Source organism: Helobdella robusta (genome assembly GCF_000326865.2).
Source record: "Helobdella robusta unplaced genomic scaffold HELROscaffold_6, whole genome shotgun sequence".
NCBI classification, from domain to species: Eukaryota; Metazoa; Annelida; class Clitellata; order Rhynchobdellida; family Glossiphoniidae; genus Helobdella; species Helobdella robusta.
Genome location: NW_008705330.1, coordinates 3,818,161 through 3,890,157, shown reverse-complemented (window position 1 = coordinate 3,890,157; position 71,997 = coordinate 3,818,161). Strand labels below are relative to the sequence as shown.

General features: G+C 33.7%; 8 protein-coding genes across 8 annotated transcripts in view; 5 read left to right on the top strand and 3 right to left on the bottom strand.

The window, feature by feature from the left end:
* The window catches only part of HELRODRAFT_151351 (hypothetical protein), a gene marked incomplete at both ends in the record, with an annotated part of 4,888 nt that extends 2,709 nt beyond the window's left edge, over positions 1-2,179 (top strand). Inside the window, 2 exons of the mRNA XM_009029309.1 lie at positions 1,512-1,623; positions 2,074-2,179. Coding sequence (XP_009027557.1) covers positions 1,512-1,623; positions 2,074-2,179 — 218 coding nt within the window. The remainder of the gene's footprint in view (positions 1-1,511; positions 1,624-2,073) is intronic.
* Positions 2,180-12,017: 9,838 nt separating this feature from the next.
* Positions 12,018-12,407, bottom strand: HELRODRAFT_164353 (hypothetical protein; the record flags this gene model as incomplete). The annotated part of the gene is made up of 1 exon (XM_009029308.1): positions 12,018-12,407. One exon carries the CDS (start codon positions 12,405-12,407, stop codon positions 12,018-12,020), a length of 390 nt encoding a protein of 129 aa, XP_009027556.1.
* A 413-nt stretch (positions 12,408-12,820) lies between these two features.
* Positions 12,821-15,589, top strand: HELRODRAFT_164352 (hypothetical protein; the record flags this gene model as incomplete). Its single annotated transcript, XM_009029307.1, has 6 exons — positions 12,821-12,910; positions 13,039-13,197; positions 13,480-13,644; positions 14,271-14,353; positions 15,210-15,346; positions 15,498-15,589. 6 exons carry the CDS (start codon positions 12,821-12,823, stop codon positions 15,587-15,589), a joined length of 726 nt encoding a protein of 241 aa, XP_009027555.1.
* Positions 15,526-18,394, top strand: HELRODRAFT_189411 (hypothetical protein). The gene is made up of 4 exons (XM_009029306.1): positions 15,526-15,551; positions 16,622-16,702; positions 16,900-17,602; positions 17,727-18,394. The coding sequence occupies exons 2-3, from the start codon at positions 16,669-16,671 to the stop codon at positions 17,436-17,438; spliced, it is 573 nt and encodes a 190-aa protein (XP_009027554.1). The 5' UTR covers positions 15,526-15,551; positions 16,622-16,668; the 3' UTR covers positions 17,439-17,602; positions 17,727-18,394.
* Positions 18,395-25,428: 7,034 nt separating this feature from the next.
* HELRODRAFT_164350 (hypothetical protein) lies at positions 25,429-26,481 on the bottom strand (the record flags this gene model as incomplete). The annotated part of the gene is made up of 1 exon (XM_009029305.1): positions 25,429-26,481. The coding sequence occupies one exon, from the start codon at positions 26,479-26,481 to the stop codon at positions 25,429-25,431; it is 1,053 nt and encodes a 350-aa protein (XP_009027553.1).
* Positions 26,482-26,749: 268 nt separating this feature from the next.
* Positions 26,750-32,773, top strand: HELRODRAFT_164349 (hypothetical protein; the record flags this gene model as incomplete). Its single annotated transcript, XM_009029304.1, has 7 exons — positions 26,750-26,760; positions 27,178-27,181; positions 27,776-27,985; positions 28,054-28,419; positions 28,478-28,936; positions 30,957-31,250; positions 32,630-32,773. The coding sequence occupies 7 exons, from the start codon at positions 26,750-26,752 to the stop codon at positions 32,771-32,773; spliced, it is 1,488 nt and encodes a 495-aa protein (XP_009027552.1).
* A 4,709-nt stretch (positions 32,774-37,482) lies between these two features.
* On the bottom strand, positions 37,483-41,561 carry HELRODRAFT_189410 (hypothetical protein; the record flags this gene model as incomplete). The annotated part of the gene is made up of 4 exons (XM_009029303.1): positions 41,122-41,561; positions 40,863-40,996; positions 40,123-40,767; positions 37,483-37,535 (listed from the first exon to the last, which is right to left on the bottom strand). Exons 1-4 carry the CDS (start codon positions 41,487-41,489, stop codon positions 37,483-37,485), a joined length of 1,200 nt encoding a protein of 399 aa, XP_009027551.1. The 5' UTR covers positions 41,490-41,561.
* A 2,154-nt stretch (positions 41,562-43,715) lies between these two features.
* HELRODRAFT_185116 (hypothetical protein) lies at positions 43,716-53,126 on the top strand. The gene is made up of 11 exons (XM_009029302.1): positions 43,716-43,788; positions 48,364-48,436; positions 48,821-48,896; positions 49,011-49,104; positions 49,442-49,679; positions 49,946-50,003; positions 50,560-50,688; positions 51,233-51,378; positions 51,940-52,010; positions 52,256-52,367; positions 52,786-53,126. Exons 1-11 carry the CDS (start codon positions 43,747-43,749, stop codon positions 52,830-52,832), a joined length of 1,086 nt encoding a protein of 361 aa, XP_009027550.1. The 5' UTR covers positions 43,716-43,746; the 3' UTR covers positions 52,833-53,126.
* The last annotated feature ends 18,871 nt before the right edge of the window (positions 53,127-71,997 follow it).

Here is a 71,997-nt window from a genome sequence, read left to right as displayed (position 1 = left end):
TAGTTTCCACAGACAGCTGCTGATAGGCAATGATAGCCATGTTCTTGCCGATTCGGTGACCAAGGTGTCTAAGTTTTCACCAATCCAAGTCAGCGATGTATCGTACATTCGAAACTCAAACGCAAATTGTGACGGCAAAGTCTGAGGATTTGTAATTTGAGTTGAGCTGTTGTGTTCAGTTCACTGACAGTTGTTAATATTTTTTTGAGTTTATTGAACATTAGATTGTTGGCCTTTGTATTATTTCCTTCGAAATCGTATAACTTACCTAAATATACGAAGTGGCCTCCAATATCTACATGAGGAATATGTTTGTTGTCGATGGACAGCATCGGATGAAACTGTTCATAAGCATCTTTTCTTTTTCTCATGCCGAATAAGGAACATTTGTCTATCCTCATTGTCATTCCAGTAGCTTTGCACCATGCATTGTTTAAGTCGATTAACTTTTGAGCGCTTCCAGTGCTGTTAGCAATGATCGCCGTGTCGTCTGCGAATTGTAGCCACGCTCTTGTCTTTAATTTAGCCGTGGGACCCCAAATGTAGCCGCATTGTTGATATTCGGTTTTTTCAACTAATTTCATTAGGGGGTTAAAGCAGAGGTTGAAGAGCAGTGGAGACATGGGATCACCTTGAAGCACTCCTCGTTTGACTGGAATGTGCGGTGTTAGCTGGTCGCATCCGGATACTGTTATTGAGTAGTTCGTGTATATGCATTTAATTAAGTTGATAATAATGATAATAATAATAATAATGATAAATGTTAGTATTACCAGCATGCACCTTTCCTATTAAATGTAAATGCATCTTCTTGATTTCCCATGGGACAGTGATGATTGCTTTGTAGGATGGTGCAACAAGTCATAATAAAAAATTTATTCTGTATCTCCATCCTGCTATCATTCTGCTTTTTATTGTTTTTTGATTCTGTCTGGTTCGTTATTGATTTTTAATTTATTCAGTGAATGAATGGCTGGATGAATGAATGGATGGATGGATGGACTGACGGACTGACGGGTGGATAAGTTATCATGTTTATATATTTGGGAAGTTTACAAGATTGTTTTTTTATAATTGTTCAAACACATCTAACAATGAAAATATTGATTCAGTTTACAACTGCTTGAAACATCTGTTGGTTTGACATATATGTATCTTTGGTCATTTATATACACCATCATTTTTTTGTTTGTTTGATTGGTTCATTTAGCTTATCAACTAAATTTTGTTTTTTTTTTTTATTTAGAACAGGCAAAAGTAAAAATTAAATTTTTAAGTTAAACGTGTTCCGAGAAAAAGGAAGCCGTTCTATAATCACTACTCAAATGTTTCGTTTGTAATGTTTGAGAGGGAGGATTTTTGTTACAAAAACTGCAACACATTGAAAACCCCACAACACCAACAACCACCACACAACAGCACAATATCAACGTTAACAATACACAACAGCCTAACAAAATACACAACAACACATCAAAATACACAAGCGACAACAACGCAACAAAACACAGTGTACAACTGGACGGTTGATGAAGTTGTTGATTGGTTGGACGTGCATGTGGACCTCCATCAATACTCCCAGCTGTTCAAGTTGCACGACGTCAATGGAAAACTTCTGCCCAGGTCATTCCAGCCACCCTCACATTACGTCATCATTCCGTTCTATATTTCATTAGCCATTTTCCTCGTCTGTTTCTTCTTTATTTTTAAATTTAGGCATCCTTTTTTTCCTTTTTTTATATGGTAAGAAAATTTGTAATCTGAAGCCATTATCAACAACCAACATGACTCAAAATTAACGCTTAAATAACAGTTAAACTTTGATGTTACCTGCTTGATGTAAACAACAACATTCAATAACCCACCATGTTGATGATAACAAGAAAAACAACAACAAGAAACATTAAAATTTTATCATAATTTGCCTTGTTCAGTTAAAAAAAATAAAAGTACATTAATAGCAGCATGTAAAAACATGAAACATCAATAATAACAACACAACAACAACAACAATACAACAACAAAATCACAACAAAACCAACAAAACACCATTTTTTTCACGACCATCAACAGACTGGCCAGCACTATCCACAACCCCCTATACACAATGCTCGGCATACGAAACATCATCCACAAACAGAAGATTGCTCTCAAAGCTGCCGACATTGTTCTCTTCGGCGTTCCTAAAGGTAGGCAAACGAATGAACCAGCTGCAAAATGTTTTCACATTATTTTATGTTTTGTTTATTGTGACGATTTTGTGTGTATTTAAAGGAAGTAGGAAGGTTGCAATAAATTGAAAGTTGTTTTTAGACATCCTTTTAATTATCCCAAAACCCCGAACATCTTCTTCATGTTATAAAGAAATGAAAAGATAGATCATCATTAACAAGCGAAACCTACCGCACGTTCTAACGGTTGAGTGGTTGAGAATCGATATTTGAAATGTCACATTTCTTCAAACATGCTGCTGAAGGCATGTTTGAATTAATTTCTTCTTTGAACCACAGAGATTGTGGTAGTAAATTATAATGATACACACGCAGCTACACTACATTTCATTAAGACACAGCGAAAACATTCAGCAAACGAAATGCATCGTCTAATGTGTAAAACATATGACACACAACATGCAACACATAACTTTCAACGTGCAACATCCAAAATACAACATATGCTTAAACCTCAGCAGTGCATGACAGCATGTTGAGAGATGTCATGTTCATCTTATCACTTTCTCTGGCCATCCTTGGTTTCTACGTTGGATACAAGAAGCATCAGGAGACGAAGAGGATGATGAAGAAGTTGAACTTTGACCTTGTCATGCTGCAACATGCTGAAGATTCACTCAGGAAGTTTCAGATCCAGTTGGTTGCTGTTTTTGTCGTAATCGTCGTTGTTGTCATTTAAATGTTGTTTGTTGTTGAGATTTTATTGTATGTTAAAATGTTGAGATGTTATTTGTTGTTAAATTATTTTTTGAACTTGTGATGTTGTTATCTGTGATGTAATATTACCAAAGAAAAATGGATCTGATATGACTTGTTGTAATTATAAAATTTACTATTTAATTTAACTGATATAAACTGCTCTGATATCCTGAGATATGATATCAGGACATTATATCTTATGAGAATGATGTGATGTAATATCTTATGATTATGATGTGAGACAGTGTTCTAATATCATGGTGTGATATAGTATCGTATGATCATGATTTGATATAATATCTTATGGTCATGATGCAATGTTGTATTTTATTATCGTTATGTAATATAGTATCTTATGATCATGATGTAATGTATTATCTTATTATCAGGATGGGATATAGTGTTTTATGGTCATAACGTGATATAGTATCATATGGTAAAGATATTTTATGATCATGATTATATATATATATATATATATATATATATATATATATATATATATATATATATATATATATATATACACCTATATATATATACTAAGTTCATTTTGACAAAGTCAATATTTCCCTATATAAACGTCAAAAAGCACTGATGATGATTCATTCGGAATCGAAATATGGCCTTATTTGCAGCATGAATTCTGAAAATAAGTTTATTTTGAATTTTAATAAACTAAACGTTCACCAAAAAACTTTAGTGAGAAAAATTGAAAAAACGAACTACAAACATATTAACGCCAAACATTCGGTAGAATTTATAGAATATTGTGTGTATATATATATATATATATATATATATATATATATATATATATATATATATATATATATACATGCAAAATATTCACTTTAAAAATTACAATGTGGCCATCCAATGCAATCAAATTTTATTCAAATCATTTCATGTATTAATGATTTAAAGCAATAAACTTTTTTGTATGTGCACATAATGAATTATAAAAATAAAATGTAGTCAAAAATAAAAAAGTAAATCAGTCAAACTGATGTGGTCTTTAAACATGGGTGTTAAAAACCTAGGTTTTTATACAAAATTTTTTAGGTTTTTTAAAATTTTGTATATCTTTTTGGTTTTTTAAGATTTGATTTTTTAACAAAGAAAATGTAATAACATTTTATTTCATATTTAACAAAGTCACAAAAAACCTACAATATTACTTTTTTTTAGAAACTATTAGAATTGGAATTAAAAAAAAATCATTTAAGCTTCAAAATTTAATTTTTTTATAAACCTAATGATCTTAATTAGACTTTTTAGATATTAAAATAAAGTGAAATAATGAGAAAATAAAAAAACATTAATAAAACCTAAAAACCATAGTTTAATAAAACCCTGCTTTTAAAATCACAATTGAATATCCACTCTAAATTCACTTTTACATCATTTAAATAATCACTATAAAAGTAACTCATAAAATCAGCAACAAAATCATTAATATTATTGATATCACTCCAATCAAATAATTAATTATTAAATAATTTGTTACGTATAAAATGATATAAATGCATTAACTTTACTTACTATTCAAATTGAATTACACATAAACAATCATATAAACGTAGAATATCGCAATTAAAATTCCCGCTAAAATAACTATTAAATACAATAGAAAAGGTAAACTAGATATAGATAAACCTAGACAATAATGTGAATAAAAGTATTATGTAGATTTCAGAAATGGCGCCCTTATGACTCGCGCCCTTTTTGTTTTGCGCCCTTATTGTATGTGTCTTTTTAGATCAAGCCTTTTTTTCTACACTGCTCTTTTGTCTGTGCCTTTCTTGCTGCACCGTTTGGTCGTGATACCGTAATTTACTACGACTTTTTCTTACGGGGATATAAACGGCTGGATGGTGTAGTGATGACTTCAATTGAATAATTTTTTAGGAAATAGTTTCTTTTTGTCACGTCATTAGTCACGTCCTACCTCGGGAAACCGGGTCTCTGGACGCAAAACGAAGATTGATTGATTGATTGATTTTTTTTATTCCAAATTAATTCACAATTATTTGTTTATTCACTACTACAGTTTTGTGTTAATTTCAATATTATGCTGAATTTAATAGTAATAATAATAAATAATGAAAATAACAGTAATAACTATAATAATAATAATAAACAATGATAAAAATAAGTAGTAGTAACAGTAATAATAGTAATAATTATGGTAATAATAATAATAATGGGAACGTTTTTTTATTTGCAACATAATACACTCATAAAAAAGAAGAATTAATTGTCAATGATAACTAAAATTTAATAGAATAAAATAGAAATTATTATAAAATATTATAAACTTTTACAAAATATTTTGCGAAGCTCGTCATCATATACAGAATGTGTACAACTAGAACAAATTAGTTTTAAATGATTTTTTCAACAGATTAGTTTTAAATGATTTTTTCAGTTAATGATTCTATCACAATAAATGGCATATGATGACATTATTGCTGAGTAGATAATGTTGTTGTTCCCAGAGTATTTTTTTTCAGAAATTTAAACAATATTATGATTATTCTGGTCAAGTTAAGTTCCAGAAATAGATACAATTAAAAAAAATTATGGTGTCACTAGTCATTGAGAAAACAGCTGTCCTACATATAGGACATTGGGAACATATACACACACAAACAAACATCAACATTCTTAAAGGTTCATATTCTCTGAAATCTAATGAAACTTCATAACAGATAATAAAATCAAAAAATAAAAGCAATTAATTTGTCTATTTCTTGTGGTAGTCAATGAAACACTTCACGCGCAAACCAATGTTGCACTTATTGCAACGAGTTGTGCATTTCTGATGGCAGTGTCGACATCTTGTTTGTTTATCTTGAGGTTCCACTAAATGATCCAATCGGTCATATCTTGAGTCGATATGTTCCGTTTGTGATGGCCGACCTGTACTCTTTGAAATTCTGGAGTTGGTCTCTAAAAGAGCGGTAGCAATGCGACGTCGAAACTGTAGATGATCCAGTGTACCTATGCCTGATTTGTGGAGCTGCCAAGAATTCTGTTCAATGAGATCTACACAGTGGCATATTAGAGGAAAATACCATTTCTTTCCTCTTATAGATATACGATACAAGCTTATGTTCTGATCAGAGCGATCGACACCCCCCATATTTTCGTTGTAGACGCGGATGAGATGCGGTTGCGGAACAGCAATATTCTTTTTCAGTTTTTGCGAATATCTGCTAACAGTGTGTGTCGGTTTTACAGTTAATGCATTTGAAGCAATGGACACAACACTGTTGTCATTCCATTTGCACACAACGATGTTAGCATCTTTAGCTAGTTGAAAGTCGTATGATCCTCGATCATTTTTCTTCATAGTTTTTGTGTCCTGGGTAGGACACTTTGACGTTCTGTTTTTTCGAATAGTTCCTGTTGCTTTCAAATTCCTTTGTGAAAGTTCTGACAGCAACGGTATCGACGTAAAAAAGTTGTCGAAAAAGATATGGTATGGGTAGTCACCCATCCTTGACAGTACATCAGTATATTGAAGTATAACACCTGCTCCAAGGCCTAGATCTTTGTATTTGGGGTCAATCCTTGTACCCACACCTTGATATGGCTCGATCCAATTCACATAACCAAGTCGTGTAGAACCAACCCATAACTTGAATCCATACCTAATTGGTTTCCCTCTTATAAATTGCTTGCAACCATGCCGACCAAAGTAAGCCACCATGGCCTCATCAACACAGTGATTTTCTTCATGAGGGGCATATGTTTGGAATTTATTGTTCAGGGCTTCAAAAAGAGGACGAACTTTTGCAAACTTGTCGTCTTTGCTTATGCTGTCAACAACGTGAAGACATGACATGATATCGTCAAAACGATTCCTAGTCATGGCTGCGGAGACTATGGCATTGTGCGTGTCTTCACACTGCTGCCAGTACATTCGACGGCGTGGTACATCAACATAACCACTCAAAAGAAGAATTCCTATGAAGCATTTCAGCTCTTCCACGGTCATGTCAAGGTTCTTGTTCCTGTGAGCTGCATAATGATTGGTGTTGTTAACGAAAAGACTGCACAAATCCTTATCAAAAAATTTGAGAAAAAGGTCAATTGGTGATTCATCAATTTTAACTATATCTTTAGTTACCCATGCCCTTGAGGTAATTGCTGATTCAGCTAGGTCACTTTTATTCCAGGTGTACACCTTCATTTTTTTTTGGGTGGCTTCCAACTGGATGTAGTTGGCTGACTCTCATCATCGTTGACATCATAATTATTATCATCATCAGATAATTCTTTTCTCTCAGCATCAGCACGTAACAGACTCGCCGGGAGATTATTGATTGTTAGAATGTCTTCGTTTCCCGAATCTTCGTCCGTAATGTCTCCACATGCATTTTCAGGAGGTTGTAAAAAAATATCAACACCAGATGATGGCACAGAATCTGGACTATCTTCCAGCATCGTCATAACTTCGTGGAGCGTGTATTTTCTGCAAAATTATAATTATGTTATTCTTATTATGTTATGTGTAATTATTAATACTGATTCCATGCCTCCTTTTCATGGTGCACATTTGCATAAAAATTATTTATAGATAACAATGGGTGGATATAGTAAAACTATATGGATATTATAATGTTTTGTGCCCTACGTCCTACATGTAGGACAGGACTTTTTACATGATCACTACGGCGAGGAGATGTTACTGAAACATTCAATATTTCATCAGTTAAGACAATGGACTTTGAAGATAATATTTCAAATAGAATTAAAAAACTTTTTAAAAATATGATTTAGTAGCACCAACCGTTGTCGGGACATATCTAAAAATTTACAAATCTTATCGTTTAAACAAAATGAAATTGATTGAAAATAGTAAAATAAACTTGTTATCAGTTTGTTTATATTTTAAAAGCAGACTACATAGACTTCTAAAACATGACAAAAAATACAATATTTATATAACGCTTACTTTTTATATCAAAAAATTTTTTTTACATGTCCTAAATGTAGGACGCCGGGAACGTTTAAATCAATGTAAGTTAATTAATACAAATTAAAACTGTTCAAAAAACTTAGTGGCGAAATTTTGAAAGTGTTTATTGTTATTTTAAAATGATTAAAATCGTCAAATAAATTGCTATGCAAATTAGAATATTTAGACAGTTTATGTTTATATTGTTTTGAGTTAGGGAAGTTTGATTCATGGCAGACCGTTAGTTCTAATATTTCGATCGTGTTTCCACGGAGTAATGTGATTTTAGGACGTAGTGATTTGAAAAATCACGACATTGGGCCGATCTCATCACAGTCCATGTCAGCGAATATTGAAATTTCTGGCCCCGCACATGACTTTAATTTGTCTACAATTATTTTCAAAATTTTATTGTGGCGTGTGGTTTATCTTCTCAGTGCCGACACTGAGTTGCGGTTGGACAGAACATGTTTGTTGGTTTGTCGATCATTGTAAAGCGAGCAAAGGATAGTTGATAATTTTTCCTATCTAAATAGATTTGCGTTTGTAAGAAGCTGTTGAATGAGGCTTTCCTGACGAATTTGAATAGGACCTCTGCAAGGCTTACGGTAAACTTCGACCATTGAGCAATTCGGGTCGCGGGAATGTCATCTTTAATCGATTTCAAAACTGTTCCTTAGTAGCGGAGCAACAGCCAATGTTCTAGTTCTGCTTTTTCTTGCCGGGTCGTTAGCGTTTTGAAAGTCAGCTTAATGTCTTGAGTATCTTGAGGGAAGTTGAGCGACTCCATAAACATTTTAGTTTTTTTTATTGCTGTTTGACTCTAGGTAGTTTTGGCAAAAGTTTTGAGTGATCTAACATTTAATTCACCTGAGTTATATGAGAGCGACAGGCTTTCTGATAGACAACTGCTAATTTGCTAATTGGCAACGACAGCCATGTTCGGTGACCAAGGGATCTAAGTTCATTTCAATCCAGGTCAGCGAAACGTCGTAGGCGCGAAACTCAAACGCAAACTGTGATGGAAAGTTATTTCTAAGGATCTTCAATTTAGGTCGTACCGTTGTTTTTAGTTCAGTGACAGTTCAGTTTGTTGCTCATTTGACTTTTGACCTCTTCGTTGTTTCCTTTGAAGTCGTATAACTTACCGAGATATAGGAAGTAGCCTCCAATATAAAACTTGAGGAATGTGTTTGTCGTCATTAAACAGCATCGGAAAAAACTCTTCGTAAACACTGAAATTTGATGGATCGTGAGCGTCGCCTTTTTTTTTATAGATGAGAATTGTAAAGCCATTCTCCTAAAGGTTGGGGTTTTGCGGAGTACCCAACATTTAACTAAAAGTTGGTGAAGAGTTATTGAAATTTAATCAAGTTTGATCATGATGAAGTTCTTAAAAAGTTAAAACTTAATTTAAAAAATACCGCCATGTTCCTCGCAATTTTGAAAATCAGCAGAATCAACTCTAATTTGATAATAATAAAATTGAAATTATGCGTAAAAACATTGAGCTGAACGTAAACAGCCAGCTTTTATATTTCCGAATAGTATAATAATAATAATAGTAGTAGTAGTAGTAATAATAATAATAAATAATTACAATAATAAATAATGATAATAACGATAATATCATCAATTTATAGGTTATGACGATATATAATTCGGATTTTGTTTTCAGCATTATTATTTTATTATGATTGCAATTATCATCATCATTATCGTTATAATAATAATAATAATAATAATAATAATAATAATAATAATAATGAGAACATCCTTTTATTTTCATTTTAAAATATACATTGTAATTATGAAGTTAAAGTAATAAAACTTATAATGTTAGTTATATAGATAATCTACAATGCTCGCCATACATTTTAAATGGGTACAAAGAAAAATAGAATCAGCATTAAATTATGTTCAAATCGTGTTCCTATCGCAGTAAATTGCGTAAGATGACGATACTACGGAATTAATTAAACTTCTATGAAAAGGATCAGACCAAATAAAACTAATTAATGATAGTTTAAAATATTTAAAAAAACCTAGCGGGGAAATTTCAAATGAATTTATTATAATATTTGAGTTTTTCAGTTCGTCTATCAAATTGTTATTAAGATTTTGAAAGTATTTTGATGTTTTATATTCTTTAGATCTAGAAAAGTTAGATTCATGACAAACTGTTAATTCCAGTATTTCGATAGTATCACCTCGTCGAATGGCAATATCTGGACGAAGTGATTTGAAGAGAGATGATACTGGAAGGTATTTGCTGCAGTTGGAATATGCGTAGATTAATACATCCGCACCAGCAAATGATTGAATTTTTTCTAAAATCATCGATAGTATATTGTGACGGGTTTTTTTTTATATATCTTTTTATATATGCTTGTTAGTTTGACGAGCCTGACATAGTGGACACAGCGCATTTGGCATCTTTCCCCAGCGGTAGAGGTTGGCGTTTTTTTGGAAGTTGTTGAATGAGAGCCTTTCTGACAAATTTGAATAAAACCTCTGGTAGACCTTTTGTAAACTTCGACCATTGATATATGTGGATTTCTGGAATATGATCTTTAATCGCTTTAACTAACATCCCTTGACATTGAAGTGATGATAGATGAACATAGTCGGACTTTTGTTGACCCGCCAATAGTGCTTTGAGTGTTGGTTTTATTTCAGCTGATTCAGGAAGGATGTTTTCTATTTCGATGTAACTGTTGAAAGATTCTTCATGTAGACACCTTATTTCTTCATTGGCATGAGTTTTGAGGTAACTTCGAAGTTTGACTCTTAACGCTTCTGCGTAACTCTTCAATGACCTGATATGATATTCAATCTTCCTGATTTGAAAGGGAGTGATAGACACTCCGACACGCAGCTGCTAATTGGCAGGGCCAACCAGTTTCTAACCTATTCAGCAATCAATGGATCCAGATTGTTGCCTATCCAAGTCAACGGAATTTCGTAAGTGCGAAGTTCGAACGCCAACTGGGATGGGATGTATTGCCTTAATGTTTGCAATTTCTATTGTGGCGTTATGTCCAACCCGTTTATAACCGACAACATGTGTCGGAGTTTATCGACAAGCAACTTTTTCGCCTTTGAGTCGTGTCCTTCAAAATCGTAAATTTTTCCCAAGTTTTCGAAACGACCATTAAGTTCAACGTTCTGGTATTGCTTTATCGTCAATGGTCAACCTTGGGAGAAACTGTTCGTATATGCCATTTTTCTTTCTCATGCCAAAGGCGCAGCATTTGTCAATCCTCATACTCATTTCGGTTGCTTTGCACCAGGCTTGGTTCAGATTAATTAATTTCTGGACACTGTCAGTGCTGTTGGCAATGATGGCCGTGTCATCGGCAAACTGAAGCCAAGCTCTGGTTTTTAGATTGGTTGTGGGTCCCCATATATATCCACATTGCTGAAATTCTTTTTTTTCAATTAGTTTCATCAACGGATTAAAACACAGATTAAACAGCAGCGGGGAATGGGAGGAGTTAAGCTTTCGCAACCAGAGACAGAGATTGAATAATCGACATAAATATTATTTAGTAAATTTTTAATTTGAAGAGGAATGTGATGATAATCTAGCGTTGAGGAGATGAGGTTTTGGCTGACTTCTCCAAATGCGTTACGAAGATCTAAGAGCGTGACGATGATGGTACGTGGTGTCTCTTAGCATTGTTGATCATGTGCGTTAACATCTGGGTGTGCTCAGCCAATCCATCAACTCTAGGATAAAACTCTTTTTGAATGTTTTTATTTATTAATTTATTTGTTTCAAAAAAGCTATACATTCTATTGTTGATGAACGATGAAAATATTATGTATAGTGTTGGTTGCAGTGCTATTGGGCGGAAGTTCGATGGGTTGTTGGTATCACCTTTTTTGTGGATTTGTATCGTAAATCCTTTTTTATAGCATGAAGGAATTGAAGAAGATGACCAACATTGGATTAATAGACGATGGAGAATAGTTCTGAGAATTTGGCATTTTTTGAATGGTATTATTGAGATCTGGTCTAGTGGGCATGGGGATGATCTTGATTTATATTTTCGAATGATTTTTGAGATTTCGTTGTAGCTGGGAGGATCTGTGTTGCAAGGTATTGGCGGCGTTCAGAGTTTTGGGATCCAGTTTGGCAGCTGTTGCTTGTTGTTGTGAGTGTCGCTTTGGATGGAGTGAAAGTAGTTTTTGCAGACGGTGACGCTGTATGAAGTTGTTGTTGAATTAAAAACTTTTTTGCAAAACCACCAAAATCGACGTTTGAGTTGGCTTGTTGTGTTGTGTCGTTTAGTTGAGTCGGAAGATTTTGATGACGATAACTTCGATCTCAACGTTTTGCTAACCGACTTTATTTGGTTGCCGAAATGATGGTTATTGCGGCCCAAGAATTTAAGTTGTTTTAATTCTTTTTTCAACAACTTAATTGACGTTTTTGTACCTCCGTCCGATTTAATTTTATTGTTGATGGTGCCGAAGTTGGAGGCAAAGTAGTTGTAGATCATGGTTTGGAAACCGATTGTAAATTCATTCAAATTGGTGAGATTTGGTAGCGTTGATTGGTGAAGTTGAAAATACGTGTTGGCCTCAAGCCATTGAGCAGGGCTTCGTGGAAGTCTGATTTCAAGGAGAGGCGTTTCAGTGTTTTCAACATTTTCTAGCGTCTGGTGGCTTGTTGTCGTAGGTTGTTGTTGAACGTCCGACGATGGCGAAGGTGGTGGCGACGTCGGAGTTGATGATTCGACGGCGTTTTCCTCATCGTTAGTTATATCATCAGCATATCACCATCATATTTTCAGTAATATGTCGTCATCATCATCACATCATCATCGCTTTGTTTTTATTTTAATAATCGTCATCATCATCATTATTATTGTTGTTGTTGCTATTGTTATTATTATTGTTGTTGTTGTTGTTGATGATCAGATTGGACGAGTCTCTGAGGCAGCGTCTTATTGAGGAAGATGAGAGGGATGAGTTGGTGAGGAAGCTAATGAACAAGAAAGAGGTAATAATGATGATGGTGGTGGTGATGGTGGTGGTAATAGTGGTGATGATGGTGGTGGTGATGGTGGCGATTTTGATGATCACGATGCGATTATGACTTTGATGTTATGATTTTGTTTCTTTTTCAAGCTAACTAAGAACACTGGAAACTTTTGCAAATGTTCAAACGAGGAAGATCTCACAGAAGGATGTTGTGATGGTGGCAAGGATTGTGATGGGGATGTCGGTGAGTCTGCGAGGGAGGATGCTTTGATGAATCTCGCCTCTCTGCGGGAAGAACTCTTTCAGGTTCTACATGCACGTTTTTCATGGCGTGATTCAATTCTTCATTAAACTTGTGAACGGTATTTAACATTGTATATCTGTTAGACTTTCACTGCTGGAACATTTTTGTAATAATCGTTATTGTAGACAATTTGAATGTCACGATGCTTCATGACCTGCTTAAATGTCTCAGAGTTTGTTTATCATTTTATTTTACACCTCATAACACTTTTTTTTGTTTATTTTTTAATCACTACCACCTCTACCACTGTCATCAAATGATCATACAAATCCTGAAACACACAGAGGAAGATGGAGCTGTTGGAAGCGGAGCGATTGTTGGAGGAAAAGAAGAAGACGTGCATGCCGCATCTGCAGCAATGGCTTCAACTGACATATGAGATGGAGTCGAAGGCATTTGAACAGAAGAAGGCCATCGTTGAGAAGAACTTGAGGGAGGCCAAACAAGTGGTTGGTCCCTTTACATTAGTAGCTCGATGCATTCCTTGATATGAGGGTCCCGTGAAACTCGTGCTTTAACTGATTTGTTTATATTCAAGTCCTTTCAGCCACACAAGCCATAATGTTTTTTACAAACGTCTAAAAATCATTCATTTAATGTGTACTAGCGAAGCCGGGGCTTTTGCAGATTAATTGAGTGGCACCTTACAAATACTGACACGTCCATTTCATTTGATTTAATATGAATGTAAGCACTTGAGTATACTTTGACTATACGGCCAACTCTCCTGTCTTGCTATATGCCTTGCTTGCCAGAATCGAATACGCCCGTATAGTGAAAAACAGCAACTGGTCTCCGGTGCAATCCTAGGTTGTAAGGTTCACGACCTCATTACTCTTTCATGTCGTTGTATTTGTATATGATGTGCTGTGCAGTTTATAAGGATTGCTTCTATCTAGGTTATTTTGTTGGTGCTTCGAAGGTTATGTTCATTTATTGTTATTTTTAAGAATAGGGATCATTTTTCATATTTTAATTTAATTTAATATAATTAAATTTATAACATAAACTTTTTGATTTTGACATTTATTTGTATAAAAATTTGCCTGTTTATTTAAAAATTTCAACCCATCAGTGTGAGAAAATAAAGAAGCAGAGATTCAAACTGTTTGGATCGTTGAAGCAGAATCAAACGGAAGATAGGACTGACCTCGTCAAGTATGTTCATCACACAGAGAGTCCTTCAACGCTCTTTCTAATATGATATTTGTTAAATGAATGTTTCAATGAAATATACGTGCAACATCTGTGCATTTAATTTGTCTATTGCCATTGGATGTATGGTGCTCAGCGTTAATATTGGAATATCGCCTTTTACATCTGATACCATCACTTAGCATCTTCATTCAGATTTATTTTTTGCTATTTTCAAGTTCACCTTTTCAATCTTCTTTTCAATTTTTTTCAAATCAAGCATCTGTCTCGTGTTTTAAAATTTTTTTCCATTTTTGTTTCTCTGCAGCCGTTGCATTTTAACAAAGGTAAAAGTTCTTTCAAAACTAAAGGTAAAACTTTTTTCCAGAGCCTTGCACAATATATTTAATTCTCTTTCATTATCTTCAATTATTTGCTCAAGAGCAAAAATTTTCTAAAATCCTAAAATATCTCATATACTTTAAGATTTTAAATAGAAAGTATATCGCTTGTTGCCAATCTGAATGACTTCGAAGCTCTTCTTGCTGATGTTCAACTTTTCGTTGTGGCTTGTTAACAGACGAATAAAGTGTGCATATTTTGTTGAAAAGTTTTGTTTTTTATAATCTTACTCTGCCTGACTCTGGTAACCTTCGTCAGTTAATTTAACAGTTCAGCAACAGTCATACATGTTGTAATCAGATAAACGCCAACATATGCAATATATGTTTCATGATATTAACACAGCATTAGTACTATATGAACGAACACTTACCATCACACCATTGATTGGTCTTGGTAACAACATCCATTACACACATAAAAATACACACACATACACATACGCACACATATTTATTTATACTACATATGATATCAGAGATAAACTAGACGAACTGAAGAGAGAGATGGAGGAGAGGTGTTTGAGGTGGAAAGAAATAGAAAGACTGACCAGCTTCAACATTATAACGAACCCTGGCGTCTCCTACCTAAACTCGCTACTCAGGGGCTCCAGAAGTCAGTCCACCACCACAACATAGTTTTTTTTCATTTGGTTTAGCAACTCAGATGTTACGTAAAAAGTTTTCAATGTATCAATATGTGTACAGTATGCTGATATGGTTAATGTTCAATATGTAATTATGTAATATTTGCGTTGACATTTCAGTGTCCCTATACACGCCGGCCAATAATCAACTGACCAGATCGTCCACTGCTTCAAGTATGTTTAATTTATTCAACCACCATCATGTTTTTTGATGATAAGATGAATGTTGAGCAAAATGACAATATTAATAAAACTGAATTGTTGTGGCTTGGTTTAAGGGTATCACTTTATAAAATTGGTTTATAGGGTCTGATATAAAATTGAAGTTTGGTGGTTGTCATTAATGATGAATTAATCTTTTTGATTGTTTTGTGTTTATTTTATTCAATTTTCTGTTTTTTATCTTAGGAATTGAAAGTTGATTGAAAAGTTTTTTTTGACTCGAGATGTTGTTAGGCTTTCGTTTTGACACGTTTAGACTATTTTAATTTGTTCGGTCTATTGAGTTAGTTCAAAATTCGGCTGCAAAGTTAATATTTGGACTGAAAAAGTTTAACCATATTTCTGAACGATTAAAATCTTTCCACTGGCTTCCTGTTAAACAACGAATTTTATTTAAAACTGTGGTATTAGCTAATGTGTTAATTGTCTTTGTCCTGATTATCTAGGTCTGCTTGCATGTGTCTATTGGTTTGCCAACATGTAAGTTGTTTCTTAGGTCTTCCACTGATGGATTGTTATTAACGCCGAGTAGATTAGAACGTCCTATGGAGATAAAAGTTTTTTTTGTTTTCGCACCTTTCGTGTGGAACTCCTTGCCGTATGAACTTTGTGCTTCAAAGCCTTTAACTGCTTTTCGACGTTGTCTTCCACCAACTTCATCGTGCGAATCTTCCACCATTTGGGCGATACATCGTGGTGGAATGCGTTGGTGTGGCGGTGGTGGAGTTTTCTACAGCATTGAGGAGGAATAAAGAGAAATGAAGATTGAAATGATGCTAAAATGACTAAAATGAAGGAAGCTGTGAGAGGATAGTGAGTGAAGGACTAAGAAAAAACAGCTTTGATCTTCACATAAGTGGGGCTAAGAAAATTGAGAAAATGAAATAAAATTAAATTTTAAATGCAGCGGAAAAATAGCCAGCTGAGGGTTTGCTTCTTGGTTTATTTAATCATACATGTCTCCTTTGTTGTAAATTTGTTGCAACCGTTGTATTATATTACCGTTGATCATCATTTTGCAGGCTACTTGAACACCTACCCAATAATATCCAACTTGTTCAAAGTTGGCATGCAACTGACGGCTGTCGGACTCAATTCAAATGGTCTGTCACATCATGTTTCTTAGCTTTCTAGTTATTTGCATATTGTTTTGACATTTTCTTTTTATTGATAGTATTTTTTTAATAAGTTTTTTCATCATTAGTCTAGTGGTAACTAATGCTTATTATAAGAAGATTGCCGAATAATTCGAGTGATTGGCAACGCGGTGAAACACGTTATTGTTCATTAATTCTTGCAGTGATTCATCAACCAGTTGGTGAGACCGAGGTCGGGGACCGTCTGTCAGTCCGCATGTGTCGGGACGATAGTCGTTCATCACTTCCAGGATCATTCATCGATGCACCTGCAAAGTCTTTGCAGTTCCCTAATAAGAAACCGATCATCAATCCACTACAAAATCTTTCAGAATTTAACAGATGCAAACTGGCTCACTCGAAAACGCACGGCAACTTCGTCCAACACCACAAATTGGATTCGATGTTCTACATTTCCGATTCATCTCCGTCGTTGAGTCCTGATGAGGTTCCTTGCAGAAGCCTCTTCAAAGATTTCTTGGCTGCTGGAAACTTCAGAGGGGAAACGATGAAGATGAAGAACTTAATTATCAGCGAGAAGTCGCTGGAGGAAACTGCTGAGGAAGGGAAACATGAGAAAAATGTTAACTGTGAGGTAGACAGCGAGTTGAACAATAGGTTGAACATTTCAAATACTCCTAAGAAGAAAAATAAGTTAGCTAGAATGATCGACAAAACGCTAACCAACAAAAAGAATAAATGAATTTTTTCCCAGCTCCCGTTTCATTAATTAAATGAAAACTTATTTACGAAGTTACGAGGTAGGGCATCAGGCTGATCCTGTGAAATGGAATGTATGGATCTAATTAATGTGGATGCTATAACTTGCGATAAGATAAAAGTTTCTAGTTTACATTAATGTTCATGCTCTCTTAGCACACATTTGCTTGTGTGTATGTGCGTATATATGTATGTGTGCGTTTTTATGTTCGTTTAACGTCCTAGCATTGTATATATAAACCAATAGATTTCTATTACATTCAGTTGTTTGCCAAAATGTTACATGGGCTGACCATCTAAGGTCTTCATTCACATTATTGTATGCATTTAACTTTAGTATCAATCGATCTGAATATTTAAAAACAATTAGTCAGTAGCGTTAAGAAATTATTTTGTTAAGAGCATTTAAATTAATTTTGTATAACATTTAAAACAAAACCTTGTACTTGAAGGCCATATCATATCCGCACACGTTCATGTTCATATAATTGGTATATTAACACGTGAACGTTCATATTTGCTGCATTCGTGAAGATTGTAATACATTCCATATAGTCTTATCATTGCCTATTTTCGTTAAAAGTTTAGGTTTTTGAAGCTATTTACAACAATTTAGAGTTATTAAAACTTATTCTAGTACAAAATGCTATTTTTTGTTATTTTAATTTTCATTTATTTTAGGTTTTTTTTAATTATATTAAGATTAGATTTATTTTTTTAGATGTTCGTGCGTCGGATGCAGAATTCTACAAATAATGCAACTGTGCATATGTTTATTAGCGTGAGTGTGACGTGTACAAGCAATGTATATTCTTTTACATATTTTATCTTAATGTTGATGCTATTTGTTATGTCATACGATGTATCTTAAGATTCACTATGTTTGTTGTTTACCAACAGATCCACTTGGATATCTGTTTATATATAATCTGCGACGTATGTGTATTTGTCTTTAAATCAAATATAGTTGCATTTATCTATGAAACTGTTGTTGATGACTCAAGTATTACATTCTCATCAATTCATACTGATAGTTATTAAACATTCGTCAATTAATTCCTTAATTCGTACATTCATGTATTTTTTTCTATCGCTGCGTTCGTGACCTAGCGAGCAGCGAGACCAGTCCACCAACTGCCATCTTCATAATATTGGATATAATAAAATGCAAGATTGCGTTGGAAACATTGGAAACGTCCTACCTCGGGAAACTGGGTCTCTGGACGCTAAACGAAGATTGATTGATTGGAAACATTGATCCCACCTGATTCGCCAAACGTTCATTAAATAACGGAAGATACATTATTATGACGGTTCTTCATTTATTTTTATTTATTATTTATGGGTATGTAAATTTAATTTGACCATCGTTATCGATGGTAATGATATTGATGATGTTACCCATATAATATATATCTAGGTTTGGGGTTTATTTAGATAATACGACAAGCGGTTTTGTTGTTGCCATCTTTTCGCACATCTCATTCGAATGTGCCAATTGTTTCTGCATGTGATATTTAGCTGGTTTATTCCTGTGAAAGTTTGATTAAATTGAATGAGTAAGGTGATGGTGGTGCTGTGTATGTGTGCGTGCGTGTTTGTGGCTCAGTTTGTTGACAGGTTTGCACCGAATTAAAGGTGAGTAAGATAGTCCTGATTGATAGGCGGTCAAGACATGCATGCATTTTGCTTTCAAATATAAAATAACTTAATAAATGCTGGCGTAACAAATTTTTATCAAGCATTTCAAAGTTGCCCTTTTTTTGAATTTTTTGATGAACTACCTAACATTTTTAGTTTCCAAGTTTGTGCAAATGAAAATTTTGGTAAAGTTCATTTAGTAAAATTATTAAGACATTTAAAAAGTTATTATTTTGCATATATATTTGTAGGTTTATTTTGCAATTGCTGGTTTTTAATTGACTTGTTAATGATATTTTTGTTAAAGTGGACTATCTAGGCTTTTGTAATAAAAATTAATTTCAATTAAAGCACTAATTTTTAGTTATACTTTCACTATCAGTTGACTACCAGTTAACATTAAACTTTCTTACATCTTATAAAAAATCTAGTGTTACACACATCCTTAAAAACTCATCTGTAGATCTTTTCTCTTTATCTAACTATAAACCTGTCAGTAATATTTAGTCATTTCTAAAATAATGGATGTTTATAATCAATTATCTTTTTATTCAAACTCTAATTGCTACCTATCTGGTTTCTGACCTGCTTAATGCACTGAAACCTTTTTGCTAAATACGCAAAATGCTTATCTCTCTAGTGATACAGATAAGTTTACTCTTCTCCTTATTCTTTTTTTCCTGCCTTTGATATTGTTAGTCATAACATTCTTTTGTGTCCATGATTCCTATTTTTTTACTCAACCAACAATTTCAGAAGATAAAGCATTCAATTCAAAGTACCAGCCTGATGGATCTAAATAGCGTCAGCATACAACGATTATTCAGGACACACAGTCAGAAACATGCATCAAATACAAAAGACAGCCAAGTTTAGAACTCTGTGAGACACTGGTCACAAAAGGCAAATCAGTGGACATTTCATTCTTGGACGACAGAAATGACAACAACCAATTAAGAGCTACACCAGTAACACAGAAATATTTTTCAAAACGAATAAATAAAATAGAATGTTCAAACCTTATAAATAACCGAACATAAATCACGCTGAGCAAGAAGAGCAATCTTCCCATTATCTAATTGCAATAATGTCATTCTCAACCCTCAACAATACAGGTTCAGTTGAGTGAAGAGGTCTTACACAAAGTGGCACGCTGGAAATAGCTCGCTTAGCTAAAACTGTTCAATGAACAGTTTTAGCCAAGTGTTCATGCAAAAAATACAAGACGTTAAAAAATTTGAAAAAAAATTGATTTGAATAGATAAAAACCAAAAATGACAAGTCATTTCTATCTAGTTTAGATTCAATAAATCTAGAAAAAAGTACACCGCATTTCAACGCTACAGGAAAAATAGAAGTCTGATTGTAAGCCTGTTGATTTACTGACGCGTAAGGTTGGATTCGACGGATTTTAAATACTGAGGCCTATTGCGTCGTTAAGAGATAAAAGTTTTTTGAATCAGCCATTTTGTGTTGCATTCTTGTAGTCATGTCTGCTTCTTTTTCAAGTCGCTAACTTCTTTCTGTTGTCGTCTTAAACTTTAACGTTTTGAGCGGGCGTATTTTGATGTATTATTAAATATTATTATTATTGTCATTATTAATGGCTATCATTATATTATCATTATTCCTATTTTATTTCTATTTTCTGTTTATTTTTATTAATGTATGCCTACTGTTCGAGATTTATTTTTGTTGATGGTTTTTTCTTTTGGCTTTTATTTGGTTTGTCTTGTCATTAGAAAATGTGTATATAGTTTACTGCTTTGGATCAATTTTAATTTATTATGCAATTGTCTTCCGAGAATCGTTTAAGAGAAAGTTGAATGAATAATTAGATAAATATTTTTATGTAGTAGTATAACCAGCAGAAATTGACGGGCTGTAAGTCTGGGAATTCACGAACCACGCCAATCCGTCGAATGTTCGTTTGGCGATGTTAGATTTACATTTAAACATTCATTTGTTGTTCTTAGTGGTCAGATTGTTAATTATTAATCACAGATTTGTTACGTTTACGCCAATGCTAATCTATTTAGGCATAAATATACAACGCATGCATGGTTGATGGAGGATAATGTGAGGTTTACGATGCCTGGTACAATTTAATCCATTTCATACTATTTTGATATTTTAAAAATAATACTTAACAAATCTGCTAATAGTAAATTTATTTATAAAAAAATGTATGAATAACGATCATAATAAAACCATAACTTCTATTTTTTTTCTTCAAGATGAATGGTGTTATAATAAAAAATTGTAATGAGAGAGATTTGTTCCAAATTAGTTTCATAAAGAACTTGTTTAAAATACTGACGTTGACAAATGTATAACCAAATGGAAACAAACATAAAAACTGAAGCTTTTAAAATGATTAAAAAACATAATAGGCACTTGGTGTTACTTCTATTTTTGATGATAATGGTGACGACGACGATGTCGATGCTGATTACAACTAATGAACGAATGAAATGTGACTAAGAAAATGAAGATGATGTTAGTTATTCATTCGTGTATACATATATTATTTATCTAAATTAATAACGTAATCCAGCTTTTCCTTAAAAACGAGTTGTGGTTAATAAGATTAGTTTACGGTATATGATTGTAACAATTCACTTTTAAGATGAATTCACTGAACAAACTTTGGTTTGTATGAAGTTTGCAAAAAATTGCGATCATGACAACTGTAGTTGAAATAACTAATCAAAACTGATTATAAGTAATCGACATGGATACATGGCACAAACACGATGCATACCTATCTCATCACAAGTATCCATACCCACACAAAAACATGAAAAAGGTATGTATGCACAAGCAAAAACATTCACACACATACATATTAAACAAGAAAGGCAACATAATTGCATAATTCGAAATGAAGCGCCGTTTCCAAAAAGCTCAACAGCGCATTTAAATGAGTTTAGCTAACAGAAGGGTCTTGAGATCTGCTCTGAACTTCGTAAGTAGTGGAAAAAGTGGAGAAATAGTTAAAAACAGAGGAAGAGAGTTCCAGAGAAAATGACCAGAAAAGGCAAGTGTTCAACAAGTGGGAACGAAAAGACGATCAAAAACCTGGTGGGTTTAGTTAAAATATCCTAGAAATACTGCGGAAATAAGTTACACTGAGATTCGTGAAAAACTTGTTTAAAATATAATTTTAAAATGATCCTATATTCTATAAGTAGCAAGTGTAAGAGAACAAAAGTAGAGATACATGAGTAGAGATAGGGGCACGAGCAGCAAAATTGAAGGATGAAGTTTGACAGGCACGTGCATAAAAAAATCCTGCTAGCGTATTTGCAAACAAACTCGTGCAAGCACCATCTTAAACAGATATTTTAATATATTAAAATATTTCCAACTCCGACACTGGTTGCGTTTATATATTAAAATATTTCCAACATACACGACTTTGTTCGCAAGCGAGCGCAACAAAAAGCAAACGATGTATGATACAAACATTAGAATGAAATGCAAGCATATGATATAAAAACAAAACACAAGCAAAGCAATGTACAAACGATGAACAAACGATAAACCAACACAACAACAAATTCAGCGAGTGACAAGATGATGGCTCCAAATAAGTTAGTATGCCTGCTTGGAAGAGGCATGCGCAGCACAAAGAAAGGAAAAAGGTAGAAAAGCAATTTATTGAGCAACTGCCAGTGGAAATTGAAAGAGAAATCACGCGATGGTTATGTGATGGTATTTTGCTGATATGATGAGAAGGTGATCTGATCTGATGACGTGACATTAGTGCAAAGACGATGTTTTTTGACGGTTGATCACACGCAACCAGTGTCGGAGTCGAATGGAGTAGGAGATTTTTGCCAGAGTCCGAATTTTCTGAGCGGCCGGAGTTATTCGACACTGAATCCAGAAAATGTTGTCAATTTCAAAAAATTTTCATTTTTTATTTTGGAATTTTTTTGAAGGTCGTGTTTTTTAGAAGGTAAATGGGTGTAGCGATATGCAATCAACCTTAATATTGACAATAAATGCTAATAATGTGAATAAAATCACAAAATTTGTTTCATTATTTTCCAAAAATATAAATTAGCTTTACTAAGAAAAACAATTATATTGAATGATTTTATGTGTTTCTCAAAGTATTTTTTATTTAGTAGCGATAAGGTATAATTATGATGCAAAAGATGAAAATTTTTTCTGGAAGTCGAAATCTGGACTCGGAAATATTAACCCGGTGTCAAAGTCGAAATTTTCGAAGGACCAGAGTCGGATTTGGATATTTCTCATCCAACTCCGACATTTCGCACGCAACTTTATAGACGTGCGTTGTCCGCGAGCATTTTTAAATAACTGCGATCATTCATGCATTTACTATTAAAAGATGTTTATCCAATCTTCCCTCTTTTACCACTTACCCATTAACCAAATTTTAGTTATTGGGCATCATTTGCCGAATCCTCATAATAATGCATCCGATTGTGTACACCGTGCAGTGCATTCATTTGCATTCAGTGCATTAACTTTATTAATTAATTATTTATTTATTAACCTGTCTTTATTCATATATTCACTCCTTCATCTCTCTACTCTTTCAATTATTCAGTTAGCTAATCAATTCTTCATTCATTCATTCATTCGTTCGTTCATTCATTCATCATTCAGTCATTCATTCATTCATTCATTCATTCATTCATTCATTCATTCATTCATCATTCATTCATTCACATGGCTGGCTAAAACATCAACAAGCTTCATCATCATTAGACTAAGTTGAAACAATTAAACAATTATAATCATTAATATGTTGCAGCTTGCTGATGTATGCATATAAGTATATATATATATATAACCAATTTTGTCTTTGAAAAAAATCCACCTACAAATAGTAAATAATAGTTTTAAAAAATAAAAATAATTATAATAACAATAATAATAATAACAGTAATAATAATTAAAATGACAATGAAACAAACATTTTAATATCAATTGTATAGTTATGACAATAAGTTGCTTGCCAACTTTTCGATGATGGCTGGCGCGTCAAGTTAGTCATAGTGATGAAAATGACTACATGGTGATGCTAATTGAAATGATAACGACGACGACAACAACAATAATGATGAGTTTGATGATGATGAATTTGATGACGTTATAGAAACTTAATCATGGAATATAAAAATGTGCTGAGATTAAATACAAACATGGATCAAAAAAATATTTGAAATGCTGCAACTGCTCGCTTTGCCACCAACATCATCATCCATTTGTAACATTAAATACATTGAGAATAAAGTCAAGAAATCTTTAATGTTCTAATCATAAAATGATCACCAGCACCATAATTTTCATTATCATTTTCCACGTCTTGTTGGTGAGAGATTTTGATCATCTTCATCTTCTTCATCAGTTCTACCATCATCATCGGCGTCATCATTTTCTTTGCATCACCTTCACTAACAAACGTCTTCAGTTGATGTTGGCATTTCCAGTGGCAGCTAACCTGTGGAATAAATAGTCCGTACGATGAATCGTGATGCACACAACAAACAAAGCTAGAAGAAAAGGACTGATATGATATATAAAAAATATATGAAGGATCTGATTATAGGAGAGAGAAACTTGAATGCTCATCAAGGTTACCCCAAAAAGTATGATTGCATCATTCTCGAGTAAGCAGGATAGAACCTATAACATTGTACTTTCAGTAGAAAATGTTCAAAAAATTGAAAATTTTTCTAAATTTCTTTCAAAATCCGGAAAGTTAAGTTGAGAGGAGTCATAAGGGAGGCAGTTATTTATTAGATTAGTAAAAGTTTGATGTAGATACCTGATGGGTTAAAGATGAGGTGGAAAAATAGATGGATGGGAAAATGAGTTGGATAAATAAATTATTGTGATAAAAGAAATATCTCGAAATATCCTTTCTGAAGAGCATATCTTGAAGAAGCAATGGTTAAAACACAGCAAAACTGACTTAGCAAGCACAGAGGGGTTTGCTCACTAGAAAGTAAGGACCCATGTAAGAGTTATTTTAAAGCATGCAGCTTCTAAATATTTCATGCATGAACACTTCATGGTCATTTTAAGAACAGGGGAATGAATTACATTTAAAAATATAAATTAACAAAAATAAAGTTACTTTATAAAAAATTTTCACTAAAATGAATTTATTTTTTTAAATTAATAAAATTACTTGAATATATTTTTATCAAAAGGATAAAAAAAGTATATATGTTTGTTTTATAGTTATAGGCAAGGGGTTTTGCCCAGGCCTTATTTTTTAATAATAATAATAATAATAATAATAATAATAATAATAATAATAATAATGTAGTACAATAATAAAGACATTACAGGAACGATGTAGAGATGAAATGAAAGAATTCCAACTTGGTAGGTGGTTTCAGCCTGGAACGAGGTATGCTGGACATTCTTGGTATGCTTTTTGTTGTTGTTGCAGTTGTTGATGATGTTGAAAATGACGATGATGATGTGGAAGATTGTTTGTTGTCAACACTGGCAGATGTTGGTTGTGGTGGTTGTTTGATGCTGGCATTAGTGTTGCTGCCATTGTAGCAAGGTTTGATAGGCGGGCCATTGCAGGTTCGTTTCATTGAAATGTCCTGATTTGATGGAGCAGGTTTTAAAGACGTGTGGTTGCTGACGTGGGATGCATTCAAGAAGGATTTGGCGGCTGTTGTGTTCTGTCGGTAGCTACAACTGCTGTTACTACTTTCGTTGCTCTGACTGCTACAGTTTGAAACATTGTTGTAATCAGCATCAGCAGCATCAACAGCATCATATGCCAGAGCGTTCTTGGGTGCTGCTGTTGCAGATGATGATGACAACATTTTTGAGTTGGATTTCATGGCGAGTTTTGAAGGTTGTTGCAACATGCTCAACTTGCTGGGCGTTCGAATCACTTTTGATGTGGATGATGTTAAGCTCGGTGATGGCGAAGATCTGGTAAGTTGAGATTGTTGTTGTGGATGTTGTTGTTGTTGGCGTTGATACTGTTGCTGTTGTTGGGGCAGATGTTGTTGATGTTGTTGGAGTTGTGGTGCGACTTGAAATGTTGGAGAATTGCTTTTTGAAGATGAGTTACTTATTGAGCAATTTTGTTTGGAACGATCAATTGATGATGAAGATGTGATTGTAGATGAAAAATTCCTTAAAAGAGAAGGCGCTTGCAATGAAGATTTCAATTCTGATGCTGTCGACAGAAAATTGTTACTGCAACTTTCATTGGTATTTGAGAGCATCTTGCTGCTGTATGCATACGGGGGTCTGAGAGGTTGTGAACCAGTTTGAGATTGCAGTCTGTTTGATGAGTTGAAGTGCTGGAAGGAAAGCCTCGGTCTACCCACCATGCTGGGCAAGCTGAATGGATGAGGCAGGTTCATCTCTGCAAGTTCATAATGAAGTATTATTTATTAACAGGGTTTTACTCATTTCTTCAAGTAGTTCAATTGCGCCGTTTCAAAACCATCAAATGTTTCGGCCAGTGTGAGCAGTATAAAAGTTATTGACTCATTAACGTCATTATCATCATCATCATCATCATCATATTCATCATCATCATCATATTCATCATCATCATCATTAGAAAGATCACCATCAACCAAACAAGTACTAACCTTGGCAGTTGGAGAACTTTCTGACGAGAGAGACATGAGGGACAGGTTGGTGTAAGCCTTCTTCTGAATCGGAATTCAAAGCTCTGATCCGATAGTGAGGTGCTGGTGTGCATGCATGGATGGGTAGATAGATGTATTGTATGGATAGATGTATGGTGAGATGTATGGATAAATGTATGTATGTATGTATGTATGTATGTATGTATGTATGTATGTATGTATGTATGTATGTATGTATGTATGTATGGATGGATGGAAGGATGGATAGATGGATAGATAGATAGATAGAGATAGATAGATAGATAGATAGATAGATAGATAGATAGATAGATAGATAGATAGATAGATAGATAGATAGATAGATAGATAGATAGATAGATAGATAGATAGATAGATAGATAGATAGATAGATATATAGATAGATGACAGAATGAACGAATGAACAAATTGAATAATGAACAGATGGGTGAGTTAATAGAAAAATGAAAGAGAGGTTTGAGTGCATGCTATTTCAGTGAACAGACAAAAAACTGACTTAGATTGAAAAATGACTTAACAAACAAAATCAATAGAAAAATGTTGAACACAAAAAATTCATTTCTTATTTTATCTGTAAGATTTTTATGAAGAAAACAAAATGCAAACAACTTTATATCAAATTTAAGTACAAAATATAATTAAATATAAATGGTGGTTAGCTTCTCGTACGTCTTGTTGATATTGTAATTTCTCGATTTAAAACTTAAAATTTCTTATTTATTCTAGTTATAGCATATTTAATTTCTACCGCAAAACTGTTAATTTGTTAAGTCACTTCTAAAAATATAAAAAATTGTATAAATTAAATATTTTCAAACTGTTCTACTGTTTTGTTTTCCTGTCCTGTCTTATTAGTGCTTCGTCATCATGGCAAAAAATGTCTCAGCCGAAAGTTTTGAAGTTCTTGTGTCAAAAATTTTGGACAAATCAAACGAAAATTTATTAAAATTTATAGATAAATTATTAGAAAAATCAAATGACAAGCTGAAAAAAATTATTGATGTTTCCAATAAAAACCTAGAAAAATTGTTTGAACCTGCGCAAAATAGTAGCCCATTCCGAGAGCCTTATGAGCAAGCTGTTTGAAACAACAACAATCAGAATGGAAGCTCTAAGTAATAGCTTCGAAAACGCCGTTAAGAGCATGTCCGATGCCGTGACTGGTAGTATGAAAGAACTTCACTCCGCTATGTCAACACTGGCCACCAGTGTTACTGATTGTCAAAAGCAGGTAACTAAACTTACTGAATCTCCCACATGCTTGAGACAGTGACTAGGGCCCTTTGGTCAGTGGAGCAGGAAAAGAAAGATGAAGAACGTCGGTCTAAAAATGTTATCATTTCCGGTCTCGAGTTGCAGCCAGGATGTAACGACAAAGATATGGTTTTATCGTTATGCGAGAACCACCTCACGGTCAAGCCAACAATTGCTAGAACTCGCCGTATCGGAAACCACAGGTTATGTGTCACGCTAGACAATTCATCGGCAGCTGAGGACCTGATTGCCTCATTAAGGATCCTCCGCTCTTCTTCAACAACAAAAGGTATCTTCATCAACCCTGACCTTTCCAAAAGGCAGGCCGAACAAGCCTTCTTGATCAGACAGGAGAGACGTCGCATCAGAACTACCAACAACAACTCTAAAAATGCCCAGCCCTTTCTTTCAGTCCTACAACAATAAACACATTCGTATGGCCTTAGCTAATGTTCGTAGCATTCAAAAGAAGCAAAATGATCTCAATTTATTTTTGTCAGTTTACAGACCAGAAATATTTTCTGTTATAGAAACATGGCTTACTCCAAATGATCCTGACAACTTATTTTTACCTAGCGGTTATTCTTTTGTTCGCAGAGATCGTGCAACACGTGGTGGCGGCGTGGCTTTCATCATCAATGACACTATTCAATACAAGATCGTTTCAATACCATCCCAGTTCTCCCACATAGAAATAGTTTCAATTGATGTTTCCATTTCAAAGAAAAATTATCGCTTCATCTCGTACTATCGAAGTGGTGGTTTTGATAAATCAGCAGAGGAATATGCGTTTGATAGTGCCAGGTGCATCAAAGAACTTAGCAAGGGAGATGTGATTTGCATCTCGTACTATCGAAGTGGTGGTTTTGATAAATCAGCAGAGGAATATGCGTTTGATAGTGCCAGGTGCATCAAAGAACTTAGCAAGGTAGATGTGATTTGCTTGTTAGGTGATTTCAATCTCCCACTAATTAATTGGAATAATTATTCTGCACCAAATAACGTCATCTACAATACTTTTATCGAACTTTTCAATGAATTAGGGCTCTACCAACTTGTCGATCAACCAACTCGTGGAAATAATATTTTAGATTTGATCCTATCTGATGATGCCAGCCTACTTGTCGAGTTAGAGATTTCCTGTCCATTTTCTTCCAGTGATCACAACTGCCTTACCTTTCAAGTTAACTGCATCACTCATAACTCAACTGACAAATTCTCTAACAATGATAACGACACTTCCTTTTATAATTACAACAGTGCAGACTTCACTAATATGAATGAATGCCTGAGGCTAATCAACTGGGACAATCCTTTTCAGCACTGCTTCGACGTCAACACATGTTGGGACATTTTTGAGCGTTTGATAAACAATCTTATGGCAACTTACATCCCTCGATCTTTTCTGAGAAGCAAAGAACGCAAAATACAGGTTCCCTATCAACTTCATCAGTCTTATAAAGTAAAACTTCACTAGTGGAAAAAATGGAAACGAACTTCTTCACCGGATGATAAAGAGCAGTATTTGAATATGTCACGAAAATGTTCTGGCTTAGCAAACAGTTACAGAATAGTCAATGAACATAAACTGCTTTCTGCTTTCTGTCAGAAGTTTTTACCAGTATGTCAACAAAAAAATGCTATCGCGTCCCAATGTCAGTAGTTTAAAGTTAGATGACAATAGCGTGACCTATGACCCGCTGATAATGGCCAATGCATTCAACAAATATTTTTCTTCCGTATTTACACATGATAACAACTCCAATTGTTCCATACCTTGTCTAACCAACAACTTGTTAGAAGATATTTGTTTCACTCCCCATACAGTGTATACAACTCTGCGTAACTTAAAAAATTCAACCTCAGCTGGAACAGATGGTATACCGAATGTTGTCCTGAAGATGTGTGCATCTAACCTATCAGTTCCATTATGTCATATTTTTGATCTATCATTTAGAAATAACCAGCTACCAACTAAATGGAAATCTGCTATTGTTACTCCCATTCATAAAAAGGGTCCCACAAACCACCCCAGCAACTACCGACCTATTTCACTCACGAGTTCAAGTTGTAGAGCAATGGAAAAGATTATAAACAAAGTAATATTATCCTTTCTTTTAGAAAACAAACTAATTACGCATTTTCAACATGGTTTTCTACCTGGTAGATCAACCTGCACCAACTTAATGCAATTTTACAGCGACTGGATATCACTTCGTCAGAACAAAGAAGGCTGTGACACCATTTACCTCGATTTCCAAAAAGCTTTTGATTCTGTGTCACACTCGAAACTGGTCGGAAAATTAAGATCCTATGGAATATCTGGTAATCTGCTTGCCTGGCTGTCGGACTTCTTGTCTCAACGTTCCCAGCTTGTTAGAATTCAAAACAAATTATCCAATTCAGTATCGGTTACCAGTGGTGTCCCCCAAGGCAGTGTCTTGGGTCCAACTCTATTCATTGTCTTCATTAACGACATTGTTGAACGCATTTCATCTATTTCAGTTTCAAGTTTGCTATTCGCTGACGATATTAAACTATACAGCCGTTCATCCAACTCAGTTCAACTTCAACAGGCCATCAACGATATAACAGCTTGGAGTATCAAATGGCAGTTGCCACTCTCTCCGAGTAAATGCTGTCATTGCTCATTTCTTCCATCTTCGAGATCAACATTAGTTCCACATCAATATTATATAGATCAACATCTTCTCAGTTGTACAAATGACTTCAGAGATCTTGGTGTGATAGTGGACAGCAAATTCAACTTTAATGCGCATATCAACAACATCACTCACAAGGCTTCTTCCCGCGCTCGCTTAATCGTCAAATGTTTCACATCTAAGAATAAGGATCTACTTGTGAAGGCTTTTTGCAGTTATGTACGTTCTCTACTTGAATACTGATCACCGCTATGGAATCCGCACTACAAATATCAAATAACCAAGATAGAAAATGTTCAGAGAAGATTTACCAAATTCATTCCGTCAATTCGTCATCTTCCATATTTGTCTAGATTGCAAGCGGTAGGACTACAAACACTTGAGCGGCGTAGATTGGTTCTTGATTTGTGCTTGCTGTATATATATGGTGGTTTAACCTCATTGAGGGATACAATGGGTTGGACCATTGATAGGTTTAACCTCATCAACACAGATTTAAATGGTTTTTTCATCCCTTCACATTATCTGTCAACTCGCAGTCACCCATGTCGACTGCAAGATTTCAACGCTGGAGACAACGTAACAAAATATTTCTACTGTATCCGGATTATCCGAGTGTGGAATGCATTGCCGGCAGACGTAGTGTCTTCAACTTCACTTGCTGTCTTCAAAAATCATTTACTCACTATTGATTTAAATAGATTTTTAATTATAATGTGATTTATTGTTAAATTACGTTTAATATTTACATATATGCCTAACCAACTCTGTTGGCTAAAACTGTCATATCATTTACCAATTATAATATCAGTAGTACATTTTTTAAAATATGAAGTTATCTATGAAGTTTGACTATAAACTTCTTCATTATTCATTACGATCATTGTGCATCGATCTCTGTTATTATCCTATGTTTTTACTTAATTCATAGACGTACGATTCATTTTTCGAACATTTTTCATTTTTCTTACCGGATAAGTGGTTTTTTTTTAGCCCTCTGGTTTTGTGAATAAATAAATAAATAAATAAAATATAATTAACATAACATAAAAATATAGGATTAAATATAATTAATTAATTTAATTTAATTAATCAATTAAGCATTGTATAAACTGTACAGTACTGTACATACAATGTTCTTTCTCAAGATCATAAAAAGAATAATGAACAATTGTTGCCAAATATTTAAAATATTCCACAGACTAGTGCTTCTAGACTTGGCATACAAAAAATGTCAAGGAAAACTATTATTACATACAGGTACACATTTTTTCCCTGCCAACTGCTATCATTTTTTTGTAAACATTCATGTGATTAGGAAATTGATATGTAGAACTTTTACAGAGATAAAAAGGAATAACAAGTGGAATGTTTGCTGTGCATGTGCATGTGCTTAATGCCAAACCAATTTCAAAATTAAAAAAATACAATACAAAATTATATACTGATTTCACTTTGCTTTCATGTTCATTTAAAGAATGCTTATTATAAGGATACATCTAATTTTTCAAACTTCAATTAAAATACAAAATAAACAAATCGATAAATAATTCTTAATTTGATGATAATTTAAGCATTTACTGACTGCAAGAGCCTGCACTCAATCTAGATGGTGCTTGGTAATAAATATTCCTCAATCCAATGAATGAATGTGTATCTCATGTCTCTGTTTGTGTAGGAGGCATGTATGTGCGTATGCACCTTCTCGTATATGTTTGTGTGTTTGTAAGTAGTGTATGTTTGTTTGTGTATGAGAGTGTATTTAAGTTGATGAATGTGATTAGTTGTTTGTGTGTGTGTTTGTGTGTGTGTGTGTGTGTGTGTGCCGTTTATATTACCCACAATAAATATTTCCAAAAAATATTCATCAACATACATTTAAATGTTAACTTCATTCCTGGCATCAAAGTTAAAGCCACCGCCTAATAATAATCATCTCTTTCATCATAACATTTCAGAATGATAAAGATGTGCTAATGATGATGACAAGGGCAGTGATTATGAATCATGATAACAACAACAATATTTACTTTGACAACGAAGGTGATGAGGAGGAAGAAGACGACGACGAAGACAACGATGATTATGACTCACCGTCATAACTGCAAGATGACTCACATATTTGAAACATGGTGACGAGATGCAGGTTAATAATATTAAACATCACTTGTACAACATTTGTATGGGACGACATCAATATGACTATTTTTAAGTTTATTGATTTTAAATTACACGCTACAAAATGTGAATAGCCGACCAGTTAATTATTCAAATTACATTACTCTATGATAATATTCCCACTGGAGCCAAAACAACATCTGAAAATAATGAGTTTGTAAAAAATAAAAGTTCAAAGAGATGTCTGATGTTGAATTTATAATTTACTGAAGAAGACAGGTTTAAAGTCTGTTTGCTCCCTTCAGCAGTTATCATCCTCTGAATGAGTAATGTAAAAAAGCGAAACAAAACTAGGCAGTAGAAAAGTGGGAGGAGTGGCTGGAACATTGACAGATTGAGCGAGTGGAAAATAAATGGATGAGGATAAATGAATGAAAAATGGATAGTGAATGAGAAACAAATGATTGCAAATAAGTAAATAAAGAACAAACAAAAGGATTAAAAGAATGAGAATGAATGAATAACAACTAAATGAATGACTGTGTGAACTAACGTTTTACTGTATCCCATTAAATGGATATAAAAAAAAGAACTTTGGAGGCAAACTGAAGAACCAAAAACAAAAAATGAAAAACCAATTATCATAAATTAAAAAGACAAGCAAAAAGAAAATAATTATGCTAACAAATGGCATAGCTATACATTAACCAGCCAGCACAACAACACACCAAACTAATAGCAACACTAAAATGAGTTAAAATTTTTATATGAAGAGCATTGAATGGAGGATGGGTCTGAAGAATTAACTGATCAACATAAAAGTAACTGCTTGGCTGAGTTTATTGATCTGAGATTTAAATGTAACAAAGCCTCCATTGAGCGATTGCGTGATGAATGTATTAAACTAAAGAATGTACATATAATTAAATTGAATTTTAACTTATATATTCATCTAGCATTAGATGTTGGATTAAGTTCATTACCAAAATAATAACAATAATAATTATAATTATTATTAATTACAACTATAAGATTTAACAGAATATTCAAACAAATGATAAAAAAGCGAACAAAACAAACAAAATAATCTAATAAAAATTGAATGCAAACGATAGATTTCATCAAACGGTAACCAAAAAATTAAATGTTGTGCATTTAAAATCTAATCAGACAAATAATGATCAGGCCAAGACGCAAAAGATATGTTTCCTTGGGGATGTTTTTATAATACATGCAGTTATATATAGTTACATGCAGTTACATATAGTCTTATTAGTAGTAGCGATAGCAGCAGTAATAGCAGAAGCAGCAGCCGAAACATCAGTGGCAGTAGTAGCAACAGCAGCAGCAGTAATAGATGCAGCAGTAGCATTAGTAGTTGAAAAAGTAACAGCAGTAGTAGTAGTGGCAAAAGCAGTAGTAATAGAAGTAGTAGTAGCAGCAGTAGTAGCAGTAGTAGTAGCAGTAATAATAGTTATGTTACAACATGTTTTGATTAAAATAAAAAATATAAAAGTGTAAAAATAGAATAACCTGCTGCACTGAAAATTATTTAGAACTTAAATTTAAATTAAACGTAATAAGAAAATATAAAATAAAACCATAAATAAGAAAAATGAAACAACAAATATAAATATGTTGTTTGATACTGAGAGGTCAGTGGACAATCTGAAAATAATAAAAGTAAAAAGGTGGTAAAATTATGGAATGAATGAAGAAAAGAATATGAATGAGCTGTCAGATGAATGAGTTGAATGAGTAGCAGAATGAGCTATCGGACAAACTACATATAAAAAATAGAAAACTATGAAACAATGTAAAACAAAATGGATGAAAAATATGCATGGAAAATAAAAAAAAGTAACAAGTTTTATGAGGATGACCTTTTCCAATCACCAGATTGTCCACTGACCTCAGTATCAAACAACATCCGCCTACAACGAAATCAAGATGCAGCCTTGCAAATAGCCAGCCACAGGACGTCACAAGGCAGCCTCAGAGGAACATTTATTGTCAGAATGCAAGAAGCTATCGATTAAACAACATCCTGAACTCCTACCTGCACAATTCCTACTACATCCACCCACTTCCCCAAATGAAAAAACAGAATCAACACTACCCAGAGCAACCAGGCGGACGCTAGCCCAGCTCCATTCTGGCCCCAGCATCTTCCTCAATAGCTACAAATTACAAATTGATGATGGTATCAACAACATTTATCCCCTCTGCCAAGCTCATCAGGACAATGCACCTCATTTACTCTCCAGCCCCAGTAACCCTACATCACTCAGTATAGTAGATCTCTGGAGTAATCCAGTAGCGGTTGCAAACTGGCTTACATCTCGTCTGGATTAATGAGCCAGTGTTGAAACAGGGCACCAACAACATATTCATAAAACATCCATCCATCCATCCATCCATCCATCCATCCATCCATCCATCCATCCATCCATCCATCCATCCATTCATCCATCCATCCATCCATCCATCCATCCATCCATCCATCCATTCATTCATCCAATATTTCATACAAAACCGTACAATTCAAATTTTCTTAGCCTCATATTTCATTTCAATTTAATTTAGTACATAATTAAATCAACTGAATGTGCAGATGAAAATTCAAAAAAAAAAACATTTGTAGCACTCAACCTCAACCACACACATGCAATATCTTGTTCACTAATCTTGTTTCAATGCGTCGTTCCTTTCTTTATGGTTATCCAACCTTATTACAGCAATCTTATGCCTAATTATGTTTCAGCTTATTCATCCTCATCCACTATTTAATCGTCATTTTGTTACATTTCAGGTTGTATTGCAGAATGTTATCAAAGTTGCATGCTGCAGCTCAATGCCAATGATATTATGGATGATGAATGATATTTTTTAAGATAGAGTTTTTCAGTCAGTTATAGTTTGGAAAATTTCAAATTTTAAATGAAGTTTTAAATGAAAATTTTAAATGAAATTTTAAATGAATTTAATCTAGGCCTCGCTGGTCTAAAGGCTATCAAATGCAGATGACTCACGTCTAGAGTAACAATACAGTGAGTCTGGTGAACATAATATTTTGCAGAAGATCTTGAAATAAAAAATTCAAAAACTTCTTAAAAACATGATAGCCCAAAATTAACATCTACACAAATGTGGTATAAAATTCCTAATCTACCACACAGACAGAGAACAAAGACCTTATTTATATGTTTATCTATTCATTTATTTAATTTCAAATGTCATCACTAATAGTAATTATTATCATGGTTCTTGGTAGTTAGTTGCTTAACAGAATAATTTGTGTGCTACTTCCGGCTTCATCATTATCATCATCTACGCCATCATCATCATTATCATCATTAACATAATCATTTGTTTATTTATTGGTTTACAATTGAAAGGAAATTAAATTAGATCATGAAACAACAACAACAACAGCAACAGAAACAACAACAGCAACAACAACAGCAACAACAACAGCAGCAGCAACAACAACTGCTACTATGGCTATTAATACTACAACTACTATAACTAGTAATAATAATTGTTAATAGTTGAAAAAAATAATAAAAAAAATAGTAAATTATCTAACCATTGTTAGCATCAGTAGCAGCAGCAGCATCACCATCGTCATCCTGATGATGATGATCATTATTGGAGATGTTGATGTTATGGATGGATGTGTATTTGAGACGATCCGTTGACTGGGACAACCTTCTGCTGGGTAGACTGCACTTCATCCTTATTGTCTGCCTCAAATCTGATGATGACGATGACGAGGTATGAAGATGATGATGATAATGAGATGTAAAGATGAAGATGATGACGATGATGATGAATAGATGCAAAGATGAAGACAATGGAAGACCATCAGATGATGAGGATGATGTGATACACAGTGAGATGATGATAATGAGAAATAATGGCACCGATGATGAGAAGCAATCAGAATTATGATGTCCTAATATAATGAGATAGGTTGATAGATAGGTAAGAAAAGATGCACTCAAATGATGAAAATATGAAAAATAAAAATATAATGAGATAATGATAGGAGGCCATCCGATGATGATTATTGATGAGATTGAAATGCAATCAGATGACGATGACGATGATGACGACAGTGAAATCTAATGATATGCAATACTGTATCAAGAATTTACATGCAGGTACAGGTCATGATTATAACCACTATAATATGAATATAAATTGTAATGGTAAGATTGAATCCATAGAAAAACATACAGGCAGACAGACAAACAAGCAGACAGACAGACAAGCAGATTAATGTTATGAATGTAATGCTGTCACGTAATGTAATGTTGACAAGGTGAGGTTTGTGAACTTTTGTATGTGAGCAAAATAAGCAGTGATTATTAACAATTTGCAAAAGAAATAATTTTTGTCATAATAATCATCATATATGATGGAAGATTCTTTTTAAACGAAGATTGTCAATTGCCAGGAGCACAACATTCCCATCCATCCTGTTATATATAGAATGAAACTCCACCAAGACAGACCCATTTTTAAAAAAATTACTAAAAAATTACATCTAACCTCCTGTTTGCAACTTTTTATTTTTATATATTCTAATAAGGGATTAATTAGGATATTGAAAATTCAACTAAAATCCAATGCAATTTAGATAGACAGATATTTTGCCCTGGTCAGCATAAGATTCATCAAACACCAATCACCGTTCACCTACAAGTTCAATGAGGAATTTAAATGATTCAACACCCTGACCTGAGTGCAAATAATATGGAAAAGCTATTTCATTTCTATGTAACAACAATGAAAGCAATTTTGACTGAAATATAAAAATAATTATTTAAAAAATAAAAAAAATTATGAAAAACATAATTAAAAATAAATCAAAGTTAAAAAAAATAAAAATAAATAAAAACGTTTATGACAGCCATAATAATGCATGAATAATGATTTTGTAAAATGTTAGTATGGTTTTCATTGCACCAATCTGCCTTACCTATGAGTGATGATGCATATCACATACATACATACCATGTTTAATACAGAAGATTTGTATGAACATGATGTTTAACACAGAAGATTTGTATGAACATGGTGTTTAATACAGATGATTTGTAAAAACATGATGTTTAAATAGAGAGGTCTTGTATATGATTTTTGTATATAATGATAAAATAAATCACTGATCATGAATATGCATGCTTTGTACAGATACAGACACTTGAAGTTTTTAAGTCAAACAGACATCTGCATTATGGAAGTTTAAATTTGAAATATGAATTGAACTAAAACCAACTATGTAATACTCTGAGAAAATAAATCACTGCAATGGAACAGTTGATCAACAGCCTGGATCACATAATAGAGGAGTGAATGAAAAAAAGATGTTTCATTGCATTCAAACATTTTCCAAACCTTCATAAACGATGTCAACAATATTTTTCAAAAGTCCAGTTCAAACAAAAATTAACTCCTAAACCCAAAAGATGCCTAGAGAAAAAAATCCATCATTATCATCATCATCATTAATCATTATAACCACCAACACCACCACCACCATCATCATCATCATCATCAACTTGACTTGCAAAACCTTGAACTAGTAATTCTAAAAAAATTATTACACAATACACAACATTCTAAAAAAAGTACACACACAAACAAACACACACACACACTCACACACCTACGTGATATATTTATATATATATATATATTATATATACATATATATATATATATACACACACACACACACACACACACATATATATATATATATATATACACATTCGTGTACATATTTATTTGTAACAGACATTTTAAAAAATATTTCTTCACTATTATCACACTCTTCACACTCTATACTTTGAAAAAAAAATTTTAGGAAAAAAAAAATGTTGATGAATGTTGTCAGGATTAGAGCAAAACATGCAGTCTCAAAATGAAAACAACTCGTTCACTGCATAGATATTTGTCAGGACGACTGCACAAGATTGCCTCTTGTTGGTCAGAAAGATAACGATTAAGAAGCCTGCCTGCCTGCTCCTGTGGTCCCGTGGTGGCTGGGTCCAAATGCAGACGTCATCCCCTATCAGCAGGCGTAATGTGTGTGATGGTGCCGTTATTCCCATGTTAATTTGTCTTTCTTTTACTACACATCTGAGCAAAACTATATATATATATATATATATATATATATATATATATATTATATATATATATATATATTGGGTTTAGACTATCATAAATACAATAAATACAATTATTTATAAAGGTCACCGCGTTTTCGGCATTATATATATATATATATATATATATATATATATATATATATATATATTTTAAGACAGATCAATTATTATCTGATGACTGATCAACCAAACTTCCTACTCATTTTTTTGGATATATATAGATATAAATTTATATAATGCAAGTTTATTATAGGCTGAATCATTCCACCAACCATCATTCTGCAAACAAAAACATTATTCTATTATGGAATATAAAGCAGCAACATCCTTGATACATGCAACAAAGAACAATTAAAAATAAACTCAGTAAATGTTAGACAACCTAGAACTGTGTGATTCATCAGCAATTCTTTTATGCATATAGATCATATACATTGTACATATTTATTACCGCTCAAAACAATCATTTTCCCATCATCACCATCATCATCGTCGTCGTCGTCATCACCATCGCTGAAATATTATGGAAATAGTTATCACCATAATTTTCTTGTTTCTCATCGTTCTCTTCATCACCCCCACCACAATCACCACCATCATCATTACCACCACAACCACCACCATCACCACTACCAGCACCAACCTCATCATCACCATCTACTAATAAAAATAGTCATAATAATCTAGCCTATCACCAACATCAGCAGAGCACTAGAAGATTTATAATGTGACACCCTAAAAAACATGAACATGGAGATGCTGCAACAATAATAGAAACAAAAGTGCAAGTTGGTGAGGATTGATTGATTGATTGATTGATTGATTGATATGTTAGGTGTAGATTGTTGATTCAAGAACTGGTAAAACTTATGTGAATTATTTTGAATTGGATAATAATAACAATAATAATAATAACAGTTTCATGTATATTGTAACTTAACTCTGCATAACAATAGGAGATTCCTCTGAATGAGAACATTTATAAAATTTTGAAACACCAAATTTTATAAGTAAATTAAAATCAGAATCCAAGAGTTTCTTGCAATTATAATATCCATGTTGGCTGCAAATCCTCAGTGTTTCAATGCAACAATGTAACAATATCACATGATATGAAATTAAAGAAAAAGTTAAGAATGGAAACTAACGGTCTGCCTGCATGCGAGCCACATTCTGGACATCCTTGATGTCGTTGAGTTTCGTCAGAGAATCTCTACCCATGCCACCCATCCATAATGACGCCATGTCCTGCGACTTGCTGATGTTTTTCTGGCCTGAGGGACTTGATTGGAAGTCACCTGATGAGGTCACCACGGAGATGACATCATCAAATGATTTGTTTAAAAGTGACCCATGTGTGGGAGCGGATGGTGTGTGGGGATCCCCTCTGTTGTCCTGCTGGCTGTCATCATTGTTGTTCTGGCTGTGGTTCACTTCTTCTTGATGACCACTTATTACATCGAATGTTCTATTCAATTCTGTTTCATCTTTCGTTGAATATTCAGTATATTTTCTTATTCCAAATTCACTTTTCACATCACCAAATGTGAGAAAGCCATGTTTGTGCTGCTTATATGCTTCTGGTCTTGAATTTGTTTTGATCTCAGGACTCGTGGTAGAAGATGAATAGAAGTTATGGTTGCTTAATGTATGTTGAATTGCCTGTTCAGGAAGGATGCATCTATCTTCCACATCACCAACACAAGTGGATTGTTTGCTAGAAATGCCTGACCTGGTCCCGGGATCAGGTCGTAAGCCATTTTTTAAATTGCTAGTCTGTCTTGCAAATGCTGCTTTAAAAAAGGTAAATAAAATAGATTTTAATCAATGAAAATAAAATATTCTACACAGCATAAATAGTGAACTAATCATCTAGAAAAAAACTCACTCTTCTGAGGTGATTTGCCAAGTTGATTATTTAATGGTTTTTTAGAATTACTTTCTTCCAATTTCAAGCCATCGTTTAACCATGAAGACAGATCAAAATCATTTTCTACTTCACTTTTTAAATCAAAATCTAGCCTACAGTTGAAAAATATAAATAAAAAAATACAATAAACACAGCTCTGAGAAACCAATAAAATAAACCCAATAATAACAAGCAATAATAATAAATAATAAAAATAACTTAATAATCTTCCTCTTACCATGGATCTTTAACATTATTGAGAAGATTTTCAACATCAAGCAACTCGACGGCCTCCAGTGTGTACTCCCCAACCTTCTCATCAGAAGCAGAAGATGAAGAGTGACCACCACCACATGATGGTGATGGGGCGACAGCACCACTCAATGCATTAAATCTATTCATCATCTTCAGCTGATCAAATTCGTTCTCTTTATTATTGTTGTCCACGGGTTTCTTGTTTTTGTTTGTATTAGAATTAGTAGTGGTAGTGGTAGTTAAGTTGTCGGGTCCATTTCCCGTTCCGGATTTTGTTGTCTTCAAGTGTGAAATTGATTTAGAACCAAAAGGAGATGAGTACGTTCCTAAAAGGTCCGACTGTTCATTCATTCTCAAATATTGAAAAGATGTTTTTAAAAAAAGGACTTTTAATGACTAATTTTACGCTCACTCAAAAAAAAACTTTTAAAGAACAGATACAACCTGGGAAACAAAAGCCCTAGTTATATGGAACACTAATATTGTACAACTTACACTAGCTTCAAATCCAAAATTTTTGCATATGAATTCAGTTGCAGTATAGATAATTATTATGTTAACGGGTCATTATATATATATATACATATTTATATATATATAAATATATATATACTCTCTTTCTCTCTATATATATATATATATACTATATATATATATACTCTAATCAATCGGTTACTGAAACTATTTTTGATACTACCTTATTTTATGATGTTGATGATTTTGTGTGTGCTTTTATTATCTACATTACTTCTATTCTTGATAAGCTTATTCCTCTTAAAACTTTTACTTATAGGCTCTATTCTAGTAAGGCTCCTTTTTTCGATTATGCTTGTGTATTAGCTAAGAAAAGTGTTAGAAGACTGAAGAAAGTCTGTAAGTTAAATCCATCTAACTCTCTTTATTTTATCTATGAATTTGATTTAATTAATTATAAACATCTACTATTTTCTAAACACTCTACTTTTTTTAGAAATTCTGTAACATCTGATTCAGCATCTAAAAATAGGTGATCCATTCTATCTAAACTTCTTCAAAAAAAATCCTCTCATCTTTTTCCGTTCAACAGTTTTATGATTTTTTTGTAAATAAAATTACTTCTTTAAAAACATCAAATTTTAATTTTTCTCTTTATAATTTTACTAAATTTACTACTGAATCTTTTTCTGTAATTTCTCTAATAAATTTTCTAAAACTTACTAAAATTATTAATTCTATGTCGTCTACAACCTGTTCTCTAAATTTATTTTTTCCAATTTACTTAAACTCCTCTACTATTATTTTCGGAGTACCTCAAAGTTCTATTTTTGGTCCTCTTCTATTTATACTCTATACTTCTAAACTACCTTGTATTATTAATAACTTTTCTTTCACCAGTCCACTATATGCTAATGATTCTTATATTTATACTTCTTTTCCTCCATCTAATTTCAATAGAGTTTTTCCTAACCCATCTCTATGTCTTTCTTCAGTTATCGCTTGTTCAGACTCTATGTGTCTTAAACTTAATCTTTCTAAATTTTAATTAATTTATTTATAAATCTAGACATTCTATTACTATTTCTCCTATTATCTTACCTGATTCAAAAACTCTTGATGTTTCTCACAAGTTTCTTAGTCTAAGCTTTATCTTTGATTCTAGTATGTATCTTTTTTTTTACAGATTAATAGTGTTGCTAGAAATTTTTATTTTCATCTACGTAGAATAAAATGACTTTTGCCTTTCTTTAATGATCCTATTTTTTTCCTTCTTGTTACTTCGTTAGTCTTATCTAGGATTGGTTATTGTAACTTGCTCTACTATAGTCATCCTGATTCTATACTCTATCCTTTAAGTAAAGCTTTTAACTCTGCTGCTCGTCTAGTTGCTGGTGACCCTTTCTTTTCTTATATATCTACATATCTTATTCTCTTGCACTGGCTACCTATCAAGTATAGAATAATTTTTAAAATTTGCACATTTATGTATAAGTCTCAATCTAAATTATTTCCTAAGTACTTATCAAATACATTAATTGAACCTAAACACCCCGGTTTACGATCGTCTTCTTGTTCTTGCTTCTTCTTAACTCGTGTTAAACACTCTTCTGCTAAATCTGCTTTTGCTTTTTTGGCCCTTTTTTCTGGAACTTTCTTCCTACTTCTCTGACTACTTCTCCATCACTTATGAAGTTCAGAGCGGATCTCAAAACCCATCTGTTTTCGCGCCGTTGCAAGCTAATTAATTGATTGATTGATTGATTCATATATATATATATATATATATAAATTAATCAGTGTATATATATATATATATATTTATATATCTATATATATACATATATATATTATAAAGGAGTGATAGCTTAGCATAGTAAATTAGTTTTTTATTTTTGTATATAACACTCACCCACTATGACATTTATATCATATATAGCTACAAATTAATAAAAACGCAAATTAATTTGATTTTAACATTTTATTATGGAAAACCGAAATATTTTCGATATAATAGAAGCAACAGACAGTGACTACAGTAGGCGGATTTTAACATTTGATCTTTGCTAACCAAACTTTCCTTCGTAAACATGGGCGAAGTTACGAACGTTCATGTTACAAGTACTAGAACAAGATGATCAGTCCGAAATGCTTGTTTCGCAACTTTCAATTGCGTGTTAGTACATTTTAAACTTTAATAACTATTTTACCATTTATTAGATTTTTTGAAAGCCGTGTTTTCAAATCCTTTTTAGGTGTGTGTTGGGGCTGGCCTCCATAGTAAACATTGTTTACGTTTATTTATTTTATACAGTAAGTAAAGTAGTAAACCTAAGCAAACAGTGATTAGTAAGTAAACTAAACCCTAAAAAAATTATTTGACTGAAGTTAGCTCCCAGTCCCAACGCCCTACCTATATATAATAATATATATTATATATTATGCGCGCGGAGAGATCATGAAAAAAGAGAGGACTATCATCAGATGTTTATATTGTTATAATACTCGCTGTTATAACCGATTTACGATGCGACAGGTTCAAATCTTCGATTGAATAAAATACTCCAAACAATTATTAGTTATTAAACGAATCGCTATTCACAAAATCACAGAGTCATGAATTTCACTAATCCCGGATTTCACTAATCACGGATTTCACTAATCTCAAATCTTCTTGCGACGTGCGCTTATATACTCTTCGCAAGCGTCGTTTCTAGATTCTTCTGGATGGTTCGATCCTAGCATACTCTAGAATGCTCCAGTCACTAGAACATTCTAGAATACGCTAGAATCTAGTGCATTCGGTAGCACAGTTATAACATTACCCCCTTCTTAGTTCTGTTCGTCCCGAACAGCTTTCGTTCCGGTGTCGGCATGGTACGGAGCCAGTCTATCCAAATGAATGATCTTCATTCTTGCTCTCGGCTTCCGATATTCCTGAATACGGTAGAAGACGTCATTCAAGCGGGTGATGACTTGATAAGGTCCTTTCCACCCTCGCTGGAGCTTTGGAGAAAGTCCTTTCTTTCGCTGTGGGTTGTACAGCCAAACTAATTCGTCGACAGCAAAATCAAATCAGTAAAATCTGTAAAATCAGCAATCAACGCCTCGGTTTTTAGACGGTCCTCTTGATACAAATGGAGTTCATCCAGGTGATTTTTGGTAAGTTCTTTGAGTCTACCTTTGTCAGTTGGTAGAACCTTTTCCTGTTGCCCCATATCTAATGATTTCACCAAATTTATTGATTGCCAATTACCTATTTTCTCGCCTTTTTTAATTTTAATAATGTGTTTAGCAGTATTCATTATTCTGACAGGAATAAGACCATTTTTGTTTGCTTCTACCAGGCATTTTCCGATGACCGCGTTCTGTACATTTGTCGTTGAGGTTGGCTTCATCAAATAGAACTGGTGGCCCCTTGGATCGCAATTCAACTTGCCCCATACGATGTTTTCAGATGATTGAGGTAGTTCTATGTCACAATCGACTGTCACGCGAATGCATTTTTTGTCGCTATCCCCCATTATCACTTCTGTATTTCTCCATCTAAGAATGCGTTTTTCTAAGTCAATTTTGAACCCATATTTTGTCAGAAAGTCGACACCTATTATGCATTCGTCAATGATATCCGCAACTAAGAATGAACCTTCGAATAACAAGTCACCTAGCTGAACAGTACGGAGAATCTTTCCATAGACTGGTGCTGTTTCTCCGGTAGCTGTTTGAAGGATGTATTTGTTAGAAGTCTCTTTTTTCAGATTGGGTACCAAATCAGATCTTAAAATAGATTTTGTTGCTCTGGTGTCGACTGTAATTACACATTCTCGTTGATCAACTTTTCCGTTCAGCCATAGGTCGTTTCGATTTCGATGTAGTCTGGAAACGTTAATTACGGTACTGGGGGCGTCAATTCTACTAGCCAACCTCTTCCCCACAAAGTTGGCTCTTATTAGCTTTTCCGCCCCTTCGTTAGAAGGGGCCGATCGTGATACAGGATCATCTTCTCTTCTTTTGCGCCATCTTGTCGCGCAATTTCGGCAGTAGTTATCTTTTAGGCGGTGTTTACAATCACGACGTAAATGGCCTTTTTCACCACAAATCCAGCATTGGGGTACACCATGCTGTTGGGGTTCGCGTTTCACAACCACCTTCTGGTTAGAAGGGGCCGATCGTGATACAGGATCATCTTCTCTTCTTTTGCGCCATCTTGTCGCGTAATTTCGGCAGTAGTTATCTTTTAGGCGGTGTTTTCAATCATGACGTAGATGGCCTTTTTCACCACAAATCCAGCATTGGGGTACACCATGCTGTTGGGGTTTGCGTTTCACAACCACCTTCTGGCAAGAGCATTCTTCATGTACTTGGCGTAGGCGTACGTCACTTTTTGATGCTTGCTTTGCCGATTCAAAAGTGAGACTGTGTGCAACGGCATCCTTGAGTTTTCGTTTATCTGACAAGAGAAGGGATTGCTTGAGTTCCGAATCACGAAGGGCTTTGATAAACGTATCCAGGGCAGTTTCGTCTCTATGCTCGGGGTCTGATGTCGGATACGACAGCAATGTCAACCGTTCGATATCTTGTGCCAGCTGCTGAATGGATTCACCAGATCGTTGCGTTCTGTTTCTAAGCTGAGACCGATAAATCTGTTTCATGTGTTCTTCACCATAACATAAGTCCAACGCGCTAACCAGAACTTCATAGTTGAAGTGGTTCTCCGCCGGAATCGTCTGAAGAACCTCTGCTGCTGAACCTCGCAGGGCCAGTATCAGTGCTGTTGCTCGTTCTTTTCTGTTCCAACAGTTACTAGTTGCCGCTGCTTCGAACTGGGTTTTATAAACGTTCCAGGACATCTCTCCGTCAAATGCTGGTACCTTCAAAGTTCTTCCGGATGCGTGATCTAACGGCATGGCCATTTTTTTCGATTGCTCCAATTCTCGCTTCAATTTGTCTATCTTGTGATCTACCTCAACGGTCTGACGATCAAGTTTCTGCTCGATCATTTCTATTCTTGTTGACTGTTCTTCAATCTGTTCTGCCACTTCCAATTTTACGTGTTTTAGCTGGTCCTTGATCCGTTTTAACTCCTCTGTCTGTCGTTCGGACTGTTCCTTGATCTGCTGTTTTAACTCTTCTGTCTGTCGTTCGGACTGTTCTTTGATCTGTTTTAACTCCTCTGTCTGTCGTTCGGACTGTTCTTTGATCTGTTTTAACTCCTCTGTCTGTCGTTCGGACTGTTGTTTTATTTCAGTTGACATACTAAGCAGAAGTTCCATCATTTTAGCGGTTGTAAACGTGCCTGTGCTAATTTCATTGTCTTCGTCAGCACCATCAAACTTGAATTCGTCTGGGTTCTTACCTTCGTCAATGAGAGCTTCTCTCAGACGTGCTACTAGTACTTCTTTGTTGCCACTTGTGACAAGGCTTCGTTTCTGTAGTTCTTCTCGTAGCTGAACTACGTTCAAACCACACAGTTTTGACATCGTGTTCTTTTTCCATGAGTAGTAATTCGCTAGTCGAAGATCCCACTTCTGACACCAATGTTATAATACTCGCTGTCGTAACCGATTTACGATGCGACGGGTTCAAATCTTCGATTGAATAAAATACTCCAAACAGTTATTAGTTATTAAACGAATCGCTATTCACAAAATCACAGTCACGAATTTACAAAATCACGAATTTCACTAATCCCGGATTTCACTAATCACGGATTTCACTAATCGCTAATCTTCTTGCGACGTGCGCTTATATACTCTTCGCAAGCGTCGTTTCTAGATTCTTCTAGATGGTTCGATTCTAGCATACTCTAGAATGCTCCAGTCACTAGAACATTCTAGAATGCGCTAGAATCTAGTGCGTTCGGTAGCACGGTTATAACAATATATTATATGTATAATATATATATTATAAATTATAAATACCAGAAATTGTATAGCTATAAGCGGCTGAACAGAACTGATCACTGAAATGTATACTAAATAAATATGTATTGGTAAAACTTTAGAACACCACCTGTAACTTTTTTTTACATTGAATAATATTGAAGACCTCTAAATTTGATTTTGGCTCTAATTCTAATTAATATTTATGATCAATCAAAGCCCTTCATTTTATTTTCAACTTGTAATTTTCAAATTGTTAATGATATTTTAATAAATACCATTATTTTTTATTTTTAAAAATGTGTGTATTCTCTATATATCAATCAATCTTCGTTTTGCGTCCAGAGACCCGGTTTCCCGAGGTAGGACGTTGTTCTCTTTGCCATTAACTTTTTGCGCCAAATTAGACGATCAGTTGTATCCATTTCATTTAAATTTAGAGCTTTCAATATTCTTTAAATTATATCGAATGTTTGGCGAACTACAAACATATTAACGCCAAACATTCGGTAGAATTTATAAAATATTGTAATTTATTCTATGAAAATATGTTCAAGTTCAAGTAGTTAAAAAAGTAATAAACTGTAAATAGTTATTTACTTTTTTAAAAATAGTTATCCAGTAGTTATACTTAGCTACTAATCAGTTAATATTTATAGTTGGTAACTTAACTACCTATCTTGGATTAGAATGAATTTTCAAGTTTAAAGTGGAATTTTAAAAAATGTTGTTAGCAGTGATACAAAATTCAGATTTTCAAAAATAATCTGTTTAAAATTGAATGTTTTAGTTGAATTTTGTTTATTTTATTTTTAGTTTAATAATGTATTTACCTTTATTTAATGCATATTTGTCAATCAAAATTTCAGAATTTTATTCGTCCTGTTTCACCAAAATCAACTATTTCAGGAAATCAAAAAGACAACATCATCAATGGACCAGGTAAAAAAAAGTTATTTATTTATCTGATTTTTATCTTCAAGATCTCAGTTAATCACCGAATTGTTTGACTTTCTTCCAGGTCTAACTTTCTAGTGCCAACTGTCAGCACTTACTTTTCAACCTTTACAAAAAAGACAAAAAAAATCATTTAAAATTTCAAGCCACACACACACACATATATATATATATATAGAATGTTTTCTAATTTGCTTTATTTATGCTAAAATGAATTAATTCATAACACTTATATATTTGATTATTATTTTTTGTTTTCAAATGTTTCACTTTTTTCAATATGAATTATAATTTTAATTACAAAATGGTTTAAAACGTTGATTGATGTATTTTTTGTATTATATTGTGCAGTGGTTTAATTTTTTTAAGATCTGAAGGATTTCTTGAAGGAAGGTGCATCTACAACAATATATGCTGGCCAACTGAAGAGTGCCTCTGGTGAAAGGTCAGACTATTGTTCAAGTTCTGTTCAACTCATTATTGTTTCTAATGACAGTATTTATATCAGTGGTTGTTGCTGACAAGTATGTATGACATGTTTTGTTGTTAACCACACCAGGTTAAGATTGCCACCATGGCTGAAAACTGAGATTCCCATTGGAAGAAATTTTCATAAATTGAAAGATTCACTGAGAAGTCTCAAACTGCATACTGTTAGTTTAGAGTGGGCTTGCTAGATCACTTTAAATATTTAGTTGAACTGTATATCTGTCTGTCTATCTATCTATCCGTCTGTGTGTCTGTTTATCTATCTGTCTGTCTATCTATCTTTATCTATCAATCAATCTATTTATCATTTTATCTATCTGTAAATCTCTCTATCCGTCTATCTATCTTTCTATCTGTCTATCCATCTTTTTATTTAACTATCTATCTATATATCTATCTATCTATCTGTCTGTCTGTCTGTCTGTCTGTCTGCCTGCCTACCTACCTATCTACCTACCTACATAACCTACCTAATTTATATTATGATGTCGATTTATGAAGGTCTGTGAAGAAGCAAAGTGTCCAAACATTGGAGAGTGTTGGGCAGGCGGTGAGAATGAGGTGGCCACGGCAACCATCATGATCATGGGTGACACTTGTACCAGGGGCTGTAGGTTTTGTTCTGTGAAGACATCTAGGAACCCTCCTGCGTTGGATTCCATGGAACCCGTCAACACTGCAACTGCTGTCGTCGAATGGGGATTGGATTACGTCGTGCTCACCTCTGTCGATCGAGATGGTCGGTTAATTTTTTTGATGTCGGTTTCTGTTTACATTATGCTTGGTTATCTTGAAAACAATTTATATTCTTTTTCTTACAAATAAAATAATGAAAACAATCAAAAAATTCTAAATAGAAAATTTTATTTGAAAAATTATAAATAGTTAGCGTTAATGGGTAAAATACTTATCATCATATCCACCGACATTTCCAACATCATTTCCATAATTATTTCCGTCATTTCCATTGCCAATTTCATCATCGTTTCCATCTTCTTTTGGCAGATCTTCCTGATGGTGGAAGTCATCATTTCGCTGAAACAATTCGGGAAATCAAAAAGAGGTTGAACGACTTGCTGTTGTTGTTGGTTGTATTAATGCTCGGCCAGTGTTTTATAGTTGTGTGTTGCACAGTCGTATATCTAATATCTATCACCTATTCACTTGATGTCCATTGTATTTGTTTATATATATATATATATATATATATTTATTATATATAATATATATATATACCATATATATATATTATATATATATAATATATATATTATATTATATATATATATATGTATATGGTGGTTAAGACTGTCAGAAATGCAATTATTGACAATGAAAATCACAGCATGTTCGGCGTTAGTTAACTTCCAATTTAACTTTTCAATTTTTCTAACTGTTGCTCGCAAATCATTTTCAAGTTTTTTTTAGTTCAAAACCAAAATTTTGTTTGTTTTATGGAAATGATGTTGGAAAAAAAATTAAATTACTGCATATACATATTTGTGACCAGATGGATATGACCAGACGATAGGACAAGGCATGAGAAGAAGACATATATGCATGTTTGCATGTAACTATTTGATGTTGAGAATGATCATATCACATCGTCTGTGTGACAGGTCATCAGAGATGCTCGTTGAATGTTTGACACCAGACTTCCAAGGCAACAAGCACTCTATTGAAATGGTGCTAGATGCTGGTCCCGATGTCTTTGCACACAACATTGAAACTGTTGAAGTCCTGCACAGGTTCACCTCATCTTATTTTTATTATTTTATATTTCAAATTTTTATTTTATTTCAAATATATTTTTGAATAAAGTGCAACTTTTATCCTATTTAAAAAGATGTAGCTAAGTGGACTTAATTAGATTTCATATTTTTGCAGTTATTATTATATTAAACATTTCTATGAATAAATTGTAAGTTCATGTGCAAACCTTGTTTCCTGATAGTTTTATTACATTGGTTGTTGGTATTATTTATAAAACGTGGACTTTTTGTAGTAAAATGAATGAACCTTTTTGCGTCAGCATATTGATAAGATCTGTCAATTATAAAGTTTGAAGTCCAAACTACACCACAATATGTTACTTGAGTTGAACAAAGTTCGTTTTTTAGATGATATCTATGATGCCTTTGAAAGATTAGCACGTACATGCACCCACACTACACACACACATGCACTCTTGCTTACTGACAAACGCTCATAAACAGACATACATGCTTATCGACATACATACATAATCACACACATGAATACATGTATAAACATACTCACAAACACACTCAGATTGGTTCGCGATCATCGAGCCAAGTACCAGCAGTCATTAGATGTGCTGAGGCATGCCAAGCGGCACAAGCCCACCATCGTCACCAAGTCTTCCATCATGTTGGGGCATGGAGAGAAGGATGAGGAGGTCACTAAAACAATGCAAGGTTGTCCTGTTGTACAGTCGTTGTTGCGCTGTTATAACATGATTGATAATTGCCTGTTGAACGACAGAATATTTGCTCTTAAAACTTCTCCACAACAAATTTCGAACTATACGACTGCTTAAAATTTTAAAATGAACGAGAATTCATTAACACGTCATCGTTTCTACTTTCTTATTCTAATACTTACCTTGGGAGCAATGACTTGGATGCACGTGGCCTCGCTTACCACTGTTCTCCATTCATTCATTCTTGGCTATGCAACCTCAATCATATGAAACTATATACCGATATGGATATGAAGCATATATGGATGAATGAGAAAGATTCGTTGTTTAAAAGAAATCATTTCACAGCTGTTCATTGTTACTTACTTCATTTTTGATGATGAAAACAAATAAATTTGCGGACGTTTTGTGAAAATTTTTCGGGATAATAAAAAATTGCGTTTTCATTGTGATGGCATGACGAGGATGTGATGACACTGGGCTGGCGTGATGCTGGAGTGATAGTGATGATGAAGACGACGACGATGATGATAAATTGTTTTTGATTTGTTCGCAGATCTGAGAGAGGCAGGTGTGGATTGTGTGACGCTCGGGCAGTACATGCAACCGACAAGGAGGCATTTAAGTGTTGGTTGATGTTGTTACTGTCAGCATTGTCACCGATACGTTATGTAGTTGTTGATGTTGTGTTTAAATGTTCACTCTTAGTCAGTTATTTAATTTATAATTTATCAATTGTTTCAAAATAAGTTTTTATAGCTCACTGACTTTGTAAAATTTTAGTAGCCCAGTAGTGACGCAAATAAACGAAACTTTAAACTGTTGATCATAATCATTTTGTCAACAATGAAGTCGATTGAATGCACTGCCAGGTGAAGGAGTACGTAACACCAGAGAAGTTTAAATACTGGCAGCAGGTTGGTAACGAGATGGGCTTCAAATACACAGCCAGTGGTCCCCTGGTTCGATCCTCTTATCGGGCAGGTGAGCCGTTTTGTGGTGATGATAATAATGACTATGAGCAAGCAGTTGTGTTGATAGTTGTGGCAACTAAGATTGTGATTATTTTTTTGTGTCATTATTTCTTGTTCATTGCTCTCAGATTCTTGACAAAATTCATCCAAAATTTGACATTCGGCTTCACTTTTTTGGGTTTCAAAACAATAATTGTTGAATATTATTAACGGAAAATTTATTTTTTGCTATCACAGCTGCTGAAACATGTAAATTTGAACAAGCAATATTAAATATTTCTTCGATATAGATTTGTTTGATGGACTGAAATTTTTTCAAAATTGTGCATTTTTTAATATTCAACTTAGGCGGAATAGTGTATCGACTATGGCCAAATTCTCCATTCGGTGCATCCCTAATTTGTATTAATTGAATGAAATATTTGCAGGTGAATACTTCATAACGAATATGTTGAAGAAGAAGACTGTTACTTGAGAATTTTCCATAATTTATTATCAAACCCATATTTGTTTAAATTAACATTTAAACTGCAATTACATTTTTATTTTTTAATTGTAATGTTTTAAATATAAAATTGTTTAAAGTGTTTAGATTTGATTAGATTAGATTTATAATAATATTTATATTCAAGAATTTACTGATTTGTTTTCATGAAAATTGTCATATTTGAAAAGTTTTTAACGGAAATTACCACGTAGAATTTGTAGAATTATTTTTTTAAGTTGAAATTATTTTTTAAACTTTTTAGGAAAAATTTTTTTAACAGTTTTGTTTTTTTGTTTTTCCAACTTTTTTTCTAACTGGTGTTTTCTAACAGGGTTGGGAAAACTTTTTGCTGTGAGAGCCGCATTGAGAATTATTTTACATTTGAAGGGCCGCGTATGTACTTAATTAACAAATTTTTTCGACCCAGGGGAGAATATTTTCAAGATTATGGCTCCTTATAAAATAGCTTCGCGGGCCGTAGTTTGCCCACTTCTGGTGTAGAATGAAGTCTGCGTGTTTCAAAAAAATTGTATGCATGGTGGCTGTTTATGCACGTATACTTGCAGTGACGGATCAGCACAATCCTTACCGGGATGGCCAAGTTTTGAAATTTGACGGAGGGACCAAGAAATTAACCAAATGTTTGCTTGTGCGGTCGAAATTGGGCTGCGACCATTTTATACTTATCACGCCGATCTGCACTTAGAATCGATGTTTTCTTGTATAAAAACTCAGTTTAACTGACTTGTTATAAAAATGCTGCTTACAACTGGAGGCCTTAGATCCGCCACTGTGTACGTGTTTATGCATGTGCAACGATTCCTATATCTCTCACTGCACATGCATTGGAACTTACGTGACACATACATTTGCCCAGGCCTACAAGCATGCATGTTGTATATGAGCTGAATTCGATTTTATCGACATTTTACTAAAATTATTTTATAAGGTTGAAAGTAATTTAATGTCATAGTTTGGAGCAATTAGTATTATTTGAACGAATTAGATTTTATAACCTGAAATAAATATTTTAAATGAAGTTTTGCAATTAGCCGTTGATGGCTCTGCTTGGACTGCTAAAATGAAGTGAGAGAAGATCAGGTAGTTTAATTTTTGTAGGACGCGAGTGGAGCCACTGCATAAGTTTAGGCTAGTTAGTGGAGTCACGTTGCTGTTCAAGGGTCCCGGTATAATTTATCTCACGCAAATCCGATCTATCTAGTGATCACCAGGTACTCTGCTGGAAGGTAGAATCTACAATAATTATTAGACTGCTACTTGGTTGCATTAAAAATGCTCTATCGTAAACTTTTAAATTAATCAACCTACCTACATCCAGGGTTACCCGCCCTTACATGCAGTCGAAAAATTTACAGCCAGGTTCGGAACTTGAATGATGAGACAATGCCGCCTTTGGTTGCATGATTTATTTTAAACTATCAACAACATAAAATCTGTTAACAACACAAATTTTTTAAGCTCGTTTTTTGACCATCGCGTAAAAAATGAATGAATGAATAAAAATACGCATGAATGAGTAAATGAATGGGATTGTAAACCGTGCATAAGTATCAAATACGAGCTACCATCAAAAATACCATATACGGCGGTTCTATGATGTACGATGATAATGATTGTTGGTGTGGGATGTATACTCGTTTATATTTTATTGCATTTGCTTGCATGTGAACATAACAACGACAACAACGTCTTCCTGACGAGAATGACGTAATACAGGGGTGGGCAAACTACGGCCCGCGGGCCACATGCGGCCCGCAAAGCTATTTTATGTGGCCCGCCCGCGTGACCTTGCTCGCTTAATTAAAAGGTCGTCAACCAGACATTATGACCAAAAAATTCTCCCCGGGTCGAAAAAATTTGCTATTTAAGTACATATGCGGCCCTTCAAAAATAAAATTGTTCTCAATGCGGCCCTCACGGCAAAAAGTTTGCCCACTCCTGACGTAATAGATTACATAGTCTATGTTAATTCAAGCTTCTATTAAACATTTCGTCTTTTTTAAAAATAAATATTTCATATCGGAAAAATCGCCAACAATAGATACGACATTTTGTTTAGCAATCAAACATTTTGCGACATTTGAGAAAAATAAAAACGCGCCCGTGGTACACTTCCGAATGTTTCATCAAATACCAATGCTATTTTAATCTTTCCCATCAATCGATCAAAAATTTTATTTTCGACATCATAAAAATTCTTGTGAAGTTTATCGCGAGGCGGTCTCTTCATTTTAAATTGTTCTTTAAAGATATTTTTATGTCAGTTTTATTTCTAGTTTTGTAGCTGGTGGGCTTTCCTTTCGAATTGTTCAGTTCATTATTTTTTTCCACGAACTTGTGTTACTTTCTTCCACATTGAACGTCAAATGTTAACTTAAAATGAGACAGAAGTTCAAATATAAAAAAACAGCAGCAGTTTGATAAAGTAAAATGAAGTTAAACGAAGAAACCGATAAGAAAAGATGACAACTTTAACTGAATATTTATCTGAATTTTTGTTTCTTACAGTTTGTACTTTCCAATAAGAATGCCAACTCCATTAATTTTTATGAAAAATCAATATTAACCTAAAGATCTCTTAAAAATAAAAGTTAATAAATAAAATAATTAAAATTAATAGATGAACTAGTGAGTTATATATATATATATATATATATATATATATATATATATATATATATATATATATATAAAGTAAAATGAAGTTAAACGAAGAAACCGATAAGAAAAGATGACAACTTTAAGTCTTTAACTGAATATTTATCTGAATTTTTGTTTCTTACAGTTTGTACTTTCCAATAAGAATGCCAACTCCATTAATTTTTATGAAAAATCAATATTAACCTAAAGATCTCTTAAAAATAAAAGTTAATAAATAAAATAATTAAAATTAATAGATGAACTAGTGAGTTATATATATATATATATATATATATATATATATATATATTTATATATATATATATATATATATAAAGTAAAATGAAGTTAAACGAAGAAACCGATAAGAAAAGATGACAACTTTAAGTCTTTAACTGAATATTTATCTGAATTTTTGTTTCTTACAGTTTGTACTTTCCAATAAGAATGCCAACTCCATTAATTTTTATGAAAAATCAATATTAACCTAAAGATCTCTTAAAAATATATATATATATATATATATATATATATATAACAGAATTTATATATATATATAAATATATGCATAACAGAATTTATATATATATAACAGAATATATATTAGAAGATAAACATAAAAAATGCTGAATATGAGTTCTGTAAATGTTGATTTCGATAACTTTAAGTCACTGATTGCCGTATGGAAACCGCATGAATAAACACATAAAAAAGCTCCTAATTTAAAATTCCTGTACCGTACAACGCTTTTCTGAAAGAACTTTCTCTTCAGAAAATGCAACATTTAGCATGCGAAATTTGATCTAGACTAAATGACTCCTGGGAAACCAGCTCATAGGCCCGATGTCATGACCAAGCGAACCTTTTACCTATTTCTGATCAACTTTTGTTGACTTACCTATACTACAAAATGTGGGTATGGTTACAAACATAGACCACAAAATTCTCCCGTAAACATTACAAATTCTTCTTGCACTAGGCTTATCACTTTAATGGCAATAAGCATTCACTATTCAACTTTATAAAGGACCAAAGTGTAATGACAAACAACATAATCATAAATCTTAAATATGGAAAAACTTATTTAGAATAATTTGATAAATCTTATTAATGTTTATAAAAAAGAGGGCAAGCCAGCGGTACGATAGATCGATATGTGGATGTGATTGATGGCTATAATGTTATGCTTCATTTCGTTTTATTGAACCTCCGGAAGTTGCAAGCGTCTTTAGGTTTCATCATTTTTATACGAGAAACTTTTAATTTTTTTAAATAACTCGCTTTTAATTTTTAAATGTTGATCTTAGTGTAATTTTTTTATTAGACATATTCTTTTCATTTAACCAACCGACAGCTGAGCAACTCTTTAACTGAGCTCTCAATAACTGAACAAATTAAAAATTTTATCAAACGAACGAACAAAAGATCGAATGAATTAACAAATTAACAAACATGCATACATAAAAACGAACGAATGAACGAGCGAACAAACGAACTATTAGACCATTCAGCAAGCCAATCAAGAATATAAAAACTAAAAAACAAAGAAACCAATAATTCTAAATTAAAAATAAAACAAAATATTTAATAACTCGATTGACGAATCAATCAAAATGAATCAACTATTTCATCAAAAAACAATTCTCAACCAAACCAACCGTTGCTCAAATATACCACAAAATAAAACTACTTTCTCAATAAATCAACCATTCAGTAGAAAAACCAATCATCTAACATCCAAGCAACCAACCAACCAACCAACCAACCAACCAACCAACCAGTCAACCAATCAACCAACCAGTCAACCAACCAACAAAACGACGGACCGACCAACATCAACCTACCATTAATTCAATCATCCAACCAACCAACCGACCAACAACTACTTGATCAATCAATGTTCTAAATGATTATACGGCTAGACAAAACGACACGCAGACATAGAGAGAAGGCTACCGCGCCAACAACCAATCAACTTTATCAACTTTTGTGCAAACATAATCACAATGAAAATGTAATGAAACTTGTTATATGTGTGTGTTGTGTGTGATGTTCTGTGTGAGAGATTGTATGTGGTACGTTGTGATGATTTGTAGTGTGTATGATATGTATGGGATGTTGTGTGTGTGAGATTGTGTGTGTGCGCGTGAGATTGTGTGTGTAAGATTGTGTGATATCACATGTGTAATTATTGTTTTACACTATATTGTGCGGGAAGTTTAGTGCGGTGTTGTGTGTAATGTAGCATGATTTGTTTGTATGAGTTGTTGCTTGTTGTTTTATATGTCGTTTTAAATGTAGTCTGATAAGTTGTGAGTCTTGTTGCCTGCGTTTTGTGTGTTGTTACATATCGCTTGTAAAATGTTAGCTTGATATTTATTGTTAAATGACCCAACAGCAACATGAAATTAGTGGCGTCACTAGGGTTGGTGTCACCCGGTGCGGTAACTCATGGTGTCACCCCTCTCATGACACCCCATGGACATACAGCATTTTTAGCAAAATTTATAAACACGAACAAGTTAAATGTGCTCGGCCGCGGCGCTTAATAATTCGGACGTCGAATTTGAATGGTATAAACGTCGAATACAAAAATGATTTGAACGAAAAAAAATTTTATTCATAATACATTTCTGGGCGCTGGGCAGGTTAGGCTGAATTAATGATAAGAATAATTTCATGGAGGGACATAAAAACATATACAGTGATATTTTGGTGTCACCCGGTGCGGTCCGCACCCCCCGCACCCCCCTAGTGACGCCACTGCATGAAATGAATATACACTCAAACACACACGCAAATATAAACAAAAATTTACACCCAAACACACACTCAAGTACACACACACACACACACACACAAACACACACTCAAATGCACACATACAAACACACTCTCAAGTACACACACACAAACACCCTCTCAAGTACACACACAAACACATCTCAAGTACACAAACACACGCAAATATACACAAAAAACACTACGACGTGTGTGTTCATTTACTTACGCGTGTGCCCAAGTAAAAAACTGATGGTCTTGTTCGTTTGGTTAACGCTGAAATTTGTAGCATTATTAAAAAGTGGGTTATTAAATTTTTATACTCTATTGAATGCTCTTTTTGATCTTATTTTGTGTTTAATAAAAATGCTTAACGATTGGTTTGCACGGGACGTCTGAGTTTTTAAATTCTATACAATGTTTCAATTGTTGTTGTGTTTGATTTCTTCATGCTGTTCTTTATGTGTGGTATCTTTATGTGTGGTACGCTTTTTGTGGCATCTGTTGTGGGCTACTGAACTGGTCCTATTGCATGGTACTGGTATTGAGTGTATTATTACTTTATTGACATTATTATATTCCTAATTTAATTTTATTTATTTTTAAATGGGCAAGCTCAATAAATTTTTTAAATTTTTTCCTGGTCAACTTGGTAGCCATTTCTGCTTTTATTTATTTATTTTTTACAGGATAAGTTTTGTTTCGTATGTGAGATGTGTGATAAACAATTACGTTTAAATAAGAAGTTCACGCATTAACGTAACTTCAAGCTCATAGCACAGTTGATTTGTAAAAAATATAATTTGATATTAAACACTCCCAAAAAAAAATCTTTTTGGGTTTCTCAAATTTTTTACCTTTTACAGGAACAAATGAATTTTTAATTATATTTAAATAAACTTCCAACCCCTCTAGCTAAATTTTTTGATTGATAAATCTACATCAATGAGGAAATCAAACGATCAAAAACATCAACACTGACAACGTTAGCAGTCTACACTATCGACAATGGCATTAACATACAACATTTTCATGCAACAATAACATCAACTTGCAACATTCGCATGCGACAAGACCAACAATAATATCAACATACAACAAGATTAACCATAATTTAAACAGAAGCATTTTTATGTAACGAGATTCTCAACAACAGCAGCAACAGTTAATAACATCAACATAAACATCATCAACCTCCCCACAACAAACATCATATTTCATTCAGCTGCGTAATAAATCAAAAATAACGCAAACAACTGTGTGACAACAACATTTTATGTCAATGTAGAATTATACCAGCTATGTGGGTTATATCAGAAATTAAACACATTAAAATAAAAATTATATCTTCATACTGTGACATCAACAAACAGCAGATATCATGCCTAGATAACATTAACAAAAATTGGTACACTGCCTACAGTTATGTCTACTTGAATTACCCTCCTCAGCAAATATCGACAACAGTAGCAGCAACAGCAAAAAACAACAACAAACAATAACAATTACAACAACCACAACAACATCATGCCGTAGCATCAACAGCAACAACATCAACTTGATGAGTTTTTGAGCTTGTTGTTCCCATTTGAGACCCTTCGGTCCCCACACCGCAGTTGCTCGGCGTGGAGGCTGGGAACAATAAATAAACTAATAGACACACTTAGCAGGCTGGAATCTCAAGAAAAAAGGATGACTAGGGCATGGATTTCATTGCAGGTCACTGCGGGATAGACGCCAATAAGGAGGGAGACAAAGGTGCCAACGAGTGAAGACTCCTACCAAAAAGTAAAATAACCGGCAGTCAGGGAATGAAAAAAATGATAAAAAATTGCAACAAAGAAACCGCTACAGTATGAAATATACAGAAAGATTTATATAAAAAAATCAGTCTATGCGGAGAAAAATTGGACAAGAAAATGAGAACTGAACTAAGTCTTTTCCGAGCAGATGATCATTTGTCGCTGAGAGGCTGCAGGACTCGGTTAGGTCTTACAGATGATGGAAAATGCAGATCGTGCGAGAGGACAACGAGTTAGTCCAGCACCTATATGGCTTGAATGTAAAGCCATATGAAAGTTAAGAAGAAGATAAGGATTGGGTAAAGCTCATGGGAAGCAGCAGAGATAGAGTTACAGATACTGGACATACTGGAGAAAAACTAGTTTGAAAGCAACTACAAATACAACAGCAACATGCAACAAACGGTGTTGCTAACATGCAACATGCACCATCAACATTAACACACAACAACATCAATAGCCATGGCACTTTCACCAACAACAACAACAACAACAACTCAAAATAACATCAACATTCACAACGAAACGAACAATATTATATTTGCATTTTAAAATTAAGATATTAATGAGACAGGATGACTATATAAGAGTTTGTATAGCAGCAGCAACAACAACAACACAATAACAAAAACACGATAACAACAACAACAACACCACCAACAAAAACACAAGATCAAATCTACGGAGATCTATCAAACACCAACACAGGAAATAACCAGCATGTTCACAACAACATGTGGCACGTGACACACAATGACAAGGACACATATATTATTAAAAAACATTACACACAGACAGACACACAGTGGCCCATCTAGACAACTTTGACGGGGGTTGGCAAAAATTTGAAAATGTTTAAATTTTCACGGATGGGGGTCAAAATTTTCAGAGGGGGGCAAGATTTGTGGCAGTGTGGCTGACGACTCTTTTTTAGCTTATCACGTTCAATTTTTGGTCAATTTTACAAATAAAACGGCCCTTATTCTGACTTGGAAGATAAAAAACTGCTCAAAACGGGATCCCCGCCTAAATCCGCCACTGCAGACACACGTCATAAAAGTCACACACACACACACACACACACACACACACACACACACACGCACGCACACACACACACACATGCACATTTCCTACACTCGCACAACGCACACCACTTCACACGCACAAGCACATCCAAACTCAGACACGCACACGCACACTTCATACTTTCACCACACAGCCGACGAACAAATAACAAAGTCGACGAGTGTCAAAAGAACGAGTGATCATTTTTGGCGCTATTTTTGTGGGAAGAACGTTTGACTTGCTTGCACACGTCATCGTTGTTATGGTAACATGACATGTCGTCATGGGTGCCTGCAGTTACATTGCAGGGCTCCTATCTGCTTCCACCTCAACTCCTCCTCCTCCTCCATCGCTCCTTTCCAGGCTTCCTTGCGTGTTTTATGTTTGCTTATTTGATTAATATCTTTAGAAAATATTCTCGTTCGTTGTTGTTGCTTGCCCGTTGAATCGTACGTTTGTTGCATGCTTGCTTATGAGAGTTCGTGTTTAAATGCATGCATGCTGTTGTTTATGTTTATGCAACATATATCTCAGGTTTGTATAACTTTTAAACATGGTTTTGTATAACGAGGCAACCCGGTTTCTATAACGAGACAAGATGGTTTGTATTACGAGACAAGATGATTTGCATTACGAGACAACACTGTTTGTATAACGAAACAACATAGTTGTCTAGCGAGACAACATGTCTGTAGGCTTCCGTGCCGCGAGTAGACCTGTCTACTGGTTGTTAGGGTGCATGCATCATACACATTTAATTGAAGTTGACACCTTCTTTATGCTAATTATCTTAGTTAGTGCTCCACCTCCTGTCCGACGCAGGCCTCCAGCCTAGCAAACAGCCAAAGACATTCTTATTTTCAAAAAAGAAAAAATGTAATGAATATTTAATGCCATCCAAACACGCATACCCAACATATAGATATATCTCATTACGTTCATTCCCCTATGCATTCATTCACACACACACACACACACACACACACACACACACACACACACACACACACACACACACATACGCACACATATATACATATTGTGTGTGTGTGTGTGTATTACAGACGTATTTATTTAAATTTAAATTTAAATAAGTTCATTATTTTATGTTGTGAAACAAAATTAAACAAAACAAAACAAAGGATGTCTCTCAAGACGAAATGGTAACACGAAATTCCCATCTCGTAATTAATTAGACGTCTTGCGTAGTTTGTGTAGGAAGGATTGTTAAATTTAAATTCATCTTGAGGTTCCATAATTTGGACACTCATTTTTCCATCTAAGCAATAAGCTTGTGTTTCGATACAGTCGAACTGATGGGACGAAGCAGGATGAAATATGTATAGCAGTGAAAAATAAAGTTTCGACTTGAAGAATAATTTAAAAAACTCATTTATATATGAACAAACATTAAAACATTTCATCTTTCTACACTAATTTGTTCAACTTTCAAATATTATTTTCTCTTACAATATGATCGTCTGCTAATGTGTTTATAAGTAAACATAAAAATTTAAAAATAGCAGGTACCAGCAGGCAAAAGAAATTTAAAAATTAATTTAACCAAACAAATAGTCATTACGTAATATTGAATTTTTAATTTAAATAAAAATAATTCCAGTGACGTTCATCTAGCTGGCGCAAAAAATTCCATTTAAAAATAATCAGCATATAAGAGCAATAAATTCGGTTAGCAGTCTGTAATTGAGACGATTGGACGTGACGCCACGAATCATTCCACTGGATCCAACTGGCACCCTCTCTCCACTGCTCTCTCCTTGTCAACCTCACTCACTCTTTCTCACTCCTACTCTTTTTCTCTCTCCCCCTTCTCTCTCTCTCTCTCTCTCTCTCTCTCACTCAATCAACAGAATTTTTTTTCAAACTTCGTTAACTTACTCCACTTAATAAATCCTAGATATGAAAATCATAACAATTCACTCTTCCTTCTCAATGTTCTTTTGCAACGAGAGTTCAAGTTGCAACGCGACTGAGCAACACAAATGTAAAACACAGCTTTGAAATGCAACACAATGGAACGTGTCATTAAATGAACTGAACGCTAATTAAACAAAACAGGTTGCGATGAAAACTGTCTGCAGATAGAACAGAACTGACAACAACATAGCGCTACGTATGCAGGCAGGGATTAACGTTTATGAATAGCATTATAGAGTAATGTCGAAAGCGACAATGAGATTGCTTCGCTTCGTACAAGCAGGACAATAAAACCTTTTAATTTTATCTAACAACTGATTCAATGAAACTGGATAGTTATCCTATTGCCTCAATTTAATTTCAAGTTTCGTCTCTTTATTTGTCTGCCTGTCTGTTTGTCTGTCTGTCTGTTTGTTTGTCTGTTTGTTTATTTGTCTGTTTGTCTGTTGATCTGTTTGCTTGTCTGTTTGTTTTACTTTAACATTGGTTTGTTTCTTTGTGTTAAATTTATTTTTGATGCCCATGAAAAATGTTTGTGTAATGATTTTAATGACGTAAAAGTTGCTGGTTGGTTGTTCGTTGAAAGTGTTGTTGACCTGTTGCTGTTGATGATGATAATGATGATCTCTTATTGTTGCTGTTGATGATGATCAGATGTTTTTGTTGTTGATGATAATAATGAACTCTTGTTGTTGTTGTTGATGATGATGATCTCCTGTTGTTGAAGATGATGATCTGTTGTTGTTGATAATGATGATGATCTGTTGTTGTTGATAATGATGATGATCTGTTGTTGTTGATGATCTGTTGTTGTTGTTGATGATGATGATCAGATGTTGTTGTTGTTTCGGTAGTTGTTGTTGTTGTTGATTATCTCAAAGTGTTCATGAATGTTCGTAAGTGAACAAAGATGCAGCAACGACCAAAATGTTTTTAGCACTAATTCCACGGCCCACAAGCCTTCATCACTTTACAAGATAAACATTCGGATTGTTGTTCACGGAGAGTGCATAAGAAAATTTGTTATAAATAATTTATTTCAACTAAAATGAAGAAAATATAGGAATGTGGAGCTGAAGAGGGATCGGCCAGACGAACGGAATTATTTATTTTAACGAACGTGATGTTGAATAATTCATTACCATTCAGAATTATTCAAGTGGAATTTTCAAAAAAGTTTTAAAAAATTGTTCCTCTCAGTAGTGGTGGAGTGTAAATAAATAATGTTACAGCCTAAATAATAAAATAAATACTTTTTTGAAATATACTTTTATTCTAAATTGTGACGGGAAATGTAACAATTATTAAAAAATTTAATTATTTTTTAAATTAAGCGCCACATATTTCCAGCGTAAAATAATTTATTACATGTCAGCCCAACAGATAAACAATTTTCAAATTTTCTTCCTGTTTTGCCGGTTTTTGCTCCAATGTTATTGCTTCAATTGTTTCTTGATATACTGGCGCGCTTATTTTAATTTATTTCTGTGAAAAAAAATTTTTCTTTCGATAAGAATTTGCATGCAGATGTCTGCCGTTGGAAGGTCATAATGCAATTTTATTCAAACCATAATTTCAAACGTGAATAAAAGTTAGGTTGCATCATTCATTTGAAACGATGCAGCGCATTGTCTGAACGCTCATTCCCTTACTCAAGTGTCCGTACGATGTTAAGTATAATGCACATCTAAACCAAAAACATGGAGTGAATTACTAAACGAAATGTTTCGACTTTATTAACTGATTCAATTAAAAACTCAGTTGAATAGGTTGGTTATGAAATTTTTGAGTGTGTTGGGTTGTGGATCGGCCAGAAGCAATCCGGGACGAGTCGTTCGCACGCAGGTTTTGTTGCATGTCCCACCGTGGACATCTCATGCAAACAAAACATTTGCTACCTAGGATTTTAGATTGATTGTAAGGATTAAATGATAACACCTCCAGCAAAAATGCTCTTCATTCATTTATTCGTTCGTTTATTCGCTCGTCCATTCATTCGTTCAATCATTTATTTATTCATTTAATTTTTTGTTTTTTTACGTCTTTCTGTTTTTGTTTGTTTATTTTCAATTTGTTTAACCCATTTCACGTTTGTTCGCTAATTTGTTTATAAGTTTATTTTCACTTCATGTTTATTTTGTCCATTGTTTGTTTATCCATTTTATTTTGTCCGATATCCAATCTGTATTTCCATTCATTCATTCGTCTATCCACCCACTTGTTTTTTATTCTTTTATTACTCACTCACTCGCTCGCTCACCACGCTCACCCACTTAATCGTCCTTCATTCAACACACACACACAAATCGTCCTTCATTCAACACACACACACACACACACACACACACACACACACACACACACACACACACACACACACACACACACACACAAACACACAAACACACACAAACACACACACACATTCAATGCCAACAATTTTCTTTCAATTACTTTCGAAACATCACCAGCATTTTTTAATCGTCATCAAAAACATCAGCAACTTCCCATACAGATAATAAATTCTTCTAATTAAATCATCGAAACAATTATTAAAGTTATTAAAATGTCGGCAAATCATTTATCAGACTTGAAAAATCTAAATTTTCTGGTGTTTCTTGCTCGATTGATAACTTAGCCAAAGAGTTAAATAGAACTTGCAACATAATGTTTCTCAAGTATGTTTTAATTAGCTTCAGCTAATTTGAACTTGAATTAATTTGTTTAAATAAATCTAAACGTTCTATTACTATTCCTTCTATTATCTTACCTGATTCTTAAATTCTTGATGTTCCTTATCAGTTTCGTTGTCAAAGCTTACATACTACATATATATCTTGTTCATAACAGTGACTACGGACCATCCATCAAAATTGAATGATAATAACAAGGATATACCAGCATAGTATTACAGCCAAAATATAAACAAACACACGTGCGCTCACACAGAAACACACACACAGTCAGACACAGACAGACAGACACACACACAGACACACAAACGTACGTCTACGCACTACGCACACAGGTACTTGATAACTCTGTTGAATGTTGAAATTGACAAAATCATTGGCGGAAAACATTGAAGCACACGGAAATAAAATAGCAGATAGCCGCTCATACATAATCCCACGCCAATAATCATCAGCACACGCACAACCAAACATACACGTGCACATACACACGCACACATGCAAACACGCACAAACGTACATTGCAAATAAGGTCAATGATTGAACTCGGGGTCAGTAACATGAAACACATGGGACCTTTTGGTCATTGTACTGAAGGGAACATCTCAGTGTTTTTCAATAGACACATAAATGTGCTTGGCCGGATATGTGATTGTGCACAGAAGCACCAAATAGACATATTTCAACCGTTAAAATTTTAACAGTACTTCAAAATTTAAATTTGTAAAATTCAAATTACCCAATGCCTAAATGGGCAGCTAAATTATTTGTAAGTTTAATAACATTATATTGTGTTGATCATAAGTACTTGAATTTGAAATATAACTGAAATTATATATAAATAAGCAATTATTCACGCATATTAATATATGAAAATTTTTTATTACAATTTATAAAGCTTGTTATAAGTGGCTAACATTTTGAAAGCACACGAAACGACGGACTCACGTTTGAATGTCAATCATTCGTTTCCCATGCAACATCATTTGAAGGCTATTTGCCGCAAAAGTTATTGCAGTGACACAAGAAATTATCAAACTGTTCGAAAATATTAGAAATATATAACTAAATACATTTTGATAACCAAACATACCCAGGTTCGCAGCATCAATTTTCGCACACCTCAAGTGATCATTTGTTCTTTAATCCTTTTATTAAACACAGGAGTGAGAGCAATCTGCAGATAGAGAACCACCATTTAATTGAAAGCATGACTAAACGCAAACTTCTTATGAGTTTGCGAATGATGTAATTGTTAATGCCAGTTATTTTTAAGTGTTGTTCGGTATTTAAAAATTTATTATTTAAAATTTAATTCGATAATTGCTGAAGTGGCATCTCTCATGGTCGCTAACTCAATTCATTCAAATGTTTTTATTGCTACAAATTTTAATTAAAAAAACAAAAAAGTCAGAGGAAGAAATGACTAGCTAATGCAGAACTTGAATCAATTTCGAATGAATACTTTTTCGATGAATGATTTCAGTTTGAAATGAAACTTTAATTGAGTATCTCAAATGAAAACAAATTTTAGAAATAATTTTAAATGGTGCATGTAGCGACAGACACGAAATATTTTCAAACCCGCGTTATAATTCTCTGTAAATGGCTATGGAAATTAATGATTGAACATAAAATAAGTAGCGGGGACACGTGTGTTCTGGTTGAATGACACACGTGTTTGGTTCATCCGTTGGTTGGTTGGTTTGTTTGTTTGTATATGCAGGTACTTCGGTGTAGATTTGCATGTGTATTTGTACATATACGTAAGCCTCAAGTAATGTGACTTAAGATTTGCACGTGTGAGTATGATTTACGTATATGCATGAGATTTTCTTTATGCGTCTATGCATTTTTATGCCTGTGTGTGGGTGTGATGATATTATTATTATTTGTTTATTAGTACAATGTATATATATATATATATATATGTGTGTGTGTGTGTGTGTGTGTGTATGTGTGAACATGTGCGTGCATGTTTGTCTATATGTCTCTTTGTCGGTACGTGTGTACGTGAAGAGGCGTGCGTGAATGATACAGGCAGAGTGCACTAAGGTGACAAGAGGACGTGTGAGAACGTAGAAAGGACTGACTTCATAGCAGCAAGCCATTTCAACTCAGCACTCATTAAGAACCAAGGCATGAAGTCAGAAGACAACTGAATGAAGCAATTATTGCTCATGTTGCTTGCTAGTTACACTGGTTACTGCTGGGTGGTTAGTTGTTGAATGGTTGGATAGTTGTTGGGTGGTGGGTTGTGTAATTGATTAGGTGATTGTTTGATAGGATGATTGATTATTATTTGATGGTTGGTTGTTGGTTGTTGGATGAATAGTTTTCAGTGTTGTTGGATGGTTGATTGTTAGACGGTTGGTTTTTGGATGGTTGGTTGAAAGATGGCTGGTTGAAAGGTTGATTATTGGATGGTTAAATGTTAAGTGGTTAGTTGTTGTGTGGCTGGTCATTGGATAGTTAAACCGTTGGATGGTTAGGGCTGGATTAAATTGACGGGCTTGTTTAATGACTCTTTAGGATGGCTGGTTGTTTGGTTAGACGGTTGGCTTAGTTAATAGGCATTTTTGTTGCTTTATTGAGATTTCTTGACACCATTATTGATTTTTTTGAATAATCAATTTATGTAAATAACAAATAAAAACTCGATAGTTTGATAAATCAATTTTTTATTTTCTTAATTAGACTTCAGCTAGCAGGTCTCCTTTTGTTAAACATCAACATGCCCAATGTTCTTTCAGCTATTTCCAACTGTAACTTTAACTTAAGTTATAGTAACTTTAAACTATAAATGTTCTAAAATATATAACTTTAACCTCAACTGTAACTCAATTTTGTTTAGGTAAATAACTAGTTTAACTCTAATTCATTCAACAAATCAAAAACTCGATCGGATGAAGAGTTTGGCTAAAAATTAATTTTTATTATAATTGACATCCATTTGAATAGCTTATAACATAGAATTGTATGAATTTAAAGCACACTAAAACCGCTAATACTACAAGAACTACTACTACAAATACTACTCCTACTACTTGAAAAAAATCAAATGCACACAAACATATGCACAGATTGTGCTGGGTTGTGTGTTAATTAGCGCCATGGCAGCCAATAACCATTAAAATTTCTCATTACAAACAATCAGTCATGTTTGGAATCAACAACATACACGTCGTTAACACAACTACCGCTACTACTACCACAAATTACTATTTATACTACTATTACTACTACTACTACTACTACTACTATTACAACAACAACAACAACAAAAACAACAACAACAACTACTACTACTACTGCTACTGCTACTGTTACTACTACCACTACTACTGCTATAGAGTTCATGAGTTGAGTGTGTTCAACCATGCTAGACGATCATACACAATTTTTTAAAATCATCAGCTTGTCAGGGTAATGAATTTCTGAAAATTCTTCTCAAACATGTATCTAGAGGTTGTACATCGTTGTTGGGAGTTTAATATGATTGGTTAGCATCATATAGATGAGGATCGTTCGTCAAATGTGATTGGCCGTCCACGCCAAACCACAGTTTGTTTGAAATTGAAAATTTAATTTGTTTGGCTAGAAGCTTGGTATTTCAATAGTATTTATATTTATTTAAAAAAGATATTTTTACGCTACGTAGATTAGCGACATTTAAATTACAGTACAAAACAAACCAGTTACAGCAAAAAAAACTCAGTAGGAAGACTACTTGGTCGAAAATTGATAAGACGAACGATAACTTTGACTAAAACTTTAACCTTAACTGAAACTGGCATCAAATAACTGACTGTAACCTTAACTTGTAGCTAATTTTAACTATAATTTTGAAGGATTCTAAATAAATAATTTTAACTTTAACTGAGGTCAAGTTAACGAACTGAAAGAACACTGCAACATGCTATATGATGAGAACTCTTGCTCGAATGCAGACGGATTCTTGTCTCTTTGTTATACCCCCAAGTGCCTCACGCGTTGTTTACATTTGTGTGTGTCTGTGTGTGTGTGTATGTTTTTATGTATGTGTGTCTGTGTGTGGCGCTCTATAATATTTTTTATTCCAGTTGTGATTTGATGAAAAGAAATGAAACATTGCGAGTTTCAGAAACAAAAATAAACAAATTGTGATGATGCTGATGTTGATGATGATGGTGAGAATGATGACAACGACAACGGCGACGAACAATGACGTAGATAAGGATGATGATAGGTTGGCGAGCGAGTGTCAATCAAGGGCGATAATTAATTTCAATCTAGGATGACGCCGAATAGCAATTCATGACTTCTCAACAATGCGGGACAATAGTTTACGGTCTCAAGCTGTGATCTCAACACAACAACAACAAAACCACATCAAAATCAACAAAACCAACAACAACATCAACCAACAACTACAGCAACAACAACGACATCAATAACAACAAAACCAACAACAGCAACAACATCAACAAAATAAACAACAAAAACAACAACAACACAACAACAACTCATCAACAATTCACCAACAACAGCAACCAAAACATTTTATCAGCTTCTAAATTTCAACAACATCAGTATCAAAAACATAATAAAGCTAATAACCGACTTGACTATATATATATCATATATATGTATATCAAAACAACATTTTTGTGTTTGTTAAGCATGATCAATTTCATGTTTAATTTCTTATAAACTTTTATATGTTATTTGCGTAGACAACACGGTATGGCAATCTTTGAGGGAAAATTGTATTTGAACCAGGTTTTCATGTCATAAAAATGACGAGAGACATGGCTCTTCTACCGTCTGAGCTATCTGGCTAACCAGTCCCACCGTCTAAACCAAATTCTACCATTTACACATCTGATTACATCACCCTTATGTAAATGTTAACAGAACCAACACTAACGACATTGCAAAAAAACCAACACAGAAACAATAACATAATAAATATAAAAATAACAACCATGCAACACCAGCAACACTAGCAATACAACAACATCAGCATCAACATGACCAACAATAACACAACAACATCGAGACATTAAAAATAAACTAGTGACCCTTTTTTTGTCATTTACAGATATTTCATAATGTTGTCGTTTGGAAGTTCACTGTGACTATCGCACGCTCTTACTGCAACACGCTCGTTTGCTGTTGCACAACACACAACAACACTGTGTGGCTATTGTGTGTGTTGTTGTATGTATTGTTGCTGTGTGTGTTGTTGTTGTGTGTGTTATCTTTGTTGTGTGTGTGGTTGTTGTGTGTTGTGTTACACTAACAACAAAGCAACAATAACACAACAACAAAGCAACAACAACAAAACAACACACGCATACAACAACAACAACAACACAACAAAAGCAACAACAACATAACAGTAGCAACAAAAACAACGACAACTTTCCTCATATCATTCGCACCACACAACACCACTGTAATAAACGAAAGCAAGCGAAAATTTAGACAAACAAGCAACAACACACAACAACAATAGACAAAAATACAAAACAATAGGAAACAAAACACAAAAATACAGAACAATAGAGACTATTAAACATGAACATAAGTTAAATAAGAGATAAATAATATGAAAGAAAGTGTGAGAAAGCACCTTGGAACATTTCACAATATGAACATCGCATGTAAGACGCCGAACAAGATAGTGTGTTCACATTCACACACATTATTATTAATCTCAATTAAACCATGAAAAAAAATTATTTTATTCCTAATCTTTGTTTTTTTATATTTAAATTTACCAAAAATCTCAATTTTCGTTCAATTTTTTAATTTTTTTATTTTATTCCCGCATATATTACGATTATTTAATATTCATAATAAATTACTACAATAATTATTTATATTTATATTATTTTCATTTCAGCTGTCAGCTGATATTTTTAATTTCAATGAATAATGATTGATGACGACGTCTGACTCTTCCTTTTTTGCTAGTTAGTAGGTACTTCACTCTCTGTGTGTACTTACTTACTTACTAGTACAAAAGTAGAAATACCATAAAGCATATTATGTACCAAAAATTGTGTACCACAAACATGGGTACATAAAGGCACACACCATATGTGTGACACCATATGTGTTGACTCAATGCAAAGGCTAGTAATTTTTTCATCATGCAAGTTTCAATTTTCACGGTTTAATAATAATTATAATTAAAAATTATTATAATAATAATTATTATTA

Excerpts from the sequence above, each read along its gene's own strand:
- HELRODRAFT_189411 (XM_009029306.1), top strand. The coding sequence starts at position 16,669 with ATGCAACTGACGGCTGTCGGACTCAATTCAAATG. Across the intron at positions 16,703-16,899 it reads TGTCGGACTCAATTCAAATG|TGATTCATCAACCAGTTGGT; the intron begins GTCTGTCACATC and ends TAATTCTTGCAG.
- HELRODRAFT_185116 (XM_009029302.1), top strand. The coding sequence starts at position 43,747 with ATGATCAGTCCGAAATGCTTGTTTCGCAACTTTCAATTGCGT. Across the intron at positions 43,789-48,363 it reads TTCGCAACTTTCAATTGCGT|AATTTTATTCGTCCTGTTTC; the intron begins GTTAGTACATTT and ends TCAAAATTTCAG. Across the intron at positions 48,897-49,010 it reads AAGAGTGCCTCTGGTGAAAG|GTTAAGATTGCCACCATGGC; the intron begins GTCAGACTATTG and ends TAACCACACCAG.